This window comes from Silene latifolia, chromosome 10, assembly GCF_048544455.1.
Source record: "Silene latifolia isolate original U9 population chromosome 10, ASM4854445v1, whole genome shotgun sequence".
Lineage (NCBI taxonomy): Eukaryota > Viridiplantae > Streptophyta > Magnoliopsida > Caryophyllales > Caryophyllaceae > Silene > Silene latifolia.
Window position 1 is genome coordinate 97264454 of NC_133535.1, and position 72089 is coordinate 97336542.

The 72089-nt window shown below is 39.1% G+C and overlaps 1 long non-coding RNA gene across 1 annotated transcript; it reads right to left on the reverse strand.

Annotated features, from left to right (window-relative positions):
- Nucleotides 1-22474: 22474 nt before the first annotated feature.
- Nucleotides 22475-26426, reverse strand: LOC141605773 (uncharacterized). Its single transcript, XR_012526472.1, has 4 exons — nucleotides 24840-26426; nucleotides 23355-23397; nucleotides 22789-22888; nucleotides 22475-22677 (listed from the first exon to the last, which is right to left on the reverse strand). It is a non-coding gene; the product is annotated as an uncharacterized LOC141605773 (long non-coding RNA).
- Between the last annotated feature and the right edge of the window lie 45663 nt (nucleotides 26427-72089).

Sequence of the window (72089 nt, forward strand, 5' to 3'; positions counted from 1 at the left end):
TATGGATTTTATAGTGGGTTTGTCGAGGAGTCAACAGGGTAATAACATGATATGGGTTATAGTTGATTGTTTGACCAAGTCATCTCACTTTATGCCGATGGAAGATAATTGGACCAAGATACAGTTAGCTTTGGCTTATAAGAAGCATGTGGTCCGTTTATATCGGGTACCTAAGGATATAGTGTCAGATAGAGATGCGAGGTTTATATCACGGTTTTGGAAAGAGTTGCAGGAGTTGATGGGAACTACTTTGAAGGTGAGTACCGCATTTCATCCTGCGACAGATGGCCAGACAGAGAGGATCATCAAGACTTTAGAGGATATGTTGCGAGCTTGTGTTATGGATTTTGGTGGTAGCTGGGAGGAGAGATTAGATCTGATTGAGTTTTCTTATAACTACAACTATCACACGAGTAATTGTATGGCACCGTTTGAGGCGTTGTATGGGAGGAGGTGCAGGAGTCCGATTTGCTGGGATGATAGAGCTGAGGCAGTGGTTTTAGGACCACAGATGGTACAGGAGATGGTGGAACAGGTTAAGCTGATCAGATAAAAGATGAAAGCGGCTCAGGATCGACAAAAAAGTTATGCAGATTTACATCGTCGTGACATAGAGTTTCAGGTTGGGGACAAGGTTCTTTCGAAAGTGTCTCCTATGCGTGGGGTCATGAGATTTGGTAAGAAAGGGAAGCTGAGCCAGAATTTTATCGGACCATATGAGATTTTGGATCGTGAGGGTGAAGTTGCTTACCGGTTAGCTTTACCAGCTGCTTTAGATAGGGTGCATAATGTGTTTCATGTGTCTCAGTTACAGAAGTATGTGAGCGATCCTTCACAAGTGTTCGATGTAGAGAACATCGAGTTGGATGAGTCCTTGTCTTATCTTGAGGTGCCAAAACAGATTCTTGATCGCAAGGTTAGGAAAACTAGACATGAGGGAGCGATATCCGTCTCTTTTTTATCAGGTATGTGTGGTTACGGGGACGTAACCATGTTTCTGTTAGGGGGTAGGAGATGGTCGCATAAAGTTTTTATATGTTTTATGTTGGTTTTAGTACAGTTAGTAGTTGTTTTGAGTCGGTTTGAGTGTTGTTTTGGGAGTTGTGTTTTAAGTTTTGGTTATATTGTTGTGTCGGAGTGGTGATAGTGTGTTTCGTTTTTGTCTATGGGTTGAACTTGGGGGACGAAGTTCTTTTTAAGGAGGGAAGGCTGTAATACTACGGTTTTCTATGTCTATGGGTACTCTATCGAGTGGGACTTACTCTGTCGAGTAAGTAGCTTTTTACGTAAAACAGTAGTCTGCCTGTTGGGTACTCGAGCGAGTAAGTTGGGGACTCGATCGATTAAAGGGCACTCGATCGAGTAAGTCACTTACTCGATCGAGTAAGTGCGTATTACGGGATGTTTTAGCCGGGTTTTGTTAATAATGCGGGACAAATATAAAAGGATTCCATCACTTTTCCTTAAACACTTTTATCATCCAAAAACCTTTCAGGAGAAGATTAAAAGTTACGTTGATCACTTTCGCCGCATTATTAACAAATCCCAGGGCTTGGTTTGTTGGATTGTTCTATTCTTTACGTCGTTGTGATCGTTGTGTCGAGGGTAAGCTTCTTGTATAATTTTTGTAATGTTTTGATAAGTTTGATTAAACCCTAGTTGGGTAGATTTGGGGGTTTTGGGGGTATTATGAAGAGTAGATGGTAATTGTATGTATACATGTTATAAGAGGAGGATTCGTAGAGAAGAAGTTCTGATTAGCTGCTAGACGGTCTTGTGGTGATTGCTATTCCAGGTACGGTTTCCCTACTCAGTATTGATTACATGGTTGTGTTGGTAATTATCTATTGTTGGTGTAGATCGTATTGGCATTAGATTCTGATTTGGTGATTGTTGGTAGTGTAGTGTGATTATCGTATAATTGTCGGTGGTTTGCGAGGTGCGTCCTCGTCTGAGTGGAGTCACTTGTGGGAGTGGCTTCACGCCCTTGATTCGCCCTCTATGGAACCCGCCACGGGAGGGGATGTGCACATTAAGGAACATGGGTTTATCTCTCGGATTAGATGAGCGGGGTTTAGGTGGGAACGGCTGCGGTCCCCCACTGGCGGTGTGGAATACTTGTTGCGATGAGTATTCTGGCAGGACTACACACTTTAGTGTGTAGTCAGGTGTGTTGTGATGTGACGGAGTTGGGGATTGATTTGGTTTGTAGTATTGTTTTATTGCAGCTGTTTGTTTTGTGTAATCAGTACTGACCCCGTTTAATTGTTTTAAAAACTGTGGTGATCCATTCGGGGATGGTGAGCAGTTATTGAGCAGGTATGAGTTGATGCGCATGGGATAGCTGGGTTGAGTCATCACGAGCTGTTTTAGAAGTCTTCCGCTGCGTCGAACATTCTTTCATTTTGTTTAGTTGGTTTAACATTTGAGAACAGTTGTACTTTTTACATTATCAGTTTTGGTTGGACTTGTATCACATTAAACTTTAGTAAATTACGTTTCGTTATTGTCTATTTGATTATCATTGCCTATGGTAACCGACAGGGTAGCACTTCCATGCCTTAAGTGGTCCTGGTAAGGCACTTGGAGTATGGGGGTGTTACACTAGGGGGATTGAGGAGGTGGTTGATGATGAAGAAGGGGAAGGTAGTAGGTCTAGCCATGATGATGATGATGATGATGAAGAGCAAAGTTAAAGTAAAAATTAATAAGAATAGGATGATGATGATGATGATGATGCCTCTGGGTCCATGGAGGGAGATGAAGATGATGAGATGAGTGAAAGTTGATTGTTGACGAAGCATGAAGAAGGACGACACAAGTGTGGGGTTGATGGCTTATGCTAGCTTTTCAACCTATTCCATTGTGAGTCTCCTACCCCTACTTTTGCATTGTTTTTATCATGTTTACATAATTTCTTTGACTAGTATAACATTTAGTTTAGTGCATTTAGGGAGTCATTTTGAAATCTTTGATGGCTAAGAGTTTTGAGTCCTAGCACCACCAAAGGACTTACACCTCGGTAACATTGAGGTGACTATCTTTTTTCTCCCACCGTAAAGAATCCAAAATGACAACTTACCTTTCATGCATTATATTTGCATGCTTGTGAATAAACTTTCCCTCTTTTTTTGCACTAGAAATAGTGTTTGGTTTGGTTTGGGGAAGTTCATTCATAAGCAACCCGTGTTAATTTAAATTAGCTCTCCGAACAATAGAAAGCATGCATCATATAGTTTAGTTTAGTTTGCATCACTAGTATATATTTATCACATGTAAATATTTCACATATAGTGTGCATTTAGTATAGAATCGTGCATCATTTCGTATCATTGCATTTGCATATTTCTTTATTGTTTTGTCCATTGAGGACAATGTCCATTCTAAGTGTGGGGATGGGGAATTCTAAATCCTTTCTAACACTTATTTCAAAAATGATAAAAATTGGAAAAATTTCAAAAATCCAAAAACATGTTCTTCCCTTTTTCGTGTAGAATTGTATATATTGTATATATTGTACATATATATATATATATATATATATATATATATATATATATATATGTATATATGTATATATATATATATGTATATATGTATATATATATATATGTATATATATATGTATATATGTATATGTATATTGTATATATATATATGTTTATATATATGTATATATATATATATATATATATATATATATATATATATATATATATATATATATATATATATATATATAGAATCGGGATCCTGTACGAACCAAATTATAGTGCGAACTGTACGAACTCAATAAGAACCCTTAGATAAGTCACATGAACGGCCAGGATTGAATCTCAAGTCAACCCTAAATATACTAAATACGAGTATCACCTTTCCTTCATCCAATCTACCTCAGACCCTCGACACTTACTTCCCTCAACACTCTCTCACAGCCTATCACATCTCCAGCCACCACCTAACGCCGGCGTCGATGACCTCGCCGGCGATCATATTTATTCTTTTTTCTCTTCTCTCCTTGCGATCATCTTCCTTCTTCCAGCCATTTCCTTGGCGTATCATCTCCACCGTCGCCGACCTACATGCCACACCACCACAATTAGCGGATTTTCAGTTATTAGGAATTCAATTAAATTAGCAATCTTCCAAAAATATATTCAGAGTGATTAGTTATTGAAATTTTTTTTTGTTTTTCTTAGATCTATGATTTGAATCACTCAATTTTTATAAACAAAAATCAGATTCATGCTTGTTATTGAGGCGCGTTCGACCGGGCTATGGTTGTTTGATGGTGCGAGATTAATAAAAAATGGAGTTGCAGGTGGTGGGTTTGTTTGATGATTGTCGGATCTGGGGTTAGTGCTGGTCAATATACTTATCTGAAAGTATTAATATACGCATATTAATATACGGATTTGGTTTGATGTATCTGAAAGTATTAATTTACGTATCTGGTGGTGGTCGGTCATTTGTTGATGAAAATGTTGTCAAAGGAAGGAACTTAAGAAGGAGTTCTAGATGGTCACTTGTGGAAGTAAAAGATTTTGAAGTTGGAGTCTGAAAATGTTGATGATGGGGAGAAATTGCCAACTAAAGAAGCTAATTTGGAGTTGAATTTGAGAAGCCGACGGTCTAAAATGAAGCAGGACAATGTAGAGGTGATATCACTATTGTCTCATTGTCGTGGTGATGATGGCGATAATGTTAACAATCCTTTTGAAGGAAGGAAACCGAAGAGAAGTTTGAGATCTCGTGGTTGAATAAAGAAGAAGAATGGTGTTGGAGGAGCATCAAGTTGAGAAATGGTTGTCGGTGGTGCTGCTGGTGCGATCATTGTGGTGGTGGTGCGCACGGTAGTGGTAGTGGTGGTGCGCGGTTGATGGATTTATAGTTGCGTCGTGGTGGTGGTAGGCGGTGGTTAGAATTTGGCTGGGCTTTGTATGGTGGATGTATAGTTGCGTAGTGGTCAACTTTGTCGCTGCCGGAGTTGTCCCTGACAGTAGTCTGAGCGGTGTGATGGTGTTGGGTGAGGTGGCGTAATGGTATTGGGTGAGGTGGCGTGATGGTGTTGTTATTGGTGGTAGTGGTTGTAGCGGTGGTGGTGATGGCAGAGGCAGGGTGGTGGTTGTGGCGGTGGTGGTGGTGGTGGAGGCAGGGTGGTGGTTGCGGCGGTGGAGGTGGCGGGGAGGGTAGTAGTGAGTGTTTGGGAGTGGATACATGTATGAATACTACTAGATACGTATATAAATACTACTGGATACACATACAATATGCGTATCTGGAAGCATTGACAAGTGTATCTGGGCAGTATTGCTATGCGTATCCGAGAGTATCGACATGTGTATCTGACAATACTGATATGTGTATCCGCAAATTAATACGAGATACATGTGTATCCGGCAGTATAACCATGTGTATATGGTATTAATATGATGCGTATCCGGAAGCATAAACTTGTGTATCCAGAAATATTAAAATGTGTATCTGGCTTTAATGTCATGTGTATCCGCGAAAAATATAAAATGTATCCGTAAAAAAATTAGTTTAAAAAAGTGTAAAAGTGCATCTATAATTTTAGTGTTGAAAAATTTGTATTTACATATGTAATAAAATGTATCTAATAAGAAGTGTATGTAGTAAAGAAATAAAGTGTATCTGAAAAAAAAAAAAAAAAAAAAAAAAAAAAAGAATCAAAATAAGCTAGTTCGTACGGTTCGTACGTTTAGGCAGTTCGTACCTGAACCCGCCCCTATATGTATATATATATATATATATAGAAATAGGATCCTGTGCGAACCTAATGTTCGGTGCGAACTTACGAACTAAATCATAACCCTCGGATTTAAAATATATACGGTCCACACTGATGGCCCAATTACTTTAATTCTCCCGTATATCCCAACATTCTCCCTTAAACCTCTCGCATCCCCACATCCTTGTCGGAGCACGCCGCACTTGTTGCCAGCGCCTCAACTTCACAATCGGTGTCACCGAGATCTCATACAACATACCACCACGCAAACCTACAACCGTCACAAACCCAATTTACTATTTTCTAATTCCGCCTGCAATGAATAGACGCCGGCGACTACTCCGATAACCACGAATAGATCTGAATACAATTGTTAGTTTACTTAAATCCTCTGGCGAAGTACTTTACTCACCATGTACTTTACCCTTGTGCTCGTCGTCGATCCTCGCCGGAATCCCTTATTTTCATCGTGACAGCCGTCGCGGGCTCGTCAGACCACCATATCATCGCTTCTAGAGGGCTAAGGGGAGAAGATGATATGACGATAATGTTGTAGGTTGTCGAACCTTTTGCGACGAAGTTGCTTACGGCTCATTTCATCCGATTTGGGTAATTGATGATTATAGGAGTCAATTGGAGGAGAGAGAAAGAAGGCGGAGATGCACGACTGACATCGACGATAAGAAGTCGCTGGCGTGAATTTGGGAGTTGATTTTAGTGGTTGTTGTGCTGAGAGTACTCGGCGCCGACGTCATCAGGTGGTCGATATAGGATGTAGTAGTAGTGTAGGGCGGCTATGTTGAGGTTAATTAAGTGGCGGTAGCTAAACACTCACGTCAGGGGAATGAGTGGTGGTATTAAGGTGTTGGATACATGTATTACACCTTCGAGATACAAATATCATTGCTTCTAGATACATGATAACTGTCGATGTGAGTATCAAAAAAAATATTTATAATTTCCAAACTGCAACTAGCAAGCGGTAGTAAGGGTCGATCCGCAGAGAGGTAGGGAGTTAAGTTGTTTTATTTTAGTCTATGAATTTCTGGGGGGTTTTGGATTGGATTAAATCTAATAATATAAAATAAGAATGCAAATAACGAAAGAAATGTAAACAATAATTAAAAGAAGGCTAAGACGATCGGTTTACTGTAGCTACGATGGCGATAAACCTAGGTAAGTCTGAAATAATCATGTAAGATGGGCAAATAACAGGTTCTCTCGGTCCGAGTTAACTAGTAGCTCCTTTCGGCCTATGCTACTAATCCCTAAGTCTCACTAAAACTAGCTCTCGCCCTGAATAGTGATTCCTAAATCCTAAATTACTTATCTTTCGATCTTAGCAATTTAGTCGTCTCAATTTATTAATCTATTTTCCCTCCCCTATCTCTCGATCTTTTGGGTCGGTCAAATACTAAGCATTTAACTAGTCGCATGCATTCGATTTTGTCAAATATTGCAATTAAAACATTGAAACGATGCTAATCTAACACGACGCAGTCGATCGACCAATGAAGGTAGTCAATCGACCAACAGATACAGTCGATCGACCAACAAGGTCAGTCGATCGACCATACCCCGACTCAGGTCTACCTATCTTACACCATCTACACTACGGATCCCCTCACATCTTAGCGTGGGAGATTTAGCTACTCATACTGTAATTAATAGTGATAACGAAACTAAAGATGCAAATAACAGAATTCATAATTAAATTAAATAAACAGTAAAACCGCATAAAAGAAGGAATTACGGCTTAGGGATTCTAACTAATCAATTCTAATCTATAAAGATAGAACAAAATTCAGAGCAAGAAATACCAGAAATAAGGGAAGCAGGACGAACAAATCTGGATGCAAAGAAGAACTTTATTAAAAATACTTAAGAAAACTGTAAACTAGGTAATGATAAATCTGAAGCCTAATACAAAATTAATAAATGAATCATGTCCCCTAAAGCAGCCGGAAGAGTTATGTTATATAGAAGTATTACGTAAAACTCTTCTAAAAACCTAATTACAAATGGGCTTAGGTTAGAAATCTTTTAATTCCCGTCAGGTTGCACAAGCGGTCGATTGACCATTGATATCATTCGATCGACCAAAGGTCGAGATTATCAGAAGCTTCTGATTTGGATATAAAACTTGTTCGTCAGCTCACGTGGTCGATCGACCATGGGACACAGTCTATCGACTGACTGCTCTTCCTACAGTCAACTGTTCAGCATTCTGGCAGTCTATAGACCATGTAGGTCAGTCTATAGACCAAGTCAGCTGGTAATCCGCTTCTGAAACTCTCGCAAATCTATCTTTCAGGCCTTGCTATGCGCACCAAGTTCGCTTCTCAAGTCTTTACTTCACGTCAGGTTCTATGCCTAGTACTCGTGGACGGATTCGGCTAATTTTCCGTTGCATTCTTCCCATTTCTGCAATATTACACAAAAACACGAAAGCAGACGGAAATAGGGAAAATAGTAGCATAAACTACATAATTGAGCTCTGAAATGCGTGTCAAATAGGGTGTAAAACGTCATATTTAGGACACGCATCAAACTTCCCCAAACCAAACCATTGCTTGTCCCCAAGCAAGAACTAGACTCGATCTTAAAACCTAATTGGAACGATTTCAATCTCAGAGCGAAATGCAACTATAAAGCCTAAACCACTTTAATGCAACACTAACAATCAATTAGCAATATGAATCATGCCAACGAGTTATGTAGTCGTTAAAAATTGCTGAACCGTCAAGTATAGAGACTTATCATTATGGACTCTCACGGGTCGCTCAAATCACACATAAGCACAGGTGAATATATGTAAAGATAGAAAGAAGTAATTTTGTAATGACTCTCACCTGACTACGACCTATAAGAACATGCCTGCAATCTAATATGAAAATGATCTCTACAACCGTACATATGCATTCCAACCATAAAAGACCATGACACATGTCGATGCAATTTTGGATATGTGAGGTATGGGTAAGAAGGGGATAAAATGAATTTAGGAAAGCAAAGTTATAGCCAAGCAAGTAATTACTGAAAACCAAATTATAACAACATCCCAACTTCATACTCAAAATAAATCAAAACGGTGCTTATACTAGCACAATTCTCACAATCTCCAATAATAACTGTAATTCCCCAAATGATAATAATAAAACATGGGAATAAAATCACCATCTAATAATAATAACAACCATGTGATTTTTCGAATTTTCTTTCGCTACTGCAGCAAGCAGTCGATCGACCAAGTGGGACGGTCGATCGACTGACCTCTTTTTTTCCGAATTCCTGTTTTCTTTTTTTTTCTTTTTGTTTTTTCAACTTTTCCTTTCTTTCCCTTCAACATTTCACCAACATATTCTCAACACGAGATAAAAACCAAAATGCAATAAAATATTCCCGAACGACTACCAATACTAGCTCAGCAAGGGTAGGCTAAATATGGAATGTAGCTTATGGGACAAAAGAAGCAAATTTGGCTTTTGTGGGGCTTATGGGTAAAATGGATAAAAGGGAACCTCTACCACATGTGTCAACAAACCACAAACCGAATGCATACAGGTATTAAGCAGATTAAGTTCATATTTATGCATATTGATATAACATGTCTCATAAGGAGTACTACTCACATTCCTAAATGAACTGGTCATGAATGACACCAGTTATAAGCTTTAAACCTCAGAATATAATGTTGTTTGCCAAAAATCTAAGTCAAGTTTAAAGTTCAGCAAGATATTTAACAAAAACTCGTAGATATGCATATGTGATTCTACTAATAACATGTCAATTAAGCACGGCTTAGGCATAAACAAATGCAAATGCAATGTCATCATTGAAATATTACCGTTCTGACTCGACCTACATGCTAAAATAAACATGCATTTTTTGAAATTTTTCAATTTTTTTTTTAAATTTTCTGTATATAAGAGGAAAATAAACAACAATGCAAGACAAGATGTAAACGTGAATGCAAAGCAGAATGAATGCAACGCAAAACCCTTCCCCAAACCAAATCACACAATTCCCTCATTGTGCAAAATCATATGAGAAAATAATCAAGGGAAATAGGAATTTGCGATAAATAACTAGATAAGACATGAATGAGACATGGGAAACTCACAAGACTTTAAGCGCAGCAAAAGGAAACCTCCCCAAACCAGCGTGAGCTAGGAGGTTTCAGTAGCCAACAGTGCTACCATAAGTACCTGAAAGGACAGAAAACACCGTGCATTATCCGAGAAAACAAAGTTGAAGCGGTAATTATGTGCAAAGAATGAAGCTGAAGAAAGCGATAGATGAATGAAAAGGAAAAAAATTAGGGAAAAAAATCCCTAAAAATCCCTTTCGTGCTCCGCAAAACGACCAAACACAGCAGGGGAATGATCGAAAACAGGTACAGCAGCAGGAAGCGGTCGATCGACCACACATGCCAGTTGATCGACCAGGGCATCTGAAACAGAAGCTCCTGTAGCTGCAGTGGTCAGTCGATCGACCACACAGGCCAGTCGATAGACTGACATAACTGACGAGGACAGCGCTTTTTTCGAATTAACTCAAATAGCGTGAGTCAACATGGTCCAACAACCTGCAAATGCACATAATACAGCGCCCAAAATTGCGCTAAACCCAAATATAAAGTCTAAAGCCTAAATAAAATCTTATGCAAACCATACTAGAGCAAAGTCTCGCGCAAACCAAAGCAATAAATAGTCTTAAAAATGCAATAAAAGTGTCTAAAACTTATGAAATAAAAAGTGCTTATCCGCGAAAAATGCGGAAAATCTCCGACCATGGCTTCTGGCTACACGAGGTACCCTCCACGGTGCTCAACCTCTCAGCACTCCAATCCACCACATTGTCCGACGGGTCAACATCAGAAGCATCTTCCCACACTTGGACATCCTCATCAGTCTCAAGCTCCAAGTCTGAAACTGTAACTCGAACTGGCGCCTTCTTGGGCTCCTCATTTGGCTTCTCATCTGGCTCCTCATCCGTGACATAGCTAAGACATCCTAGACCGCCTCTTTGAACGATTGGCTCCTGCACAGCTGGACCAATGAACGGCTCTTCCTTCCCCAAACCATTTCCTGCAATATCCAAAACAAAAGAATTGTCCTCCAATTTGCTCCCAATCTGGGGCGGAGGTGTCACAACAGGAATATGCACAGGTACTAAAGTAGGTATATCAGAAAGCACAAAATAAGATTTCTTTTCAGAAATCACATTACAAGTAACTGGCCACATAGGGTCCTTCTTCCTAGGGGACTGGGCAAACATAATAGAGTGCTTCCCTACCTTAAAGGTCAAAGTTCTTTCCCCTAGATCCATTACTGCACCAGCAGTGTGCAGAAATGGTCTTCCCAAAATAATTGGGGTGTTGACGTCTTCAGGAATGTCCAAAACAACAAAGTCAACAGAAAAAAAAAAGCTTCCCAATTTGCACGGGCACATTCTCTAAAACACCTATCGGCCGCATCTCAGACCGGTCAACCATTTGCACAGTCATGTTAGTAATAGCAAATCTAGTCAATCCCAATTTCTTAGCCAGACTCAAAGGTATAACACTGACACTAGCCCCTAAATCACATAATGCCTTCTCAATTGAGAAGGTACCAATATTACAGGGGACAGAGAAACTACCTGGTCGAGGCGGTTCTGACGAGCAAAGTGTGAGTTAAGTATGAACTAGACTTCTCGGTTAAATGCACAGACTCGACAGCATTCAAAGACCTTTTCTTAGCTAGCAGTTGTTTCATAAAATTCATATATGCAGGTACTTGATTAACTAGCTCTAAGAAAGGTATTTGCACATTAAGACTACGCACTAAATCTTTGAATTTACCGAATGTTACCTCATCTTTGGTTGGCACTAGTCTCTCTGGATAAGGGGCTGTAAGAAGCAACTTATCCCTCTCCTCTAGGTCTCTCATACCGGCATCAGTGGACTTAGGCTGCAAATCCACTACTTTGTCTTTGTCGTAGCTCGAACCTTCTTCAGACCGTCTCAGGAATGAACCATTAACCGTCGTAGGGTCATACTTTGGAACCGGAACTGACCCATCAGCATTTGGATCTTGCCTCGATAATTTTGGAGTCGTCTTACCCCGAAACAAGAAATCCTTCAAGTTATCTGGCATTGGAGGACGAAACGGTTGGACATCAGCAGCATCATCAGTTGATCGACCAGTGGGGTCGGTCGACCGACTGATCTCTTTTTTTTCAGAATGAACAGAAAGATCAGAAAGTGTCGCTGAGGAATAAGGGGTGGTCGGTCGACTGGGTGTGGCGGTCGATCGACCGTTATCGCTGCTGTTCGTCTTTTTCTCGCTCTTTTTCTTCTTTCCTTTTCCAGCAGCTTTTCCACCTTTTTCAACCATAACTCCCTCGGGTTCATCCCCTATAGTAACGGGTCCATCAAGGGTAGACCTGCTCCTTAGTTTGATTGCATTCAGGGTCTCTTTCTTCTGGTCCGGCTGCGACGGTAACTGCCCCGGAGCTCTAGTAGCAAATTTACTGGCTAACTGGGCAATTTGAGTTTCCAACATCTTTGTACTAGTCTCTCTAGCCTGAGATTCCTTCTGCAGCATTCCCGTCAAGCTCTGAAACATGTTTTTGAGCTCAGAAGCCTCAGAACTTTGAGACTGCTGCTGCTACTGATGTACATAGGGTGGTTTCTGGTATGGTTGCTGCTGCTTATGAGGGGGCACATAATTCTGCTGCTGCGGAGGTGGAGTCGGATTTTGGACATTCTGGCTACTCCACCTCAAATTTGGATACACATTAGAAGGATCAAATTAGGTGTTGGTCTGCCTATAATGTTGAAAAGCAGCACAAACCTCATTGGGACTGATACAGAAATCTGCAATGTGTCCTTCTCCTCCACATCTCTTGCATGAAAAGGGACCGTCTGACACATCATTTACCTGATAAATACCACCCTTTGAAGCTCCTCCTAACTCATACTTGTCAAATCTCGCCGTAAGAGCCTCTAATGCAGCTACGGAAAGGAATAAAAAAAACGTGATGAGAGAGAAAGTAGATAGAGAAAATGCGATTTAGGGTGTATTGTTCTTATCTTGCAATGGCTAGGAATAAGAAGAATGCTCCTAAATCTAGTAGATTAATACGTTTAATAGCACAAAAAAACACTCAAAAATCACAAAATAGTACTAATACTCCAAATAATAATGCTTCGGGATCGAGATTTCAGCCTATTGGTTCATCTGATGATGCTTTTCTGGACAATTCTCTGGATGGGATCACTGATGAGCAATTTTATGTTATCCGACCGTACAATTTAAGTGCAGGAATGGAATCCATCTCCGAAGTTAGTGAAGATGATGAGAATTGGGAGGAAGTATCACGAAGAAGTAAGTCGTCTGATTCTGAGTCTTCGAGGGTGAGTCAACTTCATCTTTCTAATAGTGATGTTGAGTCTGAATTGAAGTTTTGGTCAACGGCGGGGTACTGTTACGTGTTAGGTGCTAACCCCCCTTTTAAGGTCATTGATGGCTTTGTTAAGAGAGTATGGGGTTACACTGACTATGATCAGTTATCCTTTAACTCGAATGGTACCTTCCTGGTTCGTTTTAAGACAGAAGAAATGAAATTGCGTGTTTTACAATCTGGGCCTATATTCTTTGACAATAAGCCTGTGATTGTGAAGGAATGGATTCCGGATTGTAAAATGATTAAAGAGTCTGTTGATACAGTGCCAATTTGGATTCGATTTTATGGGTTGCCTCTGAATTTTTGGGGTAATGCATTGCTGAAAATTGCAGCTCTGGTTGGCAAACCTGTCAGGTGTGATAGCAATACAACTCTCAAAACTTTCTTGGGGCATGCTAGGGTCATGGTTGAGGTAAAGGTTGGGAATGCCTTGCCTGATGTTATTGAATTCCTTGATGAGATGGGTGAACCGCAGAGGCAGATAGTCCACTATGAATGGAGACCTATTGTGTGCACTGATTGCAAGGCTCTGGGTCACTATGCCAGGGATTGCAGGAGGAATCAGACTAAGAGGCCTGCTAAGAAGGTCTGGGTACCTAAGAAACCAGACACTTCTAATCAGGTTCCTACAGTTACTAACCCTGTGGTGGTGGTGCCTACTGTGTTAGCTGAACCAGTGGAGGAGGCTGTGGTGGCACTAGTGAGTCAAGATACTGGTCAGCCTAGGACTGGTTCAACTAGGATTTTTAGTGGGGGCTTTGAGGGCCTGATTACTCCCATGTCTACTGTCTTTAATTCCTTTACCCCTGCCAGAATTATTACTAAAATGACTAGGCAAAGGGGGTGTGAGTGGTAGTGGGAGCAAAACTTACATGGAGGTATTGGAACAATCTATTCATTACACGAAAGTCCTGAGTGGGGGAATGGAGGATCCACCTATAGCTATTGAAAATGGGTAGTATAGGGTTCTGGAATGTTAGGGGTATGAATAGTATGAATAAGCAGGCTGATATCAAATGGTTCCTGCATACTAATAAAGTAGGTTTATGTGACTTGTTAGAAACTAGAGTTAAAACTGGTTCTATCAATAAGGTCCATGAAGGGCTTGGAAATAATTGGAAGGTTATCCATAATAATTCTGTTCATGATGGTGGTAGGATTTGGGTAATTTGGGATCCTGCTATCTTTAATGTTGATATCCTTGCTATTGAACCTCAGGTCATTCATTCCAAGGTTACTTCATTACAGACTGGCATTGTCTGGTGGCTCTCTATGGTGTATGGTTTTAACAGGGTACATGAGAGATTGTCATTATGGACTTCCTTGTCTTTAATGAATACGTTGGTTAATGGTCCTTGGGTGGTTATGGGGGATTTTAATAATGTGCTAGCTCTCAATGAAAGAATTGGGTCTGAGGTTACTAATTATGAGATCAGGGATTTCCAGAAATGTGTGGCTGAGTGTGGTCTAGTGGATGTTCCTGCACAGGGGGCCTATTTCACATGGAATAACAAGCATGATCCAGGTAGTATGATGAGTGGCTTTTTCAGTTTCCTGATGTCAACATTATGTTCCATCCTGAGGGCCTCTTTGATCATTGCCCATGCACTATTTTGTTGGCTCCTCGGGATATCAGAAGGAAAGGTAATTTCAAATATTTCAACATGTGGGGTAAGGACCCTGATTTCTTGCATACTGTCCAGGAGATCCGGGACTCTGAAGTGGAGGGTTATAAGATGTTTCAGCTTGTCAAGAACCTAAAATGGTTAAAATTGCCTCTGAAAAGGCTCAATGGGAGTACATTTGCCAATATTGAGACATATGCTCAAGTGGCTCAAATGCATATGTTCTCTATGCAAAGGAAACTCCATGATGATCCTTTAAACCTAGAGGTTCAAGCTGAGGAGAATGTTGCCTGTGAGAGTTTCAAATTGCTACAGGAGGCTAGAAGGAGTTTTCTAAGTCAGAAAGCAAAAGTTCAATGGATGACTGAAGGTGATGATAATACTACTTATTTTCATAGTATTATCAAGGCTAGGAGACTGCAGAATAAAATTTTGAGTATTACAGATATGAATGGACAGCATTGTCATCAAACTGAGGATATTGAGAATGCATTCATCAGCTACTATAAAGAGTTGTTGGGTACTAGTAAGCCTGTCAAAGCTGTTCATTTTCCTACTGTTCATAAAGGCAAAGTGGTCACTGAGGATCAATGTATGGATATGACTAAGGAGGTTACTACCCAGGAGATTCATGATGCATTGCAAGCTATACCTGCTAATAAGGCACCTGGACCTGATGGGTACACTTCACAATTTTTCAAAGATGCTAAGGATATTATTGATAATGATGTGGTTGATGCTGTGAAAGAATTTTTTGTTTCTGGTAAGTTGTTGAAGCAGATCAACACCACTACTCTTACTCTCATCCCAAAGAAAGCTAGACCTGAGACTGTTGCTGATTTTAGACCCATTGCTTGCTGCAATGTGGTCTACAAGATTATCTCCAAAGTAATATGCAACAGGATTGCTGCTATGTTACCTACTATCATTTCTGAAACTCAGAGTGCGTTTATTAAGGGAAGGGACATTGTGGATAACATTCTAATTTGCCATGACCTGGTGAGACTTTACAAGAGGAAAACCTATTCCCCTAGATGCATCATGAAAGTGGATTTGAAAAAGGCGTATGATTATGTGGAGTAGAGGTTTATTGAGCAGATGTTGAGAGCTTTGAAGTTCCCTGACAAGATGGTTAAGTGGATTATGAAGTGTGTATCTACTCCATGGTTCACCATTTCACTTAATGGGTCTACTTTTTGGTACTTTCAAGGAAAAAGAGGGATTAGACAAGGTGACCCTATGTCACCCCTCTTATTTACTATTGGAATGGAGTATTTGAGTAGGGTCCTCACTGATATCACCAGGAGAATGGATTTTAATTACCATCCATTATGCAGGCCTTTGCAGCTGACCCATTTATCGTTTGCAGATGATCTGCTGATGTTCTACAGAGGTGATAGGGGTTCAATTACTATTATCCTTAGAAGCTTTGCCACATTCTCTGCTGCCTCAGGTTTAGCTATGAACAATGAGAAATCTGAGATTTATTTTAATGGTATGGCCCCTGCTGAGGTGGACCATATTTTACAGCTTTCTGGTTTTAAGATTGGCACCTTCCCTTTTCGTTACCTGGGTATTCCCATTTCTTATAAGAGGATGCCAGTAGGTGACTGCACCAGACTTGTGGAGAAGGTGGTTGGAAGAATCAGGGGATGGGGGGCCAAAAAACTAAGTTATGCAGGCAGGCTTGTCCTCATTAGGGCTGTTTTGACTCAGCTGCATTCATTTTGGGCTAGAGTCTTTGTGATTCCTCTCACTGTTATAGACAAGATTGAGGGGGTCTGTAGGAACTATCTCTGGTCTGGTTCTGATCAGTATCTGAAGTCCCCTGCTGTCTCATGGGATAATGTTTGCAATGAGAAGAGGTATGAGGGTCTGAACATTGTGAATGCTAGGGTTTGGAATCAGGCTGTCATTGGTAAATATACTTGGTGGTTGGCAGCTAAATCAGATCATATGTGGATTCGTTGGGTTGATCATGTTTATATGAAGGGTAAGGACTGTCAAGAGTACATCCCTAATGCTAATTCTAGCTGGACTTGGCGTAAAATTTGCCAGGTCAGAGACATCCTGAAGTTTGGTTTTCAGAATGGACAGTGGAATGACAACAAGGGTATATATTCTGTGGCTAGTGGCTATAAGTGGTTAAGTGGTCAGCAAACTAAGGTGAAGTGGTGCCCCCTCATTTGGAATCAAACCAGCATACCAAAGCATTCTTTCATCGGTTGGTTGATTGTCCAAGAGAGACTCATGACAAGAGAAAGGCTACTTAAGTTTGGCATCATCACTGATGGTTCCTGTTTCTTTTGTCTCTCACATTTAGAGACTCATCAACACTTACTATATGAATGCCAGTATAGTCAGCTGTGTTGGGCTCTGCTGTGTAGATGGCTTGAGCTGGACCTACCTTCTATTGGACTTATTGATTGGTGTTTAAAATGGAGATGTAAGTCTCTTATGATGAAACAGATTGTGTATGCTGCCATTGTGGCATTTTGGTATCACATTTGGAATGCCAGGAATGTCTGTAGATTGGATGCCATGCTGATCACTCCTGCTGCACTCATAATGAAGGTCAAATTGGATGTCTCCAAGAGGTGTAGGGATCGAATCTGGACTGCAAAAGCTCTCAAGTTTGCCTGGGAACCTAAGTATGATTAGAGGTCTACCATTTTTTGGAATCTGATGATTTGTAATTAGGAGATTGGTGTGATGATTTGTAACGAATTATATTAATTATGATCTATAATATATTTCACATTTCACCAAAAAAAAAATGCAGCTACGGAAGGAGATTCAGCAGCTCCCCTTTGATTTCCCCTAGAGTTTCCATGCTCATCTTTATGGGTGGACAGGTCATCGATGATTTTCCACCCCTTTGTCTCACCGCTAATTTTTTGAAATCTCCCATTAGCTCCAGCATCTAGGATAGCTCTCTGATCATCATAAAGACCATTATAGAACTGGTTGCATAGAAACCATTTCTTAAACCCATGGTGTGGAATAGAGCGAATTAGCTTCTTGAATCGGACCCAAGCTTCGTGAAAATCTTCATTAAGTCCTTACTTAATACTCGTGATCTGAGCTCTAAGTGCGTTTGTCTTGGCCGCGGAATAGTATTTCTTGTAAAAAGCCAAGGCCAACGAATTCAAGTTTGTAATTCCTAAGGCAGCACGATCCAGATCCCTATACCACTCTCTTGCAGCATCTCGGAGTGAATAGATGAACATTGTCTCCTTGATCTGGTCCTGAGTAACGCCTTCAGGTGGAGGGATGGAACAGACATAATCAACAAATATCTCCATATGCTTAGAAGCATCCTCATTTGCACCTCCTCCAAACTGGTTTCTCTCAACCAGATTGATATAGGACGGTTTTGCTTCAAACCCTCTAGTGGTACCAGCTGGTAAAGTAAATCCCTTATAGAGATTTTCAGCTTTTGGCTCGGAATGACTCGATATACTAGCTTCTTCAGCCATATCTGGAGATGTAACGGTCACAGCTGATGAGCTAGAAATAGGAGATGAAGGTGGATCCTCCTCAAATAACTCGTTCTCGTAGTAACTGGACAGAGTACTCAGCTCTTCCTCTGTCGGCAATACTCTAGATGATCGTCTCAACTCACGCAAAGTCTTCTCGATCTCAGGATTTAACGGTAGTAACTCACCACCTTGTGACCTGCGCATAAGAGGAAACTACAAGTAGAATATGAGAAAAGTTTAAGGAACGGAAGTCCCTTAAACTTAGAGAATAGACTAAAATAAAAAGGAACAACTAAAACTAGCGCTGCCTCCTCGGCAACGGCGCCAAAATTTGATACCTGTCGATGTGAGTATCAAAAATAATATTTATAATTTCCAAACTACAACTAGCAAGCAGTAGTAAGGGTCGATCCGAAGGGAGGTAGGGAGTTAAGTTGTTTTATTTCAGTCTATGAATTTCTGGGGGGTTTTGGATTGGATTAAATCTAATAATATAAAATAAGAATGCAAATAACGAATAAAATATAAACAATAATTCAAAGAAGGCTAAGACGATCGGTTTACTGTAGCTACGATGGCGGTAAACCTAGGTAAGTCTGAAATAATCACGTAATATGGGCAAATAACAGGTCCTCTCGGTCCGAGTTAACTAGTAGCTCCTTTCGGCCTATGCTACTAATCCCTAAGTCTCACAAAAACTAGCTCTCGCCCTGCATAGTGATTCCTAAAGCCTAAATTACTTATCTTTCGAGCTTAGCAATTTAGTCGTCTCAATTTATTAATCTATTTTCCCTCCCCTATCTCTCGATCTTTTGGGTAGGTCAAATACTAAGCATTTAACTAGTCGCATGCATTCAATTTTGTCAAATATTGCAATTAAAACATTGAAACAATGCTAATCTAACACGACGCAGTCGATCGAACAACAAAGGTAGTCGATCGACCAACAGATACAGTCGATCGACCAACAAGGTCAGTCGATCGACCATACTCCGACTCAGGTCTACCTATCTTACGCCATCTACACTACGGATCCCCTCACATCTTAGCGCGGGAGATTTAGCTACTCATACTGAAATTAATAGTGATAACGAAACTAAAGATGCAAATAACAGAATTCATAATTAAATTAAATAAACAATAAAACCGCATAAAATAAGGAATTAGGGCTTAGGGATTCTAACTAATCAATTCTAATCTATAAAGAAAGAACAAAATTCAGAGCAAGAAATACCAGAAATAAGGGAAGCAGGACGAACAAATCCGGATGCAAAGAAGAACTTTATTAAAAATACTTAAGAAAACTGTAAACTAGGTAATGATAAATCTGAACCCTAATATAAAATTAATAAATGAATCATGTCCCCTAAAGCAGCAGGAAGAGTTACGTTATATTGAAGTATTACGTAAAACTCTACTAAAAACCTAATTACAAATGGGCTTAGGTTAGAAATCTTTTAATTCCCGTCAGGTTGCACACGCGGTCGATCGACCATTGATATCAGTCGATCGACCAAAGGTCGAGATTATCAGAAGCTTCTGATTTGGAAATAAAACTTGTTCGTCAGCTCACGTGGTCGATCGACCATGGGACACAGTCTATCGACTGACTGCTCTTCCTGCAGTCAACTTTTCAGCATTCTGGCAGTCTATAGACCATGTAGGTCAGTCTATAGACCAAGTCAGTTGGTAATCCGCTTCTAAAACTCTCGCAAATCTATCTTTCAGGCCTTGCTATGCGCACCAAGTTCGCTTCTCAAGTCTTTACTTCACGTCAGGTTCTATGCCTAGTACTCGGGGACGGATTCAGCTCATTTTCCGTTGCATTCTTCCCATTTCTGCAATATTACACAAAAACACGAAACTAGACGGAAATAGGGAAAATAGTAGCATAAACTACATAATTGAGCTCTGAAATGCGTGTGAAATAGGGTGTAAAACGTCATATTTAGGACACGCATCAATACACAACTTGAATGTATATCTAGACTTTTTGAAGTTCAGTTTTTCGAAGTTGCTGAATTTTCGATAACTGTCATTAGCTGTTTAAGACGATGATTCATGTCCGTCGATCCAAAGCTCTGGTTTCGAGTTCTTGTTGTAATTAATTAAGTTCCGAAATGGTGTAATACATCTACCGTCTACTGTACTGGTGCTTTGTTTGTTGTATGATTAACTTGTAATGAACTGCCAATAACATCATCTGATATTGTTTGTTTCATTTTCTACAAAGAAACTATAATGATGGAGAGTATTTAGTCCTAGATTTGATTGTCATAAAAGAAAACAAGGAATAGTGAAGTGTGAAAGAGTGGAGCCTCAATTTGTTCAGATTGGGCTTGTAGTAAATGTGAGTAAGCAGAAGAAAACAGAGGTGTAGTAAATATGCATGTGGGTGCTACTTGCTAGTTAGTCTGTTACTATGAGTCCTTAGATATCCCAAATATCTAATACGGAAATATTAAACAGTCCATCTTGTTTGTAATGGTCACAAGCTTATAACCTTTCACAACTCGCTCTCTCTCACTTGTCCTCCCACTTGCCTTTTTATCTCACGTCATAAGTCTGTGATGGCTTTTGTCCGTCACAAAATGATAATTTTTGAATATATTAAATAATAATTATTGGGTACTATGATTTGCGACGGAGTAAAAATGACTATTTTATACTAATAATAGTGATAATTTTATATTAAAGTGATTGTTTTACAAAAGTAGTAATTTTATAATAATAAATAACGATCAATTTTTAACTAAAATGATCCTTATTAGTATAAAATAGTCATTTTTAGCTAGCTAGATACACTCATTTAATTCATTTTATAATAATAAATAGTCATTTTTAGCTAGCCAGATACATATCTCTAGTTAGCGTCTTTTAATTTTTTTATATACATACCTATAGCTTGTTAGATACATTTCTTTAAGTTGCTAGATACATACCTCGTTTGGTCACATTAACTTGCTAGAGACACTCCTTTAATTTGCTAGATACATGTCTCTAGCTAGCTAGATACACTTCATGTAGTTACTAGATGCATACCTTTAGCTAGCTAGATACACTCATTAAATTACTAGATACATATCTCTAGTTAGCTAGATACATACTCCTTTAATTTTTTAGATACATACCTCGAGCTTGCTAGATACATTTCTTTAAGTTGCTAGATACATACCTCGTTTGGTCACATTAAGTTGCTAGATACACTCATTTAATTTGCTAGATACACATCTCTAGTTAGCTAGATACACTTCTTTAAGTTACTAGTTGCATACCTTTAGCTAGCTAGATATACTCATTTAAATTACTAGATACATATCTTTAATTAGCTAGATACACTTCTTTTAACTTACTAGACCTTCAATTAGTTAGGTACACTTCTTTAAATTATTAGATACAACCATTTTGCTTTTTTTCTTTTATTAGACTCTCATATAATTTCACATATGTTTATTAGAACAGAAATATATATGTGTCACTCTTTCAGTAGTAAACTTGAAACATAATCATCATCTATTCAAATTTCAATCATAATAATCAACCAAGTGATTAGTTGACCAATTGACCAAACAAGGCAGATTACTCATTACTGTACAATAAAGAAACTTATACCATGTTCACTATATTGCTCCAAAATATGGTGGGTGGACTTCAGGTCGAGAATGATGGTAAAAGGACCGATCTCAAACCTATTCATAGGCTCTTATTGAGCGGCGTTAGCGAGACGGGCGGATAAAGGAGAATAGAAATCATAGATGGTGTACTTGAAACCAGGTAATTTACGGGCCCATGTCTGAGCCATTGGAGCAAAACGTTCGTTGTGCAATTTCATCAACTCATTTAACGATTCCGACAAACTACCTTGCTAGATACACTCCTCTAACAAGCTACATACAGTCTTTTACCTTGCTAGATACACTCATCTACGTTGCTAGATACACATCTCGAACAAGCTAGATACACTCCTTCATACATTCTTTACCATGCTAGATACACATCTCTTGCTAGCTATATATACATCATGATACACAGTCCTTATAGAGTGCAACATAAGAGCTGTTCCAAGAAAATTTCTCATCATTTATTTGTTGAAAAAAGCCAACTGTGTAGGATTTACGAAATACTAATGAAAACAACTACTATCAAACATTAGGCCAAGCAACGAACGAATTTCTACTAATAAGATGCTTTCAAAGAGTTTCATAAGCTATAACTACTGCTAAAATGTGCTACCAGAGTTAGAACCAAAATTTACAACTCATGATAATCCGAAAAAACATTAATTCGACATCTTTCCGGTACCCTGTTCAACGATCTATGCATCTTTATCGCACAACTTCTCTGCTTGCACATCAGCATGAGTTTCCTAATCAAAGAACAACAAAGTATTTAGGTGAGACCCTATATGAACAAGGCGTAGTTCAGTAAAAAAAAAAATTGTATCATATTCATAGACAAGCTGAAACTATCTCCATACCTCATCTTCTTTCTGAGCATTATACTCCTCCATGGCTTTCTCATGTTCTGCCTTCAGTTGTGTTGCTCGGTCCTGCACTGTCCAAATACGTCAACTTTTCCTGAATATTAGATGCAATAATTAAGTCAGTATCACAAATCAATTAAATTAAATATCTACCTGCAAATATGGAAAGCTGCTGAGAAAGATTATGAAATACTGTTACAAGAGTCATTAGAAAATGAGGATGTGTGAAAGGAATTGTTTGATGCCCATGTGAACCTTAAGAAGCAGCGTGGAAAAGATGTGTCGTCATACATGATCTATGGAAATGCGGTAATTAAAACCGAGAGCAGCGAACAGTTTAGAAACACAAACTATTCAATAAGACACATAGAGTATACATAGTATTAATCAAGGGTAAACACACACTATTTTTGAAGCGACTGTTGAGAGAGGGAGTTTGTTTTTGGTGTCATTCATAGCATAACTTAGTCGAAAATACAAAGATAATCCAACCGAAAAATAGTTCAAAGACACAACTCATTCATAACGGGAATAAATCTAGAGTTTGACTTGAAACATACTTTTTGTGCCTCTTAGCAAATGGAGAATTCTTCTCATCCTCCTCTGTTAATCAACACACATAAATGCAATATTAGTTTATAATTACGTCCATAATCATACGATTAATTGAAATCAATCAAGATAAAAAAAATGAAAAATTGAATGATAACAGTTAAACCAAGAGACATCTTGGTGATGGTGGTCATTATATTTTGCTCATAGGTAAAGATTAATGTGCCAGTAATTATTTAAGGGAACCCTTGCAGATGGGCAAGCAATTGCAGTTAAGAGGCTTTCAAATACTTCAGGCAAGGAATCAGGGAGTTTAAGACAGAAGCATGTTTAGCTGCCAAACTTCAGCACAAAAATCTCGTCAAGCTTTTCGGATTTTGCTCAGAAAAGGATGAGATGTTACTTGTCTATGAGTTTGTGCCCAACAAAAGCCTTGATCGACATCTATTTAGTAAGGATTTACCCTACATATGTACTTAGATACACTATTTTAAGTTAATAAATACATACATTTAGCTAGCTAGATACACTTATTTAAATTAGTAGATAGATACATGTAGCTTTCTAATACATAATAAGGGAAAGAACTTAGGTTTGGGTTCGGGCCGCCCAATCCAACCCTAAACCCTTACGCGTCCTTCTTTTGGATAGATACACTCTTAAGTTACTACAAACATACCTTTAATTTACTAGATACACTGCTTTAAGTTACTAGATACATACCTTTAGCTAGTTAGATACACTCCAATAAGTTACGAGATACATACCTATAGCTTGTTAGATACACTCAATTGTATAAGAACAAACAAATAGAGAATGATGAAACAAGCCCTCTTGTGAAGGTAATATGGTCATGAAGCTAGTATATATGTAAATTGTAATACATGAAATATATAGAATGGAATGAGAAAGGAAACATAACGAAAATTTGTGAAGGTAAGCTAAAAGATCAAGGTTTGCTCAACACTGGGTCAGACTTCTCGGCTCTAAATGTAGTGTTGATAGTCTGATAGGTAAACTTGTGAAGAGAGGGCAAAAGAAGACAGTAGAAACCGCAGTAACGTACTACCCAAACTAGACAACCACCAGTAAAGGCCTACCACTCAACCATCCCCTCCTTCCGGTGAACACTACCGCCAACCACCTTTATTTAAAAAAAACCTTAAAATCTGCCTCCTCTCCCACACTGCCCGCTCTCCTTACTGATCATCAACCCATAAGAAACTTTTATCAACCGCCGCACCTTATTTATCCGGCGACGTGGAGGTCCTAGGTGATTAATTAAGGTAATTATAATTGTATTTCTCTATTGCTACCATGATTAAATGATACACACAAACAAACACATAATACAATTAAAATCAATCAAATTTATTTAAACCTAATTAAAGTACTACTACCCCTGTGTAAATCAAACAATCGTGAGCAGCGATGGTTAATGTTTCATTCAACACCATTAACCATCGCCGGAATTCTTAAATTAGTAACCTTACCGGTCATCCGCAAAGACATCACAGGCTCCATTTGATCATACTATTGCCGACGATTTTTCGTCACAAATTTAATTTCTCCGGCGCGCAGGTCTTGTTCTTCCGGCGAGATGAACCAATGATGTAAAGCATGAAGGAGACAAACGAAATAAGACGGGTTCGGCTATGTTTAAGGTCGGCATCGCTGGTAGATTAGGTGGTCGCAGTGGGGTTTTCTGTGTTTTTCGCCTGTGATTGGTGGTTCGGCGTCGGCGATCGGAGATCGTGGAATAGTAGCCTGTGTCGGTGTGAGAGAGAAAGAGGATATGAATAAATGAATGTATGGGAGCATAGAGTGAGGGAATAGTTTACAATTGAAATGTCAGCGCGTGTTTTATTGATTTTGGGTAGTTTGTATGGTTCGCCACCGTACATTAGTTCGCACCTGACCCCGACCCTATATATATATATATATATAGGGGCGGGGTCCTGTGCGAACTAAAGTACGGTGCAAACTGTAAGAACTACTCACATACACAGTATAATACTTTCGGATACACAAGTTAGTACTTCCAGATACACATGATATAACTTCTAGATACACATGTATCCCGTAGTAATACAATGTGTATCCGGGTCGATATTATATGTATCTAGGTGATATTTTTTGTATCCACCGCCGCCCCCACCACCACTGCCTTACCACCACCACAAAACTAGCCTCCCTGGATAGCCCCAATCCACTGCCCCTCACCACCGCCGCCACTACTACCACTACCTAAAAATACCACTGCCGCCAACACGAAAACCACTGCTGCCGTCAGACCACTACCACCATAATACCACCACCACCACCATCGATAAACACCATACCCAGTAGCGATATCACCATCCCCGATATCAGACACACCAGCGATGACCACCACATTTGCCTCCTACGACCACCAAAAGTCCCACTTACCGAGACCACTGCCGCAGTCACGAGTACCACCACTACCACCACTAATCCAACCTTCATTCAACACCATAAACTGTTAGCGAAGACTATTGAACCAACCACTTACCCGACTCACCTTCACGCGCTATCTCTTTGTTCAAACTTCAATCCTCGCCGCACCCGCCGAACGACGACCACCGCCAGCCTCTCCCTTTACCTTAGTTCTCATATATTTGTCCAAATTTGTTGATTTAAAATATAAATCTACAAAATCAGGTGAGATAGTGTCACAGAGAGGACGATGATTGAGCTTGCATCGGAGACTAGAGACGACGGGGAAGCTTGGTATGATGGGCGGTCGTCGGAAATCATGGCTGGTGGTCAGCGGTGGTGTAGTGAGGTCTTAATGAATTAGAAGGTGGTTCATCTAGTGATTTTATCGATTGCGTGAGGGAGCCGACGACGGCGAAATAATGAACGATGAATGAAGGTTGTCAGAACTCCGGTGCTGGTAGCAGTTGATGAGGACCTGGTCTTGTCGGAGTTCTGGTTGTCGTCGGCGGGAATAGATTCGTGGGAAAGGAGGAGAAATATTGGGATATGTGATTATAAATGTCAGCCATGTGCTATGTCAGTAGCTGTGAGAATGAATTTGGACCGTTAGTGTTTTTGACTTGACTATTATAGGCTAGTTCGTAAGTTCGCACGAGATCATATTTCTTTCTATATATAGAGAGAGAGATTGGATTTGGTGATTTTGGTTCTTATGGTGAGTTGTGAGTTGGTGGAATCTCAGCCACTAGATTATATTAGAGATGGGTGGTCAAGATCTAATGTTACTTGTCATATAAAATCATTGTCATTTACTTATTTTCTCTTTTTTCTAGTGCTACTCTTTTATTTTTTACTTTAATTTTTTTATCTCATTTTTTTTACCACGTGTTATTATGCTTTTTTTTTTAATTTTGATTTTTTTTCTCTTATGTTTTTCTCTTATTTTCTCATTATGTTACCTTTTTTTCTTTTTCTTTTTGTACCAGATTTTTTTTTACTTGACTTTTTTTTTACTCTTATTTTTTTTACCTCGTGTTATTATGCTGTTATTTTGCTTTTTTTTTACTTTGAATTTTTTACGACTTTGATTTTTTTTCTCTTTTTTTACCACATGTTATTGTTATTCCGCTGTTATTGTGATGTTATTCTCACATTACTTTTTGATTTTTTTAACGACTTTGATTTTTTTTTACCACGTGTTATTGTGTTGTTATTCTACTATTATTCTGCTGTTATTGTGATGTTATTCCGGTGCCACTTTGATTTTTTTACTACTTTGATTTTTTTACTACTTTTTTTTTACTTTTTTTTTTACCGCATGTTATTGTACTGTTATTTTGGTGTTATTGTGATGTTATTCCTGTGCCACTTTGATTTTTTTATGACTTTGATTTTTTTACCCCGTGTTATTTGTTGTTATTCTACTGTTATTATACTGTTATTGTGATGTTATTCCTGTGTCACTTTGATTTTTTTACTACTTTGATTTTTTTTTGTTATTGTGATGTTATTCCGGTGCCACTTTGATTTTTTTTACCAGGTGTTATTGTGCTGTTATTCTATTGTTATTCTACTGTTATTGTGATGTTATTTCTTCAGGAGTCGGAATTAGAGTCCATGTCTTGTCTCTAGGCCTACTCGAGCATCTCCTTTACTCATTTGCCATCCACCATGAACACCCCGACGGACTGAGAGCTGCTGCAAACAATCAGATGGAGATGTCGAAACATGCAACGCCTCCTTCACCACTCTCATCTGCTCGGCATCTGTATCATAGACTCGAAATCAGTAATTGCATCCAAGAATTTGCATCAAAATTCACAAATCAGAATTTAGGCAATGAAGTTGGGCAGCTTAAGGTTACGAGTCCATTGATAGCGCTGAAGGGGGGGTCGGAAAGTCGAGGACGGTGCTAGGGAGCAAAACAAGGAACAAAATTTGGCCGAGCCCAATGTGGAAATGAATACGATCTCGGAGTGTGTAGCGGCCAATATTCCTAAAATTGAACCAACTGAAAGTGAAAGAACTTTAATCAAAGTGGCCTGTGAAGATGAACCAGCTAGAGCATTATATCAAGGCCCAAACCAAGACACGAATCACGACAGCATTATTCCATTTTATAGTCAGGTGATTGTCATTGATGATGATGATGATGACAATAAAATTAAAAAATACTCTTTTATCAATATCATTCTCATCATTCAGAATCCTATAACATACACTCCAAATCACTAGTTGCATCCAACAATTTGCATTCAAATTTCACACACAAAAAAAAAAACTGCGATCAATTTATTACGGAGTAATTAAATTTGAAAAGCATCTATTATCAATCTCATATCAAATGCAAATCAGCAACTGCATCCAACAATTTACATCAAATTTTAAGCACAAACAAAAATCTCAATTAATTTCATCAACATAAAATTAGCAAACCTCTCGGATTCCATTTCGGCTTAGCGAATAGATTACATATAACAATTAGCGTCGACACCGTTGCCGGAGATGACGTTCTCTCCACCGTACTCGCCGTCCTCATCCGTGCGAGAATCATCCGCAATGCGAGAAGAAGATAACGACGATAAAGGGATAGTAGGATAAAGCGGAGGAATCGCCATTGTTGTCGAACAGTTCGAGCTCGAACACACCGTTGGCGATGTCGCCTGCTTCTCGTTGTCGGACAGATCGACTTCGATTGTGATTGTCATTTACACCGTTGAAGTAAAAGTTAATTCCTAACTTATTTTTGTGATTGTCGGAAAGGACAAGGAAGTGGATAAAGGTGAAGATTTCAATGAATTATTGGCTTTGTCTTTCGTTGAGGACGCCATAGCTGATATGTGGAGTTTTTTTTGGGATTTTTATTGACAGAGAGTTTGGTTTATGGAGAGAGAGAGTTGAGTTTATGGAGGGAGAGATGGTTCCAGGAGACGCGTGATTTTGTTTTTTTTATAGGTTGAATCTCAGCCGTCTATTTCTACTTATCAAATGGTCCAGATTTTCCCAACTCACAACTCACCATAAGACCCCAACTCACGAGATCCCGCCTCTATATATATATATATATATATATATATATATATATATATATATATATATATATATATTTTTGTAAGTTAGGATCTCGTGAGTTTTGGTTCTTATGGTGAGTTGTGAGTTTGGAAAATCTCAGCCACTAGATTATATTAGAGATGAATGGTCAAGATCTAATCTTACCTGTCATATAAAATCACTGTCATTTACTTATTTCTCTTTTTTCTAGTGGTACTCTTTTTTTTACTTTATATTGTTTTATCTCCTTTTTTTACCCCGTGTTATTATGTTTTTTTTTTTAAAAACTTTGATTTTTTTTTCTCTTATGTTTTTCTCTAATTTTCTCATTATGTTACTTTTTTTCTTTTTCTTTTTGTACCAGATTTTTTTTACTTGAAATTTTTTTTACTCTTATTTTTTTACCTCGTGTTATTATGCTGTTATTGTGTTTTTTTTAACTTTGATTTTTTTTACGACTTTGATTTTTTTTTTCTCTTTTTTTTAGCACATCTTATTGTACTATTATTGTTATTCCGCTGTTATTGTGATGTTATTCTGCTGTCACTTTGATTTTTTTACGACTTTGATTTTTTTTCTTTTTTTTACCACGTGTTATTGTGCTATTATTCTGCTGTTATTGTGATGTTATTCCGGTGTCACTTTGATTTTTTTACTACTTTGATTTTTTAACTACTTTGATTTTTTTTACTCTTTTTTTTACTACATGTTATAGTGCTGTTATTCTAGGGTTATTGTGATGTTATTCCGGTGCCACTTTAATTTTTTTTACGACTTTGATTTTTTTTTTCTTTTTTTTACCACGTGTTATTGTGCTGTTAGTCTACGGTTATTCTGCTATTATTGCGATGTTATTCCGGTGTCACTTTGATTTTTTTTACTACTTTGATTTTTTTACTCTTTTTTTTACTGCATGTTATTGTGCTGTTATTCTGGTGTTATTGTGATGTTATTCCGGTGCCACATTGATTTTTTTTACGACTTTGATTTTTTTTCTTTTTTTTACCACGTGTTATTGTGCTGTTATTCTACTATTATTCTGCTGTTATTGTGATGTTATTGCGGTGTCACTTTGATTTTTTTTTTACTATTTTGATTTTTTACTCTTTTTTTACAGCATGTTATTGTGCTGTTATTCTGGTGTTATTGTGATGTTATTATAGTTTTAATACGTGTCAATCGTTTCACACACTTTCTTAATTCATCATTCAATCTAACCGCAAATCGACCCCAGCTGGAGAAAACATTACAATTCACCAATTTTTAGCTGAAACATTCAATCTAGCTAAAAGATTGAAACTTTCTCATCTCCATGTAGGAGTACGTACCGTAGAATTAAGCATAAATCTCTTGGAATAATTATGGAAAAAGTGGGATTCTATGTCAATATATGACTAACATTCTTGAAAGTAGTAGTGTAATACTATTTGTCAGATTACTAATCTTGAGCCAAATATGGTTGATCATTCTTTCAACAGTCGAGTATCTCATATCAAGTTCAGCTAGAAATGCACCTCTATCAACAACGCAAAGTGGTGTTGATTTAATGAATGTTAAATGCATCTCCCACAAATGAGATGAATAAAGCTTCCACACACTACATTCAGTCAAAAAGCCCCAAAGTTCAAAATTTTCTTCGCCGAGACTTACAAATGGTGGATTACGGAAATGGGGGGAGTATGACTATTTGAATGAATGATGACATGAATACCTTGACTTCATCATATAGCTTCCTCTCCCATGCATACAGCCTCTCAAGAGTAGACGAATGACTTCCTGAAATCATGAAGAAATCATCGACACAATCACTTCCACTGTCATCAGCATCATCTTTTGACGAAGTGGCAAGCGGATTCCTTGATGATGATGATTGTGAAGACATGGACCGGTTCTACACGATAACTTTGGGTGCACTTTGTGAGTCTATGAAATAGATTAAAATACAGTTATATGGTCATGCTCATTTCCGACTGTAGGAAAAATTCAGGGCATTCTTGCATTGTCCCTATATGTTCTTGTTCTTGTCTGATGGATTATTTTGGATGTATAGGTTAGTTTTATGTTAGAAAATTGCAGGAAAGAATAAACTTCGGAGCTTATCAACAGCGGTTTCTGCGTTACTTGCTGTAATTTGGCTTTGACAATCCATGAAATTCATCCTAATGTCGAATACAGGATTTATCCGACAGGATTGCATCATTATTCATCTGCAGCTGATCCTCCCCATTGACGCACCCTACTTTCGGCTCCTGCAGCCTGTAATGATAGACAACATTTCATGTCAGAGAGACGGACAAATTTGGAAAACTCAGTACAGAACCGGAGAGTATCTCAAAATGATAAGGATAAACTTACTTCTTTCTTCCAGTTAGTTAGCGCGGTGACAGCAACTAGAATAGCGGTCTGCAGACAGATTCCGCCAACCATTCCTCCCCAAACTCCCTGCAACGAAATGTTTATGAGGCAAAATTCGGCAATGAATACATAAATAAATAAATAAACCAACTTTGGTAGAAAATTCGACAATGAATACATAAATAAGTAACTCAACCCTCCACAGCCATGAAAATAGCAATCAAACACCAAAATAAAATAAATAATCGACCTAATTAATCAACAAAATAATCGACCTAATTAATCCATCGCATATAATCGACCTAATTAATCAACAAAATAAAATAAATAATCAATTAATTAAACTCAAACACGAAAAACCTGGAATCAATCCAGGTAATGAAAGATTGAAGGAATCAACCGTCACACTGTAACACATTAAACGACAAGATCGAGGTTCGTGCTTGAATCGTTCATCGTTACGTTGGAGATAAGGAAGTAAAAGTTTAATAGGTTTAGTATTGGACGCCATGGATGTCGTTATCGTGTTTGATTAATTGCTTTTTCACACTAATTGGGGATTTTTTTTCTTTGGGAAGTAAACAGAGAATGAAGAGTTTGGGAAGTAAGACGAACAAGCCTGTTCTTTATGAAAGGCAGTAGTTGATTCTTTTATTCAATCTCAGCCATCTATTTCCTCCTATCCAATGGTTGAGATTTTCCAAACTCACAACTCACCGTAAGAACCAAACTCACGAGATCCAAATTTATATATATATATATATATATATATATATATATATATATATATATATATATATATATATATATATATATATATTCCTATATACAATCGGATCCTGAGAACTCCTAAATATTTGAGGATTGAGGATTAGTGAATATAATATCACAGTTCTTCAATACAATATCACGAAAAATCGACCTTTGAAAAAAAAAAAAAAAAAAAAAATTATAATTTTTTTTTTGCACATGTGTTTTTTTTTGTGATATTTTATCGAATAACTTTGTGATATTGTATTGAAGAACCTCTGATATTGTAATCCTCAATCCTCAAATATATATATATATATATATATATATATATATATATATATATATATATATATATATATATATATATATATATATAGAGAGAGAGAGAGAGAGAGAGAGAGAGAGAGAGAGAGAGAGAGAGAGGCAAGATCCGGTGAGTTCACCTATATATTTGAGTCCATGAGTCCATACAACAATATCACGCACTATATAAAACAATATCACGATTTTTTTTTCAATTTTTTTTTCCGAATTTTTTTTTTCAATTTTTTTTTTCGAAAAAGTATTTTTTTTGGTGTAAAATGTGATATTGTTTAGTATAACGTGTGATATTTCAAAACAATATCGCGATTTCTTTTTTTCAAAAACTTTTTTTTTTCAGCTGTGATATTGTTTAGTATAACATGTGATACTGTAAGCTGTGATATTGTGTAACATAACTGGTGATATTATATTACAAAACAATATTTAAATGTTTTTTTTGGAGTATGCTTTGTGATATTGTTAAATATAACGTGTGATATTGTATCATGGACTAACGGATTCAAAAAGATAGGATGGACTCATGTGATCCTATATATATATATATATATATATATATATATATATATATATATATATATATATATATATATATATATATATATAGTCAAGATCCGGTGAGAACTCCTAAATATTTGAGGATTGAGGATTTGTGAATACAATATCACAAGTTCTTCAATAAAATATCACGAAAAATCGTACATTTGTCAAAAAAAAAAAAAAATTTTTTGGAAATTTTTTTGTTTTTTTTTTTTTTGCACATGTGTTTTTTTGTGTGATATTTTATCGAATAACCTGTGATATTGTATTGAAGAACCTCTAATATTGTAACGCAGTCCTCAATCCTCAAAAAGATAGTGTATCCTCACATGATCCCATTCCTATATATATATATATATATATATATATATATATATATATATATATATATATATATATATATATATATATATATATATATATATATATATATATAGATTTGGGATCCCATGAGAACCATCAAGATAATGAGAACCATGAGAACCACTCACAACCCTTAGATTAAACTCATAAACCATCAAGATAATGAGAACCACTCACAACCCTTAGATTAAACTCATAATTGACGGTCAGATGAACAGTAAAACAAACTTAACTTTGTAAACAGTGGCACCTCCTAAACCCTTCGATCATATTCACTTTCTGAATTTTTTTTCTCACTCATCTCCCTTTCTCTCTCTTCGACAATCATCTTCTTCTCCGTTCATCACTCTTTTACCTTCATCATCTTACCTCATCATTTTTTCGACACTTCTCAAATCTGCTTCTCAAATTACGGTTCAACTCATTCATCACCAGCATTTTCGCTCCTCGCTCCTCTAATTCGCTACAACCGCCATTTATGAGTATCATTCTTTCAAATTAAGGTAATATGCTTCTGTAATTAATGCCGATTCTGCCCTAATTTGTTCATGCATTTAAATTTTCCTGATATTCATCAATTTCTATCCAGCTATTAACCCTAATTTCCACTAATTCCCCTAATTAAGCTCATTGTTCTTACATGACGAATCCTTAGATTTGTAGTCTTATTCTTCAACCTATGTCGAATTTTAGTTCAGTTACAGTTTATGAAATGCTTAATTTCGCTTTGTCAATCATACAACTTGTCATTACGATTCGATTATTGCTAAATTCTTGTTTGTGAAATTCTCAGGTCGTACCGCAAAAAGTACTTGCAGCGGAAATCGTCGACAAATACTCGTTGTTTTTGGTATACAACTTCTCATCCCATTACGACTCTTTCGATAATAATTTTAATTAACCTTTTGTTACAAATTTTTTATTGTTAATGAGTTCAATGCTCGGAATTTATTGAAATTTAGCTTATATCTCCCTTTCTACAGTTTATAATAGTTTGAAAATCTGATTATTAATTAGCAAGTTTTTTTTATCTTATTCAAATGTTGCTTATTGTGTTTTCTGAGTTGGAATCGATGTTTTGGTCTTATATTAAGCTGGATTTGGTCGATTGACTGCTAAAATTGTTTACATTTCGAGCTGGAATTGATGTTTTGTTGTTATATTAAGCTGGATTTTATCGACTTTCTCCTGAAATTGTATACATTTCGAGTTGTTAATTAAGCGGTATTTTATCGACTTACGGGTGAAAAGTTTACATTTCGTGTGTAAACAATGCATATTTAGTATAGTATACGCGTTGTGTTTTAAGCTATTCAACATCTGCTTTGTACAACAGTTTCGTTTGCATTTTCAACTGTGTTAAAATATCACTCAATTCATTGACAGATATGAGGCGAAAGATTGTTGCAGTCAAGAAAAAATCACCAGTAAAAGAAGGTAGATCATTGAAAGATTATTTCCCACCAATATCAATAAATTCAAGCACGAATGACACTGTTGACCAAACTAATTTGAGTAAGAAAATCTGCATAGCTTTGTCTTTTTTGGTCTTTGACCCCTTACCGAAAAATAATGATAGACTGCAATAGCCTTATTAGTACATGAAGTACCCTTATAGAAGCATGAAAAAGCAATATATGTGCATTACACAACCTTGTACATGCATGAACTATGTAAAATCCCTGCCACATAAAAATCAGCTAAGTGACACTAATGTTGCCAGTCTAACGCAACTCTAAACCCTAAACCCTCTATTTTAGGGTTTAGGGTTTAGGATTCATGTTTACAATTCAGGTTTAGGGTTTACCCTCCCCCTTTACGGTTGTCTATTTAAAACCCTTCCTCGTCCTACATTTTAGGATACCCGACCCCTGTCGGTTGTTCCAAAAATAATGGTGAGGTTTTGGGGCGTAATAGACTTATCAATGCATGAAATAGCCTTATAAATGTATCAAAAAGCAATCTATGTGCATTAAACAACCCTGAAAATGCATAAAATAAGCTGCCATTCTAATGCTAATTACTGTTCTTACTTTGACATATAATCCTCAAAATGAAAGTACTACAGCAGAAACAGAAACAGAAATAGTTGCTTCGCGTCGACGGAGTCCTACGAGTAAGATTCGTAGGACTTTGTAGATGCATTAAAAAGCAATCTTACTATACAAGGTTTGGAGAAACAATGATTAAATTAATCACATTTTAGCGTTGGGATATTTTCATTTTAGCTTTTTAATTACCAAATTTCGAGAAACAATAAATAAATTAATCACATTTTCAGGTTTCTTAATACATGCCTTATCTGTGCATGAAATAACCTTGTATGTGCATGAAATGACCTTGTATGTGCATGAAATAAGGTCTGATGTGCATGAAATAAGTTTTAAATGGGCATGAAATAAAATTATATGTGCATGAAATAAGGTTCTATGTCCATAAAATAAGGTTCTATGTGCATTAAAAAGTTCTTCAGTTGCATGATTTTTTGTTTAAATTACAATTGTTATGGGGGATTCGGGGTTTTTGATGCATTCTTTGGGAGTTCATGTATGATTTTCGTCAGTGAGGTATGTCCTTTTGAGGTTCTCTTTCATTTTCTTTATGGTCCGCTCTTTAGGTTGTGCATATACGATACTTCGTAATTAAAAATTATGTGCTGTTACTTTTACCGCCTCCTCCGTCACCTAATTTAGTGTCCATATGAAACATTCATTATAGCAGCTTTGATGGCGATGCGACATCCAAAATCCATTGTTGTATCTGGTGCTCATAGTGCTTTGTTTGTGATGACAGTAAGTTATTTCTAGATTTGGCCTCAATAGCTACATTTCTTTGCGTGATTCCAAGCATCTATTATCAATTCCATATGATTTTCTAGATTCTCATATAATAAATTTCTTGTAACCAAAAAAAAAATATATATAATAAATTTCTAAAATTTTCTGAAAAGTTTCTGCTTTGAGAATATTGATCTTATTATTTTTGCCCGCGTTGGAAACCCTTCTAGTTGACTGAAAAATTTCTACTTTGGCGATATAGGTGCTCTCCACACTGGACTTGGTAGGATAGTGCCAAACTTGATATCGAGATAGCATACAAAAAGTGCAGCTATAGGTGCATCTTATCAAGAATCCTATTCTCTTTTTTACATGATTTCATAGTACTAAATCTACTGCTTGTCGTGTATTTTATTATCTTATTATTAGCTTTATCAGTTCACATGCTTTGGCTAGCGCAATTATCTTTGGAGTTTGTCAATGCACCATATGAACTTTTCATATGCAAGTTTGGAATCCTGATCAAACTGAATGTTTAGTCGCTACAGAATGATCCTAACAAGAAATTGTATACATCAATTAGAATTATTAAAAGGCATAGAGTTACATTGTTTAATTAGTTTTTTGAAAGCTGTAGACTTTGTATAACAAGTACAGCCTGCCATTTCACGGCTATTGGGCTCTAGCCACTTATTTTCTCTTGTCATGCAGCTAACTATAACGGCGTATATGTTATATTATTTTGTTTATCCCCCCGGTCCCAAGATTTTCATATGTGGTATGCGTAGTTGTTTTGTGCTTCATTGAATTGACTGAGGTTAGTTGGATTAAGATGATATCAAGAATAGTGAACATCATGGGCTCCATTTCTTTTGCCTCGTCTCAAATGCATACTTTCTTTTCATTGCAGTTCTCTATTTGTTTTTTGGGTTACGGCTGCTTTACATTTCTTGGAGATCATATCCTAAAGGATCCCAAAAGGAGATAGAGGAGGTATGTCAGTTTATTTACAAAGTGTTAAATGTGCATGAAATAAGGTTCTACGTGCCTGAAATAAGGTTCTACGTGCATGAAAAATTCTTCAGGAGGCTATTAGCTCAATGGTAGAGGAATGTGTAAATTTTGCACAAAGGTATGGGTTCGAGTCCCATATAGCCTATTAAATCGCAAATCCAATGATAGAAATGTGCCATGATGTAAGAAATACAATACAATTATTCATGAGGCCATATACACCACAAGTATTACCATACTTGTCAAACTTGAAATGAGATTACCAAGTTACACTATTTTTCATTCTTAGAGTAAAATAAAGATTTGTTATTTCATAGCCAATATGGGAGTCGAACCCACATCTTGTGCATTGCACAATGCTTTCCCATTTGAGCTAATTGACTTTCAAAATAAGTAAAACGTAAATATTCATAATGTAAAAACGACAATGATGTCATGACGATATTATAAACTGATAAGTGGGTCATTTAATTCATCATATTTCAAAACTAAAGAATAATGGGTCGGGTATTAAAGTTAAGAATTCATGCACCAATAGCCCAAAAACGACAAAACCCACCACTGAAAACTACACCAGGGAAGAAGTACTCTATAGCCAAACTAGGAGATGCTAGCAACTAGTCGCTTTTCAAGTCCGATTCCAGCCATCTCAATTTTGCCCCAGCCTCTTATTCTATACTTTGCGCCTGCCTTTACCACTATTTTACATCATGAAATTGTTTAATGTACTCAACTCAACAATTTAAAATCCTTTTTACGTGCCTCCTTTCGAAAAAAAATACCTCCCTTTTAGTCTTGACAAGTTGAGCATAAGACACAGCTAACATCATAAATTCCTTAAAATCCTCCAACAACACGGTACATCATACGTAACGTGATACCCAGTGAGCCCTATTATCGGAAATTCACGTAACAATTACCCTTATTTCTAGTGTTTCTTAAGATAAGAGGACAAGATTATCACCTACATCACTATCCTCTTTCAGTATCATCCAAATTCCAAACACCTATCAACAATCATATGTCAGAAATCACAATTAATATATAATATAGGTAAATATTTATTTCCTCTCCCCTGCAAATAATCAAACAGATGAAAACTCAAGTTTGCAAATACCACCAAATAAATCCTTATTTTTGACCCTTACCATATTTGACAACAATATTCAACAACTCATCATTCAAAAATGAACCAGCCAATAACAAACTAAACTACTCACAGTTACCACGTATATTCTAGCTCCTTTCACCGCCTTTTAGTAATCCAAAATACAGACTTAAGTAACAATAACAACAGGACAATGTCCATGGAACTGGAGTTTGATTATCTAATGGTGTTAGGCTGATATCCGAATCAGGAATTTGGAAACGAATTTTGATGCGCCTAAACAGGAATTCAATGCACATAACTACTACTTTTACGATTGTAAAGACTATCTAATTCACGGAACTCAGTTCCCAATTACATAATTTCAACAAATTTTGGTAATTTCCCAATTTTCCTAACCCTAATTCCCAGTTTCCCCAATCTAATTCACGAAACCCTAATTTCAGAAGCATAATTCAACAATTTCGAAAGGTAATCATGAATTGAAAAATTAATCAAACGCTAAATTTCACAAACATTCTAACACGATAATCAAACCCTAAATTCAATTAATTTAATCGACGATTGAAAAAAATACAAATAGATCAAAATGTAAACCTTAATTTCACAAAAATGAATAATCAATTTCGAAACTTTACCTCGAATTAACAGAATCCATTGATCGGAAAATCGTCCAAAAGTTGATTATCGAATAGTTTGATTGTCGAAGAATCTGAAAGAATTTTTTAGTCGAATAGCAAGAGTGATGTTGAATGTTTTGACAGTCGAAGAGAGAGAAATAAAGATGAGAGAGAAGCAGTTTTGTGAAAATGATGGGTGAGCGAAGGTTTGAAACAAAATCACGTTTTATTTGGTTGATGTCGTCCGTATAATAATAATTATTATTATTATTAGTGGTTCTCATTATACAAGTGGTTCTCACCGGATCTCGATCATATATATATATATATATATATAACCAGAAATCGCTAAGCTTAGGCGGACTAAATCCTAAAAAGATTTAGAAAGGTTTCGTCGTGATCAGCTCTCAAGTTTCAAGCGCTGTCCCGCCCATTAACCTCATGCTCACCCCTTATTATATTATAAAGCTCCTACGCTCGGCTCCATTCTTGCTGCCGAAACGCAGTTTCCCCGGAACTAGACCGGTAGCAGTAGGTATATGGCCCAACCGGGAATCTTAGAGAGAGTATCCATAGAAGGTCGGAATTCCGGTGACCAACATCTCACCGTGAGATAGTGATCAGCTATCATCCAGGGCCCTTCTGTGAGGAATATATATCTTCTTCTTACTTTAATATATATATATATATATATATATATATATATATATATATATATATATATATATATATATATATATATATATATATTTACATATATATATATATATATATATATATATATATTTTTGTTTGTTTGTTTGTTTGTTTGTTTGTTTGTTTGTTTGTTTGTTTGTTTGTTTGTTTGTTTGTTTGTTTGTTTGTTTGTTTGTTTGTTTGTTTGTTTGTTTGTTTGTTTGTTTGTTTGTTTGTTTGTTTGTTTGTTTGTTTGTTGTTCACTCCTATACTTGGGACCGACTACGCCACATTCGAGGCATGAGGAATATGAAGACCGCATGGTATGATCTTTCCAAATCACCTTTTTTTTCCTTATATGTTAATGACAATGTGGCTTCTTTTTGTTTGATGCGGTACAAACCAATGTGATTATAGGAGTTGCATTTAGATTATATGACATACTAGTGATAGAAGCATTTGCATTAGGTTGTAGATATGATAGTTGCATCATGGCATGTAGTTGTATTTTAGAACATTTTTTGTGAAAATGTCTAGTTGGGAAGCTTAGCAAGTTTATAGAAGGCCCTTGTAGATAATTTCTCTCCTTGAGACTTTGTTTGTTAAATACTCTCAAGACACCCTAGGATGTGTCATACCAGTATCTTTTGTCCCACGGTCTAAGGCCTAGTCAAGGGTTTGCATGTATGTTACCTATCTAACCTTATGATGTGATATGGACTTGATCCACTTATCTAGGGGACCTTGATTAACTTGGTGGTTTGGCAACCCAAAAACACTTTTCATTAATAAGTTTGAAGTGCTCATTTCAAAAAAATTGTGTTGTGGAATCATTCTTATTTTCCAATGAGACCTCATAATGTTTTAAATTGTTGATATTTCCAAGAAATTTGATGTAGGAGTACCACTTCATTGTGCTTTGGTGCGGGATCCATTGAATTGGACCCCCACACGGTTGTGAATTCGGCCGCCCAAAGACAAAGTGACTATCACCCCAAGAGCTATTATCTAGAGGTTAACCGGTTGCCTAATAAGCGATTGGCGAAAGTAAAGGACACTAGCAAATGAGGGACAAACCCCATCTCAAAGTTTTAAAATGTGAAATACGGAGGTTGAATTGAGGTCATGTTTTGAAAGTTAGTCAAATCCACTAGTTTTGTTTTGATTGACTTCAGCACTCCATTACCAAAAATCATTTTTGTTATGCCACCTTGTTGAGCTTGGGACGATCCTTGGCCTTTACACTTGTAGAGAATCCGAGATTTGTCATGTCACATGCCACTAACGTCGTAAGGATCATCATTCCATCCCCATCGGATCGCCCTTGACGAAAGCATTTAGCGATTGTGGATGAAAGTACCCTAGTTTAACACAACTTGGAGGTGATTTGTTGGTATCCTTTAAGACTTAGTAACTTGGGGAAATAATATCTATAATGGAATGTGTACTCTTAGATTTCTTCCCCTCTAAATGATTTCCGCCACTTAGATGAGGAAAGTGGCTATTCTTTTTGTAGATGCATCTCTTACTTGATCTTGTTTGCTTAAATGAAAGGATGCATCACCATTTTGGCAAGCCCCACCGTGCCTTGCAAGAAGGCATCTTACCTCATAGATGTCTTATTGTGAGTTGAAGGCTCAGAGTGAGACCCGGTAATTATCTCACATCGGCTAGTAGTATTAATAAGGGTCATAGTTTTAGTCACCTCTTTACTCAGGACGAGCAAAGGTTCGGTTTGGGGATATTTGATGTGACTCATATTTGCACGCTTTTAGTCTCCGAACTAGCCTCGTTCCTATGTTTTCTTGCATTTATTAGGGTCGTTTCTTATCTTTATCTTCCCACTTTGCATATTCTTTGAGGTTTTGTGTCCTTGGTAGGAGAGGAATGCTAACCTTGTATTTATGGAGCAATTTGGAGCTAAATGGATCACATCTAATTACCAAGCAACAAGGAGGAGACCAAAACTAAAGGCCTAAGTAGGGAGAACAAGTAGCATGGGCAATGATGAAGACCTCCACGACCCCTCAATGATCCCCACGGATCTTGAGGCAGTCAAAGAAGAGGAAACTATGTTGATCTATGATCCGGGCGTCCCAGGATTAGCCCGAGCGGCCCAAGACTCAGACCGGGCGTCCCAAGAACAACCCGGGTGTCTCGAAGCTCAGACCGAGCGTCTCAGAACTCAGGCCGAGCGGTTCCCTATCCAGCATGAATGTCCAACATAATGAGGTCGTGAGGCTCCTTAAGGACTTGCAAGGCGTTAATCTTCTTATTTGGGACTTAATCATAATTTAAGACCTTAGTTATGTAGATAACCAGTATCTGCACCCTCCCAAAACCATCCGGTGATGATCGGACTATAACGTGTTTTTGATATGCGTGCATGGATTGGCTATACATGAGACTGTTTAATGCATTACTCGGATATGAAAAATGATTTGAAAAAAATGGTTCTCGAACTTCATTTGCATTGAAACAACACTATTTAGAGTTAAAACTATCTTTGGACCCAAAACTGACTCAAAAACCCGCAACTCGAGTCAACTTGAGTTAACCCAGTCAACCCAAATGTCGAATGTCAAAAATAATGCCGTAAATGGTTTTTTCATGCCATTTTCATTAAAATGTCTTTAATTAGAGTCAAAACCGACACCGGGTCAAAATCTGACTCAAAATTCAAATCCCGACTCAACACGGGTCAAACCCGAGTCAAGAACACAAAATACCTACCCCAAATAACACCCAAGATCAAGCTTACACGGCTAAGCAACCACATAAGACCACAAATCAGAACCAATAAAACATTGGTTAGAACAAATGGAAAATCCAAATTTCTGAAAAGGACAGGGCACCCCATTGCGTAGCAGGGGGGCTCGCGCCTCTTTATCTTCCTTCTTAGCCTCTAAGCAAACTCAACCGACCTACCACCCCACATTTCTCTAAAAATACCCACCATCACACACCATGATACTTACACGAGAGTTCGCCCCCTCACATCTCCCTTAAACTTCTATACTCGACTCCCTTAGTCAAAAAATCGACACGTATTTTCGACCTACCGATCGAAAACACAAGCCTTACACATTTTTTTTGGCACCGTCGCCGTGCATTTAACCGATCCATTCGATCAACTCAACATTAATAAATATGTTTCTCAACAACATATTTTCAAGACATTTTCAAAACAAAATCCTTTTTTTAAGGCACTTTTCATCGTGAGTAGTCGCATACGAGAAAACCGTCTCTAAAGCCGTTTACCTCGCAAACATCATAACACGTAAGTTTGAGGGTGTAAATAACTCACTTATTTCATGTTTTTACTGTTTTCACGAGTTTATAAACATGAGTGATGCATAACACGATTCAAATATAGGTTAGACGAGCCAAAATCGGATTTTGGCCTGAGACAGGGGCTACTTGCGTAGTAGGGAGGCTCGCGCCTCAATGCCCTCTCAGGCCTTAATCCAGCCGTGTTTGTTCTCGTTTTTCCTCTTTATTTCATTTCTTATTTGTAATCGGTTTTTACCATTTCAAATATTTTAAATCATTTTTATGACAAGCTTTTTAACTATAAATCATAATCACCCTTGGTTCCATATACCATGACGGTTTAATCCGTGACTCGGTGATATTAATTGGTTAATTACATTTTAAAAGAAATTTTTTTCTTTTACCATTTTTCTCATTTATTTACACTTGTAAACATATTAGTCATAATTCACAATTATCATTGGTTCCTTATACCAAGTCGGTTTAATCTGAGTACGATGATAAGCTTGACTAATTACAAGGAAATGATCTTAACATATTAATTCATATCAAATATTTTACATTTTTATTTGTAAACTATACTTTTCAAACTTGCAAATCTGACAACCAATATTACTAAGATAATAGTAATTATTCCGAGTCATGCAAATTATTTAATCACAAAGCGGTATTAAACAACCTTTTTTACAGCCAGGAGACGCCCCTTGGGTCGTCGTCTGACTCGCGCCCCAAGAGGCCGTCTGTTTTCATATTTAAAAACCCGCGCAGAGCCATTTCACTCGCCAATAGGCTCGCGCCCAATGGGGCTGCCTGGCACTGCTCCTGCTTCCTTTTCAGCACTTGTCTAGGATGATCGCGATTACGGTTAACCCGAATACGTGACGAATCAGATTGACGAGTTTGCATTTTATACTTTATCCTTTAAACACACTTTTTTCAAATAAATGGATCGTGTTAAGCACCATAATCCGAATTTGGTAAATGGATGTTTAATTTCCGTTCTCACATGCGCATCAATCTAAATCCAACTTTGACACCGATCTCTTGGTACAAGAATAAACAAACCGACTTAGGAAATTCTCACATGTTATGTTAAGCTTTTGGATGCGCATTCATGCATTTAAACCGTGTTATCAACTCTTGCACTTATACAACCATGATCGATCAGTAGAGGCCGCTAACGCGGGCGGAATTGGGTGTCCGATTAAAGGGCTTCCTAATATGTACCCTTACCCCTTACTCAGAACCTTTGGATAGTGGATGGCCTTATCCAGGGCGTACGAGAGTCATTCTAGCGATAGGATGCTAAGGGGAGACGACTCCTTATCTTTAGTACCTATGGCAAGCACCGCTTTTTGCCTTGATTGACCTAGGTATAAAGTGGATTCGAACGGGTTCCATGCATCCCATAATTGTTAAGGGCGACTCCGAAAATCTCTGCATCGTTTCGAGACCCTTGCCGAGACGAAACCGACCGATCTAAACCGATCCGGTCGTAAGCATTTTTACGTCGCCGATCGTGGCTTTCAAAAGACCGATGCATGTCCACAGTTTGGCTTGGTGTGCATGTGGCCCATGTCCACAGATTGGCGACTCCGCTGGGGAGAACTAGGACACTTGTGTCTTTGTGATCCTTAGAGGTGAAACTCGAACGAGGTCGTGGTTAAAGGGCATTAATTGATATTACGGTTATAAATCGGGTTCCTTGTCCGGGCCCACAACCTAACCTTTGTTGGCCAATTGGCTCGTCCCGTCGGCGTGAGTTTTCCCATCCCCTCATTTCGAATCCCGATTGAGTCAAGCATACCATTGACGTTACACATTTTTGTTTCGTCAAAGAGCTTTCATTTCCTTCGTGCACGAGGCTAGGGCACCCTACTTACACATTTTTTTTTGGATTGGTATCCCTCTTGAAAATCGGGGTTTGATCGCTTGGTGTGTAACCCACCATTTTAAGCCAAAACCCGTGTAAGCATTATGCATAATATAATGAACTGCGAGTGCTTATGTGTTATGTGATCATAAGTCCTTCCGTGTCATTTCAAACTTTCAAAACACCCTTTTTGCGTCGTTATAATGGCCATTTCATACCTGGGTCTTTCGCCGATCGTTGCATACCTTTTTCATGTCGTTGTAATGACGATTTTAAAACCCGGTTTTTCAAACGTTTAAACTAAAACACCTTTTTTTACGCCGTCGTAACGACGATTTCCAAACCCGGTTTTATAACCGTTACAAAAACAACCTTTTTACGCCGTCGTAATGACGATTTTGAAACTCGGTTTTTTACAACCGTTTCATAGCACAAACTCGGTTTTTTACAACTGTTTCATAGCACCTTTTTATGCCGTTATAATGGTCATTTCAAAACCTGGTTTTTATAACCATTTCAAAACCACCTTTTTATGCCGTTATAATGGCCATTTCAAAACCCGGTTTTTTATAACCATTTTAAATGCAACTTTTCATGCCGTTGTAATGACGATTTTAAACCTAGGTTTTCACAAACCTTTTCAAAATACCCTTTTACGTCGTCGTGATGGCTTTTTCAAACCTCAGTCTCTAGCCGACCGTTGCATTTCTCATAGCGCCCTTTTACGCCATCGTGATGACGAATTCTACCCTCGAATTTTCAAAATTCGAAATCAATTTTCAAACTCAAACGTTTTTCAAACCGTAATAATGACAATTTCAACTCGTGCAAATTCCAAAGTTCAAATCTTGCTTTCAAAATCAAATTTGGCTTTTCTAAGCTGTCACAATGACGATTTTGATTCTCACATTTTTTTATTTCTATACCGTCTTTCAAAGTTTAAAACGGCTTTTCTAAGCCGTCGTAATGACGAATTCAATCATCACAATTTTCAATTTCAAATCATTGAAAACAAATTAAACTGTTTCCAAATTTCCAATCAAAACTCAATCTTTTGAAAACAAATCTAACTGTTTTTTAAGCCGTCGTAATGACGATTTCAACCATTGCAAATTTCCAAATTTCAAACCGCGTTTCGGAAACGAATTTGACCATTGTACAAGCCGTCATAGTGACAAATTCAATTTCCAAAGTTTTTTGAAATTCCCTTTTAAAAACAAATTTAACCATTTTCAATTTTCAATCAAAAATCAAATATTTGAAAACAAATTTAACCATTTTCAAATTTTCAACCCATTTTCAAATCGCTTGAAAACAAATTTAACCGTTTTCAAATTCTCCAATTTCAAAACGTTTGAAAACAAACTTAACCGTTTTCAAATTTTCAACCCAATTTCAAATCTTTGAAAAGAAAATTTAACCGTTTTCATGGCCATTGTGATGACGATTACAAATTCTTCAATTCTCGATTTTCAAATCCGTGATTCTGAAGTTCGAAACCCATCATTGAAAACCACGCACCGTTTTCTAAGCCGTCGCAACCCCTGATTATTTCAAACTCGTCTTCCGAAAATGAACTCCACCATTTTTCGAAAGACAACCTCAAACAAATGAATCTTTTTTTTAAAAATTTCTATTTTCGAAAATTTCAGTCCACCTTTCCGATTCAGCCTCGAGTCGATTAGAGTCTAGTCGATTTCAAGTCAAGTCGTCTAGATAACGTCGAGTCTCTTCCGAAGTTACTACCTACCTTCTGGTCTAGGTAATGTCGCCTAATTGTCGAGACATCCCCAATGGCGTTTGCAGAGTCAAAACCTGTCGGGTTTTAAACCCGTATTTTCCCTACATTGCGGGTCAAAGGTCAAGTTTGTGTACATGTCTTGTCCAACGGCGTCACGCCAGCAACAAACCTCCAAATCTTGTCAGAAGTCGTCTGTACGGGAATCACTATGCCGAAGTTGACAATCGAATCTAAATTCAAAGTCATGCACCCAGAGTTTAATTACAAGAGGTCATTCACGATCTTTAATGAACTCATAACCTAGTCACACTATCGCGTCTCCACAACAAAACTGCCTTTTTTACATATGTTTCGTACTTGCCTTTGTTTGTGCAATCCCTTGCCAAGACAAGTTATAACGCCCATCGTTATATCAAATAGGAATCCCTTGGGTGCCATCGATCACCAACAAGAAACTCCAGAAGCCGATCAATCTGCATCCGCCATGACTTCCACCGAAATCAATGTGGTCCTTCGACTCCTAGCTACCGTGGAAAACTTGAGCACTCGTCTCTCCCAAGTTGAGGACAAAATGATAACCGGGAATTTCCCTCTTATGATATTGAGCAAAGGGTTAAGCTCCTTGAAAGCCGACTACTTGCCAACGACAAAACCAACCCTAGTTGGAGGGCTACCAAAACCACTGAAGCAAATCCCCTAGGAACTCCACCATACAAAACCAGACGACCTCATAGATCCTTCCCTGATTTGGGTATGCCTTATGCCACAGCCTTGGAAAGGCTAATCTCCCAAGGAAAGCTCAAACCAGTTGTCCAACTTCGGACGGTCTACCAAACAAGCGAGGACGTAGGTGGGACGGAAAACTATTTTGTGATTATCACTGGTCGGGTCGGAGCTATATTCTATCTTTCGGAACAATTGTCGTTGGAAGCACCTAGACCAAAAGTTAATTTATAGCTTCACAAACAACTCTACAATTAGTAACGAGGCAAGTAAAGGTCGGATCGCAAGGGACGGGAATTGAAATAAGATTTCTATTGCAACTAGTGATGTCTTAGGAGTGTCATAATTTGGGTTGATGTAGAAGGTCACTAAACTAAATAACAATGAAAGTAAACAAGCAAGATGAATTAAAAAGGGTTGTAAACAATTGATAAAAAGCACTAGGGTATCATGGGGTCATAGGGGAATCATGGGAGTTGATCATACAAACATGTTCTCAATTATAAGCAAGCAATTATTGTTGTGATGGATTGAGTTGGGTTATATCTTACAATCCTAGGAAAGTTTGGGTCCCGGAGCCGAATCGATTAGATTGTACAACACCTACAAGTCGACTCAGTCTTCCCTACTCAACAACATGCATGGTCTAATGAGACTCGAGTTGGTTTATGTCTTACAAGCCTCATTGAAAAGATAGGTGATGGGTAAAAAATGCAAGGATTCATAGGCTCGCATTTCATCAAACATAACATGTGCATGAGTTGAGATCAAAACAAGCAAGCAAATAAACCATGAAAGCATATTAATTTAAGCATGAATCATTCCCCATGTTGGTTTCCCCTAATTACCCATTAACCCTAGCTAGGTGACTACTCACTCATTATCATGTTGAATATGCTAGCAAGGTTATCAATCATACCAACAAAGTAAAACATGATGAATAAATGAAAGTAATTAGCAATAATTAAAAAGGGATTAAGAGAATTATACCTACTAATGATTCCAATAATAAAGCAAAGAATAAAAGAAGTACTTGATGCTTGATTGAGAGATTGTCAATCTCCCAATAATAACCCAAATAATCTTCAATTACCCAAAATAAAGGATGAACAAAAGAGAGATTAAGGAAATAAAACTTGTATTAGAACTTGATTAATTGTTGATTACAATATTAAAGAGAGATTTGATTGATATTAACTACTCTAAAGATTGCTAAGAAGAACATGCTCTTCTAATTAGACTAATGGGGTATTTATAGTGGGGATTAGGTGTAGGAATTAGGGTTAACTAAGGGCTTAAATGACGATTAAGTCCCTACTTAAGGAAACGCCGGTATTTTTTGTAACACTCCCTCATACCAAGGTGCCTTACCAGGACCACCCTACCATGAAAGTGCGTTACCATCTCGGTTGCCCGAGGTTAGTACATACCAAAAGCGTCTGAATTGAGCACTATTATTAAAGTACGGTGAAATGCAAAGTTTACAATATCCAAAACCAAATACTGTCTAATGAAATACAACTGCAAAGTCTTAACATTAAAGGAAAACCCGCTAAGACTCAGACGGTGATGCTGTGACTCGTGGTGGCAACTCTCCCAAGATAATCCCCAAGCTCTCACTAGCAATACCTGTCAAGCCTGCTCACCATCCCCGAATGGATCACCGCAGATTCCACAAATAACAACAACGGGGTCGATAATACTCAACTAATAAGACAAACAAATGCAATAATCGTCTGATCATCACCAATTCCCAATCATCCAAGCTCACATAGTAACCGACTACACACCAAAGTGTGTAGCCCTGCCAGATTACCCATCGCAACAGGTAATCCTCGCCGCCAGTGGGTGACCACAGCCGATCCCACCTAGTCCAGCTCCTCAACGAGCGACAACGATCCCTGTCCCTTAATGTGCACATCCCCTCCCGTGGCGGGTTCCACGGAGGGCGAACTAGGGTGTGAAGCCACTCCCGCAAGTGACTCCACCACAATCACAATCACATGACATCACAGTCATCTCAATCCCCTCACACCAACATTGTCACAAAAACTCCATACTACGATGATCAACATACAACGATAATTACAACAACATGTCATGCAAAGCACAGGAAACCGAGTAGGAAACCCTACCTTAGCAATCAACAAGAAGATGCAACACGAACAATCAAAAAGGCTCCTCTACGAAGTCTTCTCCTATACAATGATCATGCAACACGATTACACTTTGTACAATTCCCAAAATCATATTCTCATATAAATGTACAGTAACCCACAAAAGTACAAATAATCACGAAGATAGAACTTACCAACAGTGCAACGAGAACTTATACGCAAGAATCACGACGATTACCCACACAATGACGCTACGAAAAGCTTAAGAGAAGGATTAGGGAATGATTTGGGTGTGATTAGGGTAACGTAGAAATGATAAAGCTTTTGAAATGATATTAGAAACTGACGCGGAAATATAAAATACCCTAAACATTCCCTAATCAAACCGTCGAAATAACACTCCGCCAAACCGGACACTCGGTCGAGTAAGTGCATACTCGGCCGAGTGTCCAATACTCGGTCGAGTATTCACTATACTCGGCCGAGTATTCCTCGGCAGAACCAAAATAACCCACGGCCAAAGCACTACTCGGCCGAGTAGGCTCTACTTGGTCGAGTAGTCACCAAGGAAAATCCGTAGTGTTACAATCTTCCCCCCTTAAAAAGAACTTCGTCCCGAAGTTCACACTCTACTATACAAGCAAGCACAACACTACGTCACAAGACTATACCAATTACATAAGACAACTCCAAGGACCTATACAAGCAACACAACAAGTTACCACAAAATCATTTCCCGACTCGAACCAAACAAAGAAAAACAAAACAAAACACCATCGCGACCATCTCCTACCCCCCTAAAAAGACAACGGTTACGTCCCCGTAACCAAACATACCTGATAAAAAAGGTTAGGAAAACGTTCTCGCATAGCTTCCTCAGGTTCCCATGTGGCTTCCTCCACATTATGATTAGACCAAAGGACCTTGAGTAAGACCGTCTCACCATTCCGGGTCTTACGAACCTTGCGATCAAGAATCTCCTTAGGAATCTCGGCATAGGACAAGGATTCATCAAGTTCGATGTTCTCCATCTCGAGGATATGCGACGGATCACTCACATACTTCCGGAGTTGAGATACATGAAAAACATTGTGCACTCTATCCAAAGCTGGTGGTAAAGCTAACCTATAGGCTACCTCGCCAACACGGTCCAAAATTTCATAAGGACCTATAAACTTTTGGCTTAGCTTACCCTTTTTCCCAAACCTCATAACACCTCGCATAGGTGACACTTTCAAAAGAACCTTGTCACCTACCGCAAACTCAATGTCCTGCGGTGTAAGTCGGCGTAGCTCTTCCGCGATCTTGAGTCGCTCTCATCTTTTGGCGAATCAACTGGATTTGCTCAACCATATCTTGAACCAGTTGTGGCCCTAAAACCACTGCCTCGGAACTATCATCCCAACAAACTGGACTTCGGCATTTTCGGCCATACAAAGCTTCAAAAAGTGCCATCCCAATGCTTGTATGATAACTATTATTATATGAAAACTCGATCAAATCAAGTCTGTCTTCCCAATCGCCCCAAAGTCCATAACACATGCCCTTAGCATGTCTTCTAAGGTCTTGATGGTCCGTTACTGTCGACCATCGGTTGCTTGGGATGAAAAGTCGTACTCATTTTCAACGTTGTACCCATCAACTCTTGCAGTTCTTGCCAAAACTTTGATATGAACCTTGCATCACGATCAGAAACGATATCTTTCGGGATACCATGTAACCGAACCACATGCTTTCTGTAACCCAATGCCAGCTGCATCTTAGACCAAGTATCCTTCATGGGAACGAAATGGGCTGACTTGGTTAACCGATCCACAATTACCCAAATCATGTTGTTACCTTGTTGTGACCTAGGTAGCCCCACAATAAAGTCCATGGAGATCGACTCCCACTTCCACTCGGGCACTGTCAAAGACTGAATCTTACCTTGGGGTCTCCTTTGTTCACCTTTGACCCTTTGGCAGGTCAAACATCTAGCCACAAACTCAGCTACATCCCTCTTTATGTTCGGCCACCAAAAGTCTTCTTAAGGTCTCTCGTAAAGCTTGTCGCCACCCGGTGAATGAATAAGGAGTGCAATGAGCCTCTGACAAGATCATTCTCCTTAACTCTGCATCGTCAGGAACACACCATCTCCCATCAAAACGAACACTCCCATCTGGATGTATAGAGAACCTAGAAGCTGCTCCACTCTCTACCTTTGACTTCCACTCCTGGATCTTAGGATCAAACTCTTGCTTACTTTTGATGTTTTCATGCAACTCTGGCTCGATCGTCAAATCCCCGATGGTATCCCCCTCTCGAATCATAAAGATCCCCAAACTAGACATCTCATCTCTCAACTTCAGCAAGGACATAGCTGTACATAGCGAATGAACGCTCTTCCTACTCAATGCATATGCAACAACATTAGCTTTACCCTCGTGATAGATGATCTCCATATCATAATCTCCAATCAGCTCCATCCACCGTCTCTGTCGCATGTTAAGCTCCTTCTGAGTGTAGATATACTTTAAACTCTTATGATCAGAAAACACCTTAAAAGTTGCGCCATAAAGGTAGTGCCTCCAAATCTTAAGAGCGAACACAACTGCACCCAGCTCCAGATCATGAGTAGGGTAATTCTCCTCATATTGCTTCAGCTGCCTCGAAGCATAGGCTATCACTTTCCCTCCCTGCATCAAGACACAACCAAGACCATTCTTTGAAGCATCGGTATAAACCTCAAAGTTCTCACAACCCTCTGGAAAGGCTAGGATAGGAGTTGTGGTCAAGCGTTCCTTTAAGGTCTGAAACGCCGTTTCACAACTCTCATCCCAAACAAATCTAACTTCCTTCCTCATCAAGGATGTCATAGGCCGCGCTATGGTAGAGAAATCTTTCACAAATCTCCTGTAGTAGCCGTGAAGGCCTAAGAAACTCCGAATCTCAGGAACATTCTTCGGCGATTCCCACTTGGTAACGGCCTCAATCTTACTAGGATCCACAGATACCCCTTGCTTAGATATTACATGACCCGGAAAAGCCACTTCCTCTAACCGAACTCACACTTGGATAACTTGGCATAGAGCCGATTTTCTCTCAAGGTCTCGAACTATCCTCAAGTGCTCTTCATGCTCTTCCTTAGTCTTAGAATAAACTAGGATATCGTCGATGAAAACAACCACAAACCTATCCAAAAACGGTGTAAAGATCCGGTTCATCAAATCCATAAAAGCTGCTGGCGCATTGGTCAACCCAAAAGGCATCACCACGTACTCGTAGTGACCATAACGAGATCGGAATGCTGTTTTAGGAATATCCTCATCTGCTATCCTCAGTTGATGATACCCCGACCTCAGATCAATCTTAGAGAACGCACCTGCTCCACTTAGCTGATCGAACAAATCATCAATCCTCGGCAACGGATACTTATTCTTCACTGTGACCCGATTGAGCTCTCTGTAATCAATGCACAGTCTCATACTCCCATCTTTCTTCTTTACAAAAAGAACTGGAGCTCCCCACGGTGACACACTAGGCTGGATATAACCCTTGCCTAACAACTCATGTATCTGCTTTTTCAACTCTGCCAACTCTTTAGGTGACATACGGTAAGGTGCTTTAGATATAGGACCCGTTCCCGGCTTAAGCTCCACGCTGAAATCGATATCCCTCTTGGGAGGCAACCTCGGTATTTCCTTAGGAAAGACATCTTCAAATTCTTTCACCACGGAAATCTCAGAAGCTGTCGGCGGCTATACTCGGTGATCTCTCACATGACAAAGAATTAAGGGACACTTCTTTCTTAAACATGACTTTAAGGTCATAACAGCTATAAACCTACACTTAGGCTTTACCACAAACCCTCTATAGGACACCCTAACACCCTTGGGACCCTTTAAAGACACTCTCTTTTGTCGACAGTCTATCCTGGCATCATACCTACCTAGCCAATCCATCCCGACAATCACCTCAAACCCATCCTTAGGAAACTCTAACAGTCTCTCTTGGTAGATCTACCCCTCCAATCACCATAGATATACCCTTATATAACTTGAGACACGACACAGACTCCCCCGAAGGTATGAACACATCATCTTTTACAACCTCAAACTTTCCCAAACCCATAGACACAGCATGACTTTTAGACACAAAAGAATGTGTAGCCCCGGAATCAAACAAAACAAAGGGCGGTACATTATTAACAAGAAAGGTACCGGTAACTACATGAGCATCATCTTGTGCTTCCTGCTTGTCCATCATGAAGAGCTTTCCACTGTTTTTCTGTCCTCCACCCTGAACTGAAGCATTGGAGGTACTTGGCTTAGCTGCCGAATCCTGGGTGACGCTGTTATTCTGGCGCTGATAAGATCCACCACCACCGCGGTTGTAACCGCCCTGGTTACCCTGTCCACCTCTGTTGCCCCATGATCCTCCCGGTCGGTTGCTAGCAAAACTCTGAGTCGGCCCCTGAGAAAAATTCCCTGATCGAGCTCCTGAACCATTGCCGGGCTTGTAGCTCGTGCATTCCCGCCTTTTGTGGCCTATCCCACCACAAATTGAAGCATGTAAGGTTGGTGTTGTCACTTACACCCGACCCCCATTCTTTCCCCGTGCACGAGAACCTCCGGAGAAACCACTCCACTAGAAAAAGCCTTAGCATGGTTGAAATTCCCTTTCTTGTTGGTTGGCTGACTGTTGTTCCCGCTATCAGCCTTCCTCTTTTCTGTAGCAGTCCTCTCCTCGATCTCCCTTGAGAGATCCACCATTCTCTCAGCTTGACCCGCTCTCAGATACACTTCCTTGAGGTCAGTAGCAACCCCAGCCGGCATACGACTCACGATCTTAGCAGATAAACCCCTCTCAAAACGGAGAGCCAAACCTCTTTGCCCGAGCTGCATATCCTCAATATAACGAGATAAATCCAAAAACCGATGATAGTAATCAGTGACTGTCATCTCCTCAGTCATGGTGAAAGAATCAAAGTCGGATCTCATCTTGTGTCGGATATGCTCCGGCACAAACTGCTCTCTCATAGCACTCTTCAACCCAGACCACGGAATAGCCCCTTCCGCCTGGTAGTAAGCTCTAGCATCATCCTTGACATTCTGCCACCAAACTGCAGCTTCTCCTCTTAGGTAGTACACTACCTGCTTAACAATCATGTCCTCGGGGCACTTAACCATTTCCATGAGAGCTTCAATCTCACGGTGCCACTTCTCGAGTAGCTTTGGTTCACCTACCCCGTCATATGTGGGAGGGTGGAAACGAGCAATGTTGATGCTAAGTCAAGTTGCATCCATCGTCTTCTCGTTCCCTTTTCCCACATTTTTGAGAGCTTCAAGGAGAGCCTCTTGTTGCTCAATCATGCGAGCAACCTCATCAAGAGTCATCTCTGAAGCTTGGATCTGCGCGGGAGTTCTTTTGGGCGGCATTTTGAGCTGATAAGAATGAAAGAAACGTAAACACATGCTCAAAATTTAACACTCTTCCGCCATAAGAACACTCGGCCGAGTATACATCATACTCGGTCGAGTAAAGCTAACTCGGTCGAGTATCCTCCCAGATACTCGGTCGAGTATCGACTCCAGAAGCGAACGTCAAAACACAAAAACAACACTCGGTCGAGTGTAACAACACTCGGCCGAGTGAACACTACTCGGTCGAGTATACGTTCATACTCGGTCGAGTTATCACAAACAGTAGCGACTGCTACTTTCCATCAAACAACACTCGGTCGAGTTCTTGGCTACTCGGCCGAGTACTTCATACTCGGTCGAGTACCTGCCCTGCTCGGCCGAGTTACGCTATAAACAGGTTTACAGATTACGATTCCCCTATCATGCTCACTATTCCCGTAGCAAATACGTAAGGACTTAAAAGCCATGTTATAATCACATCAGCATGCAATGCATATATTAAAAACTTTAATACCACATTGTAACCATATCAGCATCCAATTTGCACATATGCTAAATCCAACATTGTAATTCACAACCCGTTTCATCTACCACTCCTCCCATCACCACAATTAAGAACTTCATCACACATATTTGCAACTATCGACTTTTACCAACATGCATCTTCACATACGAGCACATACAAAGCCTAGATCTCATCACACTCCCCCATGTTACCGGCTCGAGTGAGTAAGGGCCAATGTGCGACTCCGGGACGTCTCCCGAGTCTTTGCGGTAGCTCCAAACAACTCTCCCCGGGTTCATTTTATTTAGACTCCCTAGGTTCATTAAATTCATTTGTTTAGGTGCCGGAATCTTCGGCTCTGATACCACTTTGTAACACCCCCTCATACCAAGGTGCCTTACCAGGACCACCCTACCATGAAAGTGCGTTACCATCTCGGTTGCCCGAGGTTAGTACATACCAAAAGCGTCTGAATTGAGCACTATTATTAAAGTACGGTGAAATGCAAAGTTTACAATATCCAAAACCAAATACTGTCTAACGAAATACAACAGCAAAGTCTTAAAATTAAAGGAAACCCCGCTAAGACTCAGACGGTGATGCTGTGACTCGTGGTGGCAACTCTCCCAAGATAATCCCCAAGCTCTCACTAGCAATACCTGTCAAGCCTGCTCACCATCCCCGAATGGATCACCGCAGATTCCACAAATAACAACGGGGTCAGTAATACTCAACTAATAAGACAAACAAATGCAATAATCGTCTGATCATCACCAATTCCCAATCATCCAAGCTCATATAGTAACCGACTACACAACAAAGTGTGTAGCCCTGCCAGATTACCCATCGCAACAGGTAATCCTCGCCGCCAGTGGGTGACCGCAGCCGATCCCACCTAGTCCAGCTCCTGAACGAGCGACAACGATCCATGTCCCTTAATGTGCACATCCCCTCCCGTGGCGGGTTCCACGGAGGGCGAACTAGGGTGTGAAGCCACTCCCGCAAGTGACTCCACCACAATCACAATCACATGACATCACAGTCATCTCAATCCCCTCACACCAACATTGTCACAAAAACTCCATACTACGATGATCAACAGACAACGATAATTACAACAACATGTCATGCAAAGCACAGTAAACTGAGTAGGGAAACCCTACCTTAGCAATCAACAGCAGTATGCAACACGAACAATCAAAAAGGCTCCTCTACGAAGTCTTCTCCTATACAATGATCATGCAACACGATTACACTTTGTACAATTCCCAAAATCTTATTCTCATATAAATGTACAGTAACCAACAAAAGTACAAATAATCACGAAGATAGAACTTACCAACAGTGCAACGAGAACTTATACGCAAGAATCACGACGATTACCCACACAATGACGCTACGAAAAGCTTAAGAGAAGGATTAGGGAATGATTTGGGTGTGATTAGGGTAACGTAGAAATGATAAAGCTTTTGAAATGATATTAGAAACTGACGCGGAAATATAAAATACCCTAAACATTCCCTAATCAAACCGTCGAAATAACACTCCGCCAAACCGGACACTCGGTCGAGTAAGTGCATACTCGGCCGAGTGTCCAATACTCGGTCGAGTATTCACTATACTCGGCCGAGTATTCCTCGGCAGAACCAAAATAACCCACGGCCAAAGCACTACTCGGTCGAGTAGTCACCAAGGAAAATCCGTAGTGTTACATTTTTAGAAGGATGGGCATCTTTCTTGAAGCTTGAAGAAATGAAGTTGTGCTGTCTTGGAATCCGTGCGTCTTAGGCACGGGACGGCCGGATTCGTGAGTTGCTGCCCGGGCGTCTTTGGGAGAAGACGGGCGTCTTCTGGATGCTGCTGCCGGGCGTCTTGTAAGGAAGACGCACGGATTGTGGCTTGGTGGCCGGGCGTCTTCTTGTGAAGACGCACGGATTGTCATGCAGCGTGCTTTCTTCTTCTTTTCTTCCCTTTTCTTCATAAAATCCTTGGGGATTTCCTCGGGGATGCAAGGATCTTTCCTCATCATTGCCCATCTACTATAATATGTACAAAGGCCTTCTAATCTTGTCTCTCCTTGATGCTTGGTCATTTGAATTCAATCAATTTAGTCTCATTTTGCCATGAAAATGCAAGGTTTGCACTCCTTTCCTACCAAGGACACAAAACCTCAAAGAATATGCAAAACAAAGAACTAAAGAGAATAAATGACCCAAATATGCACTAAAAAGCATGGGAACAAGGCTAATTCGGGGACTAAATATGCTCTAATTATGGTCACATCAAATATCCCCAAACCGAACCTTTGCTCGTCCCGAGTAAAGAGGTGACAAAGACTAGGACCAAAACTTACCTAATAACATAGCCGATATGAGAAAATTAGCGGGTCTCACTCCGCCCCTTCAACTCACAACAAGACAACCATGAGGTAGGATGCCTTCTTGCAAGGCAAGGTGGGTCTTGCCAAAATGGCGACACATCCAAACATTAAGCACACAAAAACAAATAATGGATGCATCTACAAAAGAATAGCCACTTTCCTCATCTAAGTGGCGGAAATTATCTACAAGGGAAGCAATTCAAGGGTATACACTCCTTCATAGATGCAATTTCTTCAAACTACTAAGCCTAGAAGGATACCAATAAATCACCTCCAAGTTGTGTCAAGCTAGGGTACCTTTGTCCTCAATCGTTAAATGCTTTTGTCAAGAATAGACTCCCGATGGTGTTAGAAACACTGGAGGATCGCGGAATTCCCCCTCTTGCCTAGACAAGAAGAAGGGTCGTCCCCTCTCTACCATGCACAAAAATGGATACGATGGATAAAGGGATCGATAGATATTTGAGTTTCACTTTGGGAGTTTGCTTTTGTTGTTTTTCCCCCCAATTTCATGTGGCATATAACATTTGAGAACACTTTCTTTTGCCATTTCTTTTTGATTTTTGGCATTTCAACACTTGACAACTTTCAACTTTTCTTTGCATTTTCTTTTGAACATTTTCGAAGTCACCCCATATGTAGTGAGGGTGGCTTATATTTGAAGCTTTAGGAGTTCTATTTTTGGTCCTCTTTTCATTTGATGCATTTTTGCAAACTTTCTTTCACTTTTCATTTCATTGAACTCAAATTGATTTCTTTTTGTGCCCATTCCCTTTGATGACAAAAATGTGGTAGAACATGGATGATGGATAGATGGATGCATGGTTTCAAGGGTCACCTTGGAATAAACGGTAGCCAAGGAGTTATCACACCACAAGGTACTCTTGACTAGGCCTCAATCCATGGGTCAAAGGATACTAGCATGACACATCCTAGGGTGTTTTACAAGTATTCTAACAAGCAAAGTCTTAAGAAGAAAAAGCATCTACTAGGGCCTATATACACTTGTCAAGCTTCCCAAGTAGACGGTCTCGCAAAATTTTTCTACTATGCAACTACATGCCATGATGCAACTATCATATAAACATCCTAATGCAAATGATTCTACCAACTAATATGACATATAAACTAAATGCAAGTCCTAAGTTCACATTGTTATACCGCATCAATCAAAATAAAGCCACATAGTCATTAACATAAAGAGGAAAAAGGAGATTGGAAAGATCATACCATGTGGTCTTCATTATCCTCATGTCTCGGATGTGGCGTAGTCGATCAAAGTGAACAAGGATAGAAAAAATACAATATATACAATAATATATACATGACTACACTAAAAAGGAAATGAACTTGTTTTTGATTTTTTTCAATTTTTCAAATTTTTATGGTTTTTTGAAATTTTTCAATTTTTTTTGGATTTTTGAATAAAAGTTAAGTTAGAATTACCATCCCCACACTAATATGGGCATTGTCCTCAATGGCCAAAATGATGGGAAATCGTGCAAGCATGATGCATGAATTCTACACTAAATGCAAGCTACACTAATCTACACTACATGATGCATGGTTTTTTTGTTTATGACGGAGATGATAATTTAGATTACCTCCCGTTGTGTATGTATGTACTTCCCCAAACCGAGTTAGACATTATTTCTAATGTCCTAAGGTTGGGTGTAGTTCATGCACACAAATGCAATGCATGAAACTAAATTTGTCATTTTGGATTTTCAAAAGGTTGGAACAATAAAATGAGAACACCTCAATGGGGCCGAGGTGTTAGTCCTCTATGTTTCTAGGACTACTCCAACCATGATCAAGATTGATAAAATACAAGTTAACAAAAACACAAACTTCTTTTCATGAAACTTGAAAATTAAAGAGGGAAGATGAGGAAACTTCACTTAAACTTAGGTGGGTGCCTCTCGCCCGCTCCACCTAGCTATGAAGTAATCCTCTAGAGATCGGCATCATCTCCTTATAGATCACTATCCCATATCTCCTTTGATGCATCACTCATATTCGGGTCCATGAACTCGTCATCTTCACTTTCAAGCTCCACCGTGTCCCCTCCGCAAGAATTGTTGCTTCCCTCCTCTTGTCTCCCGTTTGCCCCTTCATTTGCCCTCTCCGAATTGGGGAAGAGTAAGTCCATTTGGGCCCATGAGGGAAATGCTCCTTCCTCACTAATCTTTCCCTTTCGAACCATATCGTGGTATTGAGGATAGAGTGCATAGTAATTATCCACGGTGGTTTCGTATTGGCGGAAGTGCAAATCTTGTAGAATTCCCGTGACAAAGTCGTCACGGGGAAGGATAAAGGGGTTGGGATGATTGTACGGTTGATAAGGAAATGGGTAGGGAGGCACTTTGATCTTCTCATCTTGATATTGTTGCTCTTGTTGTTGTTGTTGATTTGGAGGTGGTGGTGCTTGTCTTGGTTGGGTTGGGTTTGGAGGGATGAGGTAGGATGGGATTGGAGACAAAGGTCCTCTTCTCGGGGAAATTCGTGGTAGGCCGGTCATCGGTACATAAATCGGATCACTTCCTTTTGTTAACCACTTGATCCGCTTATCAACCCCCTCAAGGGTTATCCAATGATGATGAATGAGAAGAAGATCTTCATTTATCCTCGTGTTTACTGAAAGAGGAGCATACTCATTATTCTCATTGAATCTCGGATTGAAATGCTTCGCAAGCCTAGTAATGAGCCCTCCATTTACAATGTGTTTCATCCCGTCATCATCACCATTCCTAAACTTTTCCCATTTCTCGAGTAGCACAAGGGGTGCATTGAAGTGGTACACACTCCTTCCTTGAATATTGAGGTAGGATTCCATAAACACAAGGTCAAGTTGATTTACAATCGCCGGATCTCGGCGAGCAAAGAGGGTGCCCGAGAGGAACCGGTAAGTGACTCTCAAGATCGGATTTTGAATATGAAAAGCGAGACATTCCTTATTGTGTATGAAATCCCGGCCGGTCATGGCCCTCCAAAAAATTTCAACACTGTATTTCTTTGGCTTCGACATTCGGGTAGGCGAAACATCGAGTCCAAGCACATTTGCGAATTCTACAGGAGTCATCATTCTTGGGACATTCTCCAACCTAAATTCTATGCATATTGTTTTGTTCAAGGTTGTAATCTTCAAAAAGCTCAAAAACTCAAGCACAAGGGATCGATAAGTTTGCTCATACATGTGGAAAAGGGTAGAGAGACCAAATACTTCAAAGAGAGCTTCCACTTGGTGATAAATTCCAAGTTTCCTCAAGGTATCATGACATAAAAACTTAGTAGGGAGAATGTTCTTTCTTAGAAGCCGGTGGAAGACTAGTCTTTGCACATCATTGATAAACTCAACATTTGAGAAGTCATCAAGTCTTGTAAGATCCACTATTTCTTCATGCTCCCTTCTTAATGTGTTGACATGGGAGGTGGAAGAACTTCCCCTCATCCTTGGTCTTCTCCCATTCCTAAAAGAAGATATCCTTGGTGCCATTCCTTGATTATTGAGCTGGGATTTTTGATTTGTTAAAGAATAAAGATGCTCCTTGTAGATTGAATGTTGCCTTTGAAACCCTAGAAATTTGGGACTTTTTGATTTTGTGGGGTAAAAGAGTGATTTGGATATGCTTTGGATTCATAAGGATGTGGGTTTTTATAATACAAGTGGAAGGAAGGGTGAGGTGTCACAAATTGTGTGGTGGGGTGTAATTAAATTAAGAAAAGTCGGGCCAAATCATCGTAGGAAGAAGGGCGGGTTCGAGCAGAAGACGCTCGGATTTAAGCTCCTCGGGCCAGGCGGATTCTGGGTAAGACGCCCGGATTCTGTCACAGCTAACTTTCCAAAAATTGACGCCACAAAGACGGGCGTCCCGAGCCTAAGACGCTCGAATTCTTCTATTGCGGGACGGGCGTATTCTGCTGAAGACGGGCGGATTCCTTTCCAGGGAATTTTCTTGAAATGCATAGGTAGAAAGACGGCCGGTTTTCTGCAAAGACGGCCGGATTCTTCAGGACTGGCGTCTTCCCTTCTGAGACGCTCGGATTCTTCTTCAGTCCCAAAATTTTCAATTTCTCAGTTTAGAAGGACGGACGGATTCTTCCTAGGACGCCCGGATTCCAGCAAGACGGCCGGATTCCAGGGAACACGCACGTGTTCAAGCTGTGAATTCTTCCTTTAACTTCCTTTCCTCTCATAGATGCTTCCCCACACTTGAAGATTGGTTCCTTCCTTCATTCAAAATTCGTTAGTGACCCTCCCTCACTTACTCTCTTGAAAAGAGTTTATGCTCATGATTAAAGAAATGCAATAAAATTATAAATACAAGTTAGAGGGTTAGTATATTTATAAGTGGTGGTTTAGGGAGGACTCCACCAAACTCTCCCTTTGACGGTTCATTCAAGGATGAGAAGGCCCGAGGTGGGTGACCTCGAACTCTCCAATAAACGCTCCCTTATAGTATGGCTTCAACCTTTGACCATTGACCTTGAACTTGCTTCCATCTTCCGCATTTAGTTCAAAATCTCCATATTTTCCAACTTCGGTTATCACATAGGGACCCATCCATCTAGAGTTCAACTTTCCCGGAAAAAGTCGGTAGCGGGAATTGAATAGAAGGACTTTGTCCCCTTTGTGCAAGGCCTTTTGTCTAATTCTTTTGTCATGGAGCAATTTCGTCCTTTCTTTGTAAATCTTTGCATTCTCATATGATTGTAGTCGGAATTCCTCCAACTCTTGAATTTGAATCATCCTCTTTTGACCACTCAATTTGAGATCAAGATTAAGTGCTCGGATTGCCCAAAAAGCTTTGTACTCCAATTCGATTGGCAAGTGACATGCTTTTCCATAGACAAGCTTGTAAGGGGAGGCTCTATGGGAGTCTTATAGGCCGTCCTATAAGCCCAAAGAGCATCATCAAGCTTTGTGCTCCAATCTTTTCGGGTCTTGTTCACAACTTTCTCAAGGATTTGTTTGATCTCTCTATTTGAAACTTCAACTTGACCGCTTGTTTGAGGATGATATCCCAAGCCGGTTCTATGTTGAACACCATATTTGGTCCAAAGAGATGCAAGTTTCTTCTCATGGAAATGCGTTCCTCCATCACTTATGATTGCTCTAGGAACTCCAAATCTTGGGAAGATTATTTTCTTGAAGAGCTTGGTGACCGTTTTTGCATCATCATTTGGAGTGGCAATTGCCTCCACCCACTTTGAGACGTAGTCTGCGGCCACGAGGATGTACTTATTCCCATTGGATGTCACAAAGGGCCCTTGATAGTCGATCCCCCAAACATCGAAGATCTCCACCTCTAGAATGTCCCTTTGTGGCACTTCGTTCCTCCAAGAGATATTGCCCGTTCTTTGACAAGCATCACAATGGATGATGAATTCTCTTATGTCTTGAAACATTGTAGGCCAATAGAAGCCCGATTGAAGAATTTTTGCAATGGTCCTCCTTGCTCCATGGTGCCCACCGTAGGGTGATGAGTGACACCCTTCCAAGATTCCTTGGACTTCCCATTGAGGGATGCATCTCCGGTAGAGCCCATCACTACACTCCTTGTAGAGGTTTGGGTCATCCCAAAAGTACCTCTTTACTTCGAATAGGAATCTCTTCCTTTGGTTGTGGTTCAAATTTGGAGGGAGTACTTTTCCAACAATATAGTTAGCATAATCGGCAAACCATGGGGTGATGTGCCCTTCTAGTTGTGTTTGAATGGCCATCAAAATGTCGTCGGGAAATGAGTCATTGATCGGGGTTTCTCCTTGTTCATCATGAAATCGGATCCTTGACAAGTGATCCGCCACTACATTTTCGGCTCCTTTCTTGTCTCTTATTTCCAAGTCAAATTCTTGAAGAAGTAAAATCCATCTCAACAACCTTGGTTTTGCCTCCTTCTTTATCAAAAGATGTCGGAGAGCACGGTGATCCGAAAAGACAATCACCTTGGATCCAAGTAAGTAGGAACGGAATTTGTCTAAAGCATAGACAATGGCAAGAAGCTCTTTCTCGGTGGTATCATAATTCACTTGGGAGGGATCAAGAGTCTTGCTTATATAATAGATGGCGTGAAGAGCTCTTCCTACCCGTTGGCCAAGAACCGCTCCAACGGCGTAGTTACTAGCATCACACATAATCTCGAATGGTAGTTCCCAATTTGGAGGTTGAATGATCGGTGCCGAGATTAGTGCTTCCTTGATTCTATTAAAGGCTTCAACACACTCATCAGTGAAAAGGAATTGGGCATCTTTAAGCAAGAGTTGAGTGAGGGGTTTCGCTATTTTTGAAAAATCCTTTATGAAACGGCGATAAAAACCCGCGTGACCGAGAAAACTTCTCACCCCTCTAACATTCACGGGAGGTGGGAGTTTCTCTATCACCTCAACTTTAGCTTTATCGACCTCGATGCCCTGTTCCGAAATCAAATGACCCAAAACAATTCCTTCATTGACCATGAAGTGACACTTTCCCCAATTTAAAACAAGACTAACATCTTCACATTTTTGCAACACAAGAGAAAGATTATGCAAACATGAGTCAAAACCCTTTCCATAAACACTAAAATCATCCATAACAACTTCCATTATGGTCTCTAGATAATCGGAGAAGACACTCATCATGCATCTTTGGAAAGTGGCGGGGGCATTACATAAACCAAAAGGCATCCTCCTATATGCAAAAGTACCATAAGGGCATGTGAAGGTGGTCTTATGTTGGTCATCCGGGTGTATAGGGATTTATAAAAATCCCGAATACCCGTCAAGGTAACAAAAGAATTTGTTGGAGGCTAACCTCTCAAGCATTTGGTCAATGAATGGTAGGGGGAAATGATCCTTTCTCGTTGCGGAATTCAATTTTCGATAGTCAATGAACATACGCCAACCGGTGATCATCCTTGTGGGTATTAGTTCATTCTTTTCATTTGTCACTACCGTGGTACCTCCTTTCTTAGGTACCACTTGAACGGGGCTAACCCACAAAGAGTCCGATATGGGATATATGATTCCCGCAGCAAGTAATTTCATAACTTCTCCTTTGACAACTTCTTGCATGTGGGGGTTCAATCTTCTTTGAGGTTGAATGGTAGGTCTATGGTCTTCCTCTAGATGAATCCTATACATGCAAAAATTGGGACTTATCCCCTTAACGTCATCTAGACTATAACCTATAGCCTTCTCATGTCTTTTCAACACATCAAGTAATTTTCCCAATTGGTTCTCATCAAGTCTATCATTAACAATCACGGGTTTGGTCTTTGATTCATCAAGGTAAGCATATTTCAAATTTGGGGGAAGGGGTTTTAAAGTAGGAGTTTGTACCTCACTTTCTTCCTTTGGAGTTTCATTGAGAATTTGCTCCATCTCCATTAGACATTCCATTCTCATAGCATATTCAACTTGTTCTTCATTCTCATCAACCTCATCACATTCGAATTCCATAATGGATTCCTCTTGCTCTTGAGCTTGTAAGATGTCTTCTAGGATGGATTGCTCATCTTCTATAGGTTGACATGCTTCCACAAGGATGTTATGCACTAATTCGGATTGTGCATGAGTAAGTTCTTTGTTAGCTATAGCGGCCTCAAAAAGATCTACCTCCAATTCCCAATACATATTTTTAGCCTCACTTGCTTCCAAGGCTTCCAATGCTTGCATGGGATCTTTGAAGAAAGGTATACTTAAGTGGTCCTCTACAAAACAATCTATAAGGTCCATCTTGCAAAATATCAAACAACTCGAAAACAATTAGAACAAACCTTGAGGAGTTTTACTTCCCCAAGGCAAAGAAAAACACAACTAATAACAATATAAGAAAATCAAAATCAAGTTAACACCGTCCCCGGCAACGGCGCCATTTTTGGTCGGGTCGGAGCTATATTCTATCTTTCGGAACAATTGTCATTGGAAGCACCTAGACCAAAACTCAATTTATAGCTTCACAAACAACTCTACAATTAGTAAAGAGGCAAGTAAAGGTCGGATCCCAAGGGACGGGAATTGAAATGAGATTTTTATTGCAACTAGTGATGTCTTAGGGGTGTCACAATTTGGGTTGATGTACAAGGTCACTAAACTAAATAACAATGAAAGTAAACAAGCAAGATGAATTAAAAAGGGTTGTAAACAATTGATAAAAAGCACTAGGGTATCATGGGGTCATAGGGGAATCATGGGAGTTGATCATACAAACATGTTCTCAAATTATAAGCAAGCAATTATTGTTGTGATGGATTGAGTTGGGTTATATCTTACAATCCTAGGAAAGTTTGGGTCCCGGAGCCGAATCGATTAGATTGTACAACACCTACAAGTCGACTTAGTCTTCCCTACTCAACAACATGCATGGTCTAATGAGACTCGAGTTGGTTTGTGTCTTACATGTCTCATTGAAAAGATAGGTGATGGGTAAAAAATGCAAGGATTCATAGGCTCGCATTTAATCAAACATAACATGTGCATGAGTTGAGATCAAAACAAGCAAGCAAATAAACCATGAAAGCATATTAATTTAAGCATGAATCATTCCCCATGTTGGTTTCCCCTAATTACCCATTAACCCTAGCTAGGTGACTACTCACTCATTATCATGTTGAACATGCTAGCAAGGTTGTCAATCATACCAACAAAGTGAAACATGATGAATAAATGAAAGTAATTAGCAATAATTAAAAAGGGATTAAGAGAATTATACCTACTACTAATTCCAATAATAAAGCAAAGAATAAAAGAAGTACTTGATGCTTGATTGAGAGGTTGTCAATCTCCCAATAATAACCCAAATAATCTTCAATTACCCAAAATAAAGGATGAACAAAAGAGAGATTAATGAAATAAAACTTGTATTAGAACTTGATTAATTGTTGATTACAATATTAAAGAGAGATTTGATTGATATTAACTACTCTAAAGATTGCTAAGAAGAACATGCTCTTCTAATTAGACTAATGGGGTATTTATAGTGGGGATTAGGTGTAGGAATTAGGGTTAACTAAGGGCTTAAATGACGATTAAGTCCCTACTTAAGGAAACGCCGGTATTTTTAGAAGGATTGGCATCTTTCTTGAAGCTTGAAGAAACGAAGTTGTGCTGTCTTGGAATCCGTGCGTCTTAGGCACGGGACGGCCGGATTTGTGAGTTGCTGCCCGGGCGTCTTTGGGAGAAGACGGGCGTCTTATGGATGCTGCTGCCCGGGCGTCTTGTAAGGAAGACGCACGGATTGTGGCTTGGTGGCCGGGCGTCTTCTTGTGAAGATGCACGGACTGTCATGCAGCGTGTTTTCTTCTTCTTTTCTTCCCTTTTCTTCATAAAATCCTTGGGGATTTCTTCGGGGATGCAAGGATCTTTCTTCATCATTGCCCATCTACTATAATATGTATAAAGGCCTTCTAATCTTGTCTCTCCTTGATTCTTGGTCATTTGAATTCAATCAACTTAGTCTCATTTTGCCATGAAAATGCAAGGTTTGCACTCCTTTCCTACCAAGGACACAAAACCTCAAAGAATATGCAAAACAAAGAACTAAAGACAATAAATGACCCAAATATGCACAAAAAAGCATGGGAACAAGGCTAATTCGGGGACTAAATATGCTCTAATTATGGTCACATCAATCACCAAGGTTGCGGACATGACACTGAAATGTGTCTCCCCCTAAAAGGCGCCATCCTTAATATGATCGAAAAGGGAAAATTACCTTTACCTCCCTCAGCAAATGACAAAAACAACACTCCAGAAAACCCTATTGGGCATAGTCAGGAACCTTCCTTGGATTGCTCTCATCTCACCCCTCCTGACGATGAGAAAATTCATGCAATTGACGAAGATGGCATACAAAGCGCGATAATGATGCTCTCCGTCTCTATCAAGGACATATTCTCAAAGCTCCAAGCGGTTATCGATGATTAGAACACCCAGGGCCGACTATTACCCTGTTGAACCTGTTCAGTTGAACAGGGCCCCCAATTTTTTGGGGCCCAATAATGTCACTCCTCAGTCCTCTCACGTGAAGTACGAAATAAGGAGTACATTGTTTGTGGGCCTTGGTTATTTTCCTCAACGCTAAAACCAATTTTTACCACTTTCATCTGTATGTTTTTCCAAAGTATAGGGTCCACAAATACCACTTTTATCAAATCACTTGGTTTTGATTTTCCAAGCTCTATTTTTCTTTTATTTATTTGAAGCTCTTTTTTTTTTTTATTTATGTTAAAAGTTTTGTTATTGCTGGTGGTTTTTTTTTAATTCCTTCTAAGCTCCTTGAAATAAGCCTCTCCATAGATTGCTTTACACCCGATCATTATTTAAGATAATTTTAATTAAAGACGGTTTTTACAATTGATTAAATTAGAGGTGAAAATGAAAGAAGATTGTGAGTCGTCATTAAGTTAAGACGATCTTACGCAAAACCTACCGTTTCTTTTTATTGGTTGTCCTATACGAAGTATAAAATATAACTTTTCAATAAATGAAAAACATGAGATACAAAATTAAATTCTTTTTTACAATGTCTTTCGTAAACTTGACGAAATCATTTGTCTAAAAAAATTAAAAAACGACATACAAAAAACCGACCCCGTAATAAATAGGGCCCCGACATGACACGTTTTGTACAGGGCCTCCGAAATCTCAGAGACGGCCCTTAGAACACCCGGTTAAGTAATTGGGGGAAAAGGTTTGGTAGTAGCAAAAACGAACCTAAAGCAACCCATCAAGAAGAAGACCAACCCTCCATTCACCAACCAACAACATTTGAAAATGAGGAGTCATCCTATGGTTCCCACATCCACAAACCTACCAACAAAGAACATGAAATCACCTCACCAAAATCCCTTTCAAAATATCAAGCAACATCCCAAAAACTTCCCATTGACAACAACCAAATCCTGTTTCCCCTCAGGGTTGAAAAAAACAAAACTCACAAAAACATCCCAAAAAACACCAATATTGGAACCATGGGAAAATATCAAAGGGTATTCACAGATCTGAGAATAACATATGGCACCGCTCTAGAGATACTTGCTTTAGAAGTAATGCTGGAACCCATTGGTTCGACTCCGGACAAACCTGAACACCAAAGAACCCACTTCTGGATCGGTAATGCTTATTGCCAATACCATCAAGGCAAGGGCCATAGCACCGAAGTCTGCTTCAAACTCAAGAATGCCATTCAAGATATGATCGAAGGTGGCAAGATCATAATCGCACCTCTCAGTCAATAAAATCCTCCCGAATGTCTCAAGCCAAACAACAAAGTCGAACGTCCTCAAAGGACATTCACTAATCCCAACGCGACTTATGCTGCAGCTCTTCAAAAGCTTGCAACTGAAGGGAAGCTACAACCAATCAGGCCCACTCTTGACCCCCCTGAATACAGAAAAACCCGTTTCTAGGATGGCAGTGCCTATTGCCAATATCATCAAGGAAAAGGTCATGAAAGATTCTTGGGACATTGTTGGAGGAGATGTTATAGCTGTTGTGAAAGATTTTTTCACTACTGGTAAATTGCTTAAGGAGGTAAACACCACTACCCTTACTCTCATACCTAAGATTGATAATCCCACTAGTGTCTTGGATTTTAGACCTATTACTTGCTGCAATACTGTCTATAAATGCATTTCTAAAGTTTTATGTAAGAGACTTAGTAAGATTCTTCCTGATATTGTTAATGAGAGTCAAGGGGGCTTCATTAAAGGGAGGAATATTGTTGAGAATGTCCTCATTTGCCAGGATTTGGTGAGACTCTATAATAGGAGAGTTGCTTCTCCTCGTTGCTTGATAAAGATTGACCTTTAAAAAGATTATGATTCTGTTGAATGGGTGCTTTTGAAGCAAATGTTGTCTGCCTTGAATTTTCCTGTGAAATTTATGGATCTGATAATGCAGTGTGTCTCTTCTCCTATGTACACCTTGGCTCTTAATGGATCTTCTTTTGGTTTTTTCCAAGGGAAAAGTGGTTTGAGACAAGGGGACCCCTTATCCCCTCTGCTATTTACTTTGTGTATGGAGTATCTTTCAAGGATTTTGGGTGTGGTGGCTCAACAAGAGGACTTTAGGTTTCACCCTTTATGTCGACATTTAAAGCTTAATCATCTTCTTTTTGCTGATGATTTACTTCTGTTCAGCAAGGGGACAGCCCAATCTATCATGTGGATCCTCAGGGGCTTTGCTACCTTCTCGGCAGCTTCTAGCCTAAATCTTAATAAATCTAAGTCTAATATATATTTTAATGGTGTACCTTCCTCTGTTGTGAATGAAATCTTGCAAGTTTCTGGCTTTCAAAGGGGGACTTTGCCTTTCAAGTACTTAGGGGTCCCTATATCTGCTAAGAAATTGTCAAAAAATCAAGGAATGAAGCTCACTGATCGAATTGTGGCTAGAATTAGAGGGTGGGGGGCCATGCATCTTTCTTATGCTGGTAGGCTTACATTGGTTACCTCTATTTTGACCTCTCTTCACTCCTACTGGGCTACAATCTTCCTGATCCCTAATACTATTATGAACCGTATCAATGCTATTTCTAGGAATTTTTTATGGTCAGGGAAATCTGATTACCAAAAACCTCCTTCTGTTAGTTGGGATATGTGCTGTATGCCTAAAGATGAGGGAGGGATTGGCATTAAAGAGGCAAAAAGTTGGAACAAGGCTTTCTTGGGGAAATATGCTTGGTGGTTAGCTAATAAGCAAGATCACCTTTGGGTGAAATGGGTTAACCATGTTTATATGAAAGGTAAGGATTGGAAGGATTATTCTCCTCCTCTTGACTGCAGTTGGTCTTGGAGGAAAATCTCTCACACAATGCAAACTTTCCATCAAGCATATACTGGTAACAATTGGTTGAACTCTTCTATTCCTTATACTGTCCATGCTGGTTATGAGTGGCTCAGGACCAAAGCTTCTAAAGTTCCTTGGCGACATTTCTGTTGGAATCAGCTGAATGTGTCTAAGTGGGCTTTCATTTTCTGGGCTGTAATGCATAGGCGTTTATTGACTAAAGATAGACAAATCAGGATGGGTATCACTTCTTATTCTTTGTGTGAAATTTGTCTAGTGCAATCTGAGGATCATCTTTACCTGTTTGGTGGGTCACGTGGGTGTGATTACTTCAAAACCTGCTGCAGGATGCTCCAACAGTCGTTGAAGATCAGCTCCTTTCCCCAAGATATGGTTCACTTGTTTTCCTCAGCTAGGAAGACAAAGTTACAGTGCAGATTCATTGGGGCCTGTTTTGTTGGACTGGTATATGCCATATGGAGAGTTAGGAACGAGGCAAGAATTGATCATTATGTACGCAGACCTTCTATTGTGATCAAGGTTATTCTTGCTGAGGTGTTTGGTAGATTTAACAGGAGAAATATCACTAGATTGAAGCAGCAAGATTTAGCTTGGATACGAAGCATTCAATGATTCCTTGCTGTTTTTTATCTCTGTTGTATTGATGTAGTAGCTTGAGCTTTGATGAGTTGTACAAAAACACTTTCATTCTTTGATTTATAATATATTCTTAACCTTTCCCAAAAAAAAATCAAACAAAACACTTTTCCTTTCGTATTTCTAACATGCCACATATAAATCAAACATCATGCTTTCATGCTTTCAATCAATCAACATACAACCACAGCATCACCATTTTTCAAATCATACCTCCTATCCTTCACATGCATGCATCCACCGATTCATACCACACATTACTGTATAGATACACAAAGCACAAAACAAGCACATAACGATCCCGACACACACACCCCATAGCTCCTACAACTCCCACCCGGGTTCCTTTTAATTTGACTCCCTATGTTCATTAGGTTCATTGGTTACAGGTTTCAAGATCGTCGCTCTGATACCACTTTGTGACACCCTCATACTCCAAATGCCTTACCAGGACCACTTAAGGTATGAGAACGTCAACATCTCGGTTACCCGAGGCAATGATAATCAAATGACAATAAGGAAACATACTTAAATAGTAATAAGTTTAGGTGTTACATGACAAACTCCAAAACTGATGAAAGTAAAGTACAACTGTTCTCAAAAACCAAAAGTACTAAAACAACTAATCCAGACACAGCGGAAGACTCTAAAACCGGTGGTGACTCCTTCCCAGCTATCCCTCGCAAATGCCATCATACCTGCTCAATAACTGCTCACCATCCCCCAAATGGATCACCATAGTTTTTAAAACAATTAACAGGGTCAGTACTGATTACATAAAAAGAACAACAGCCACAAAGAGACAGAAACACAAACAGGTCAAACAGCTCAAGCAAATCTCCAGTCTCCATCTCCAATCTCCACACAACTTACTACACACTAAAGTGTGTAGCCCTGCCAGAGTACCCATCCCAAAAAGTACACCACACTGCCAGTAGCGAACCGCAGCTGTACCCACCAAATCCCCGCTCATCTCCTTTGAGCGATAAACCCAAGTTCATTAATGTGCACACCCCCTTGTGACGGAAACCACCAGGGGCGAATCAAGGGCGTGAAGCCACTCCCGTAAGTGACTCCACTCAGCCACGGATGCACCCCGAAGATCACAGACAGTTACACAATCAATCAACAATATACTATCAACATCACCAAAACCAATCCAACATTATAATTATTCAACAATCACAACAACAATTGGTGTAGATTCAAACTCGTCGTCAAAAGCTACCTAACCAAAACAATATTTATAACTTCACAAACTACT